Below are 72,089 nucleotides of genomic sequence, written 5' to 3' on the forward strand. Positions count from 1 at the left end.
TTTACTGTGGGAAGTGTAATAATTTTTCAGAAAATAATTTTTATTTTTATAAAATTTTTTATAAGAAAATATTTTTCGTTTTGTAAAAAATCTACTAGTTTTGTAAAAATATTTCAAACCTTTTAACAAAATTTCCTAGTTTTTTCAGAAAATATTTTTATTATTGAGGGAAACAAAATATTTAAAAAAATATTTTTATTTTGTAAAAAAATTCCTATCTTAAAGAAAATTTTTTTATTTTGCAAAAAATTTCTAGTTTTTTAGAAAATTCTATATATTTTTCTGAAACTTTTTGTATTAATTGTTAAAGGGTGTAATTTTTTTCTTGATAATATAAACTTTTTTACCTGAAAATGATCAATAAAGACAAAATATATTTTAATAACCTAACACTTTATTCAAAGTTTCATCCAAGCACTTTCTACGAGCATACATCATAGGTTTCTTAATAATTTTATTTTTACTATGCAATTTTTTATTTAAACCTAAATGTGCTGGTAATTGAACATCATTTAATGTTTTAAAAAATACATTTCTCCCCACTGGAGCTGATTTTCTATTTCACAAAAAGTAACTTATAAGATTTACTATATTACTTCCAGGAACAGATTTATCTTCATGAATAATTTTACCTTTAGTGTTCCAAAGGAGAGATTCATTATTTTTTAAGAATTGATACATATCTCTAGCTTTTTCTTGAAATCGAACAGGAACAACAGTTAGAATTTTTCCCTCCAAGTCATCAGTTTCTTTTTGGATATTTGAAGAGATCTCTTCTGCAGACTCTACTAGAATCTGCAGACTCTACTAGAAACTCTACGAAATTTCCTGCTGATCGGTTTGAGGTTCTGGTTTATTCGATCTCGAAATTGAAAAGTTCGCATACTTCTGCAATATTTGTAAATACAGAGTTGCTTTCTCGTCCTCTGCTACGTCCTTTTTCTGCAGAAATTTGTGTGCTATCCTCCGGAACCGACACAAATTTCTTTCTGTACGTTGGTACACATAATAAGTATCTCCAGGAAACATCCCAGTACGCATGCGTAAGGATTTTTCGGCATAATTTTTTAAATCAATAAGTAAATAGCCGTAAGGTTTTGATGTGGCATCTGCATAACATTCTTGAAAAAAGTTTAGCTTTTCGAGGGTACAATTGGCGTCCTAAATGTGTAATTTGCGATTGATCTCTTCGATTCTTAAATAATACAAGATAATGAGCATTTAAGGGTATTTCTCTCATTTCCTTTCCTTTATGAAAAATGTTTTGAGCTACAAAAATAATGCTAAGAGATTTATGGTGGGAAAATTTTATAAATGATTACGTCAATTGAGGATCATTTTCCAATTCACTCATGAGATCATCAATCCCAATTAATGCATCTAAATATTGATTCAAATTGGATGGAAGTCATTCATGAAAAATAACATTAGGCATCTCATCATATAATTTTTGATAAACGCCATAACACCATACTACGTGTTTTGCGAAAGGCTGTATCATTTGGTTTTCAATCACTTTCTTATGAAATAACATTTACCCCTACCTGTTGGACCTGCGAGGACAGCTGTAAAGGGATGTTTAAATTTCAAAAGATCCATGAGGAATAAAACACTTTACTCTCGTCACTTCTATTTATCGTTATCTCTTATCACCACATGATGTGTTCGATCCTCAGCATCAATTATATTTAAATTAAATAATAAAATAGATTTAAAGTTGTTTTATTTCTAACATTCCCACATAGATGGCGCCACTAGAGTAAAAGCATATGCATGATATCATTTATTTATTATGCAGTAAAAGATGACGCTACTACTTCATAATAGTATATTATTTCTCACCCAAATAACAAAGCTTATAAGTATTGCCACCGTAAACAAGTAAAATAATATTAATAAGTGTTGTCACCACCAAAAAATTATAAATAAAATATTTAATAATAAAAAAAAAACTGAAATTAAAATTGAAACCACAGTAGGACAGAAATAAGCTAATGGGGAGAAATAGACAGTTAATGACGTCTTTCCAGATGAAAACTACTACTCTTATTCATTTTGAATTGGCATATTATTACTGTCATGCTTTATTAATATTGATAATGTGTGTGAATTGAAATAAAATAATCTAAGCTATGAGCTAAAAAGCAAAGTTAAAGGAGAAAAGGTTAATAAAAAATTCGCTAAGGAAAACCATAGAAAATCACCATTCACAAATGACGCTTAATTCATATGTAATATGAATTACGCGTCATCTGCGTAATATGAATTAGCGTCATCTAAATATTTTAATACCAAATTAACGGTTAGATAGAGAAATGGCCATTCTCCAAAATCCCTATAAAATTCTAATAAGAATTCAATCTTTTTTTAAAAAAATTTCGTCTTCAGTTGGCTGTCACTGATAAATATATTTTTCACAGAACTTAAATGTCGAAGGTTTATGTAATAAGTACCAAATAAGGTAATATAGATATAAAATATTATAATGATATATTTCGAGATGATTTAAACAGAACCAATACTACGCCGTTTAAATACCGATACTTTAGAACGACCCCTCTTCGAAAAGGATATATACCGGAGAAAATTATTTGATAACGGTAAGTTTTGCATATTAGGGTTTAGCTGCGAGTAATAGTAACATGTCAAGTGATGCTAAATACATTTTATCTTTATTCTAATGGAATGAACTACAAAAAACAAGTTTTACTTACTTCAGTAACGTAATGCCACTGTAAAGGGCAATAGATAATATTAAATTTAAAAAAGTGAAATTATTTTAGCTATATTAACTGAAAAACTTAGTGAAAGAAGCAGGTAAGTAACATTTTCAGAATGAAGAAAAAAGTGGTATCCGAACTATATTATTACCAATTTAATAGAAGACGGGACTAATAATTATTCGCTTTATTGTTCCAAATTTTATATAAACCTAACTACCTAAAAAATAAAACGTTATTGCCTAATTTGAAATAAAAAATCATACTACCATACTAAAAATGTGTGTGATTGGTTGTGTTAAGATTTAAAGAAAGGCAAAACCAGCGATTCATTAATTCCCTTAAAAATGTCACTTACCTGGTTCTTCCATTGAGCTAGTTTATTATAAATTCAAAAGAAGTTATTTAAGTCCACATTGCTTACTTCATTCCAATAATAATTTCGTAATAGTTCTAGAAATTCTTAGTCATGGAATATATATTTCGGAAGACAACAATAAAGAATAATTTTAATTACTTGAATTAGTATCATTTGTGTTGATTATTGAGTCCTTATCGCTTTCTTGGTAAGTATATTTTAATTTTGAATGACTAATTTCAACTGGAAATCAGCTATTCTGCTTTTAGGTTGCATATTAAAATTCATATCCAGATCTAAAAATTTTAAAATTTTTTAGGGTGGTATATCATCTTGAATTAATGAAGGGATAATTTACTCATATATTATTTGAGAATAAAATTTCAAACGAAGAACATTTTATTTTTGAAATCTTTGGATTTAAAAAGCTGGTAAGTGCTATGATTTTTATAATAGAAAATTTATTTATTAATAAATTGTTTTCTAATTCGAGGATAGTATGCTATAGAATGGTCTTCTACGTCTGATTGAGAATTTTAAGGTTTAAAAAAAAAGAAGTATGAAAATTTTTTAGTTCAATTTGAGTAGTTTTTAGGATAGTTTTTTTTCCATCAGAAGCAGTCTTTATTTTACATTTTTAGTTTATAATTAATGTTTTTTTTATTGAATCTTTAAATTTCTGATTGAAATTGTTGTCTGAAAACTTTTTTTGCCAACTAAATAATATAGCATTATGTGTTTCTGTATACGTGTTGCATACTGTAACTATTATATATATTTTACTGTAACTATAAGTTTTAGTGCTACTGGATAAAACAGGGTGGTAAGTGGTGACTAGTCTACACCATGTAGTGTAGAAGAGCATTCTGGGAGTTTCTTCTGCGTCAAAAATTGGAAATGATTTGACTCATCAGATCTCGATTATACACCACATGCTAATTCTATCCACTATTGCCTAAAATGCGTTATAGAATATTTTAGCTAAAAAACTGCCTGTAACCTTTATTTTTCTAATTTGCAAAAATTCTTGGGTCACCATTTCTGTATTTCGTAAAAAGAATTACTCGAATTATACGATTACTAGAATTACAAAAAATATACGATATTTGAAACTGTGCTCAAATTTAGTGGTGGTACAGCTGGCGTTATAAATTAATGAAGAACACTAAATGCAATCTAATTCATAATTTAATGAGAATTCAAACTGCATAACAATCAGACGAACACAGAAATTATTTGACTTCACAGTAGGGAGCTTTGCCGGTGGTGTCCAAGAAATAATTGAGCTGAAAGGGTGGTTTGACAGCGTGGAATCCCATCCTGTTCGTGAATGGAGTGTTCTTGCAGTGACCATACTTAAATGCTTCGTAGGAGAAGCATGCGTATGAAGTGTACTTACAAGTATTGATGGAAGACTTGAAATTGTCTAGAACTCGAAGGTGGCTGCATAAAGGACCGGGACGAAGACCAGCGAAAGGGCGAGCTATAAATAAATAAATAAATGAATAAAAACTCTGTTAAACTCTCTTATTTACGAAGAAAAAAAAACGGAAATCGTGAGATCCTGACCTGACGTCAAAGCCTTGTCGCGACTATTTCTATTTTGACGTTCCGAGTTTGTTTGCAGATACTTGGGATATTCAGTTGCTCTAAATTTAATTTTCATGTCGTGTTTCTGAGAAAAAATGTTTTCTTCATATTTTAAAATAACAGTTGGCGGCATGAAAAAAAGGTACTTTGGGAAATTATCCTGTATTGATATGCAATTACCAGATCGTTGAGATGCGGATTTACACAATTTTGTTTACGTCAGCAGAAATTCTTCTACATGAATCTGCTATTGGAAGTTGAAAGAACCTCAACAAATACTGCCCATTCCGTGAAAGACATGACTCCGTTGCAGGTTAAGAAAAGATAGGATTTAAGTTATCATCCGCGGCTGTATATAGTTAGTTCTGTTATTTTTTTTATCAAATTATGCTACTATACTTTCAAAAAAAGCATAAAAACTTTTATAAGTTAAATACGTCAGGCAAAATTTTAATTCGTGTTATTTTTTACGGTATATATCGTAGAATTATTAAAAAAAAGGTTATTGTTCCGTAGTCATTCTGGAATACTGGCGACATTTCCATTTGAAACACATTTTTCATTTTGTGCGTAGAGGGTGATGGCTGAAGATGGGCTATACTTGTCCTATACACCGTTGTAAGTTAAGAAGAGATCATTGTGGTATAGGATTTAAGTAATCTTGAACGACTGCATATAGTTCTGTTTTATTTGGTTAACACGTTAGACAAAGACTTAGTTCGTGTTATCGTTTACGATATCTATCATGGAATTTTTTTAAAAAAGGTTATTGTTACGTATTCATACTGGAATCTTAGATTTGGCGATATATTTTTATAAATGAGGAGAACATTTGTACTTGAAAAAGAAACAACTATATGACGTCACGAGAGCATTGGATTTGATTGGTTCTCTAAAAACAGCGTGCCTTATGCTAACATCCCGCAATAATGTGAAAAAATAAAAATAATATAAAATAAAGAATTTTCAATTTTGTTTCACTGTAGAGGAAAATCGTCTGCAAAAAGCAATATTTATTATTCTTTCATTAGTTTCTTTAAATTAGAGTTGACGATGTTGATATACGTTCGCACTGGGAGCTTGGCATATATTTGGTGTGCATTTAAATACAAACAGGTACTCTCCATAAGGATAATGGGTATTTCTTAACTTGCAACAGCTTATAATTTAGACATTCGTAACGACATTTTTCTATTTCCTTAGAAACGTTTAATTCACATTTATTACCTATTTGGAAGAAACATTTTCTACCTGTTTAAGATATAAAGATACTTTTGTGTCGCTGTGATGGGCGATAAAAATAACAAAATAAATAAAGAAATAAATAAAATAATTGAAAAGAAGTAGTAACAAATTTGTGATTAAGCTAAAGTGATGTCAGCATTCATGTCTTTTTGATTTGTAACTTTATATAAGAAATTAAAAAAAAAGGTTTAGAAAGTAGTTTTTCTTTCTAAATGTCAAATAACATAACAAATAAACTTCAAAATAACATGTTTTATGTAACATAACAAACAAACATGTTTTATATAACTTTTCCTTTCAAATATTATATTGAATACCTTCGCCGAAATATAATTTACAAATGAAGAAATTCAATCCCCACTTTCCTCATCTTTCATGTTACAATAAATTAAAATATAAATGGATTTTTCACTGTTTTAGAATAAACACTTTTGACATTAGTTTTGTTTATGGTTAAAAAGATTCCTTAAAGACATAAGATAATTTATAGGGATTGAGGGGAAGTATTGTTTCCTAAAGTTTGAAGCTATGTACAAAGTTGAGGAGTGCATTCACTAGAAATTATTGCAGTGGTTAATATAGAAAAATGTCAAGTGTTTTATGTTCGCAAACAATAAGCAAAATAAATGTATGCATCAACCAATAATCATCGTTGAACAGCCAATACTAACAATGTTCAAGACAGAGGAACTCCTGTATTAAACATTGAGAGAAATTTGTCTTCTTGGAAGACTTTTTGAGTGAACTAACCAGCATTTGCGATACATGGAGAGTAAAATCACGAAAACCTCCCACGATTGGCTTGATTGTAAGGTGACTCTAACCCATGATCCGTCTACCACTGAGGATATTTTTAAGCAAGCAATGTAGTCGGTGCTAGCCTGGTGCGGAATTCGTATTGATTAGCCGTTGAAGGTATTTGAACCCTGTTCATCTCATTGGGAGGCGAACACTCTGTCTTCTGAGTCTAAAACCGCTCAAACACAGCTTANAAATATAATGTAAAATAAAGAATTTTCAATTTTGTTTCACTGTAGAAGAAAATCGTCTGCAAAAAGCAATATTTATTATTCTTTCATTGGTTTCTTTAAATTAGAGTTGACGATGTTGATATACGTTCGCACTGGGAGCTTGGCATATATTTGGTGTGCATTTGAATACAAACAGGTCCTCTCCATAAAGATAATGGGTATTTCTTAACTTGAAACAGCTTATAATTTAGACATTCGTAACGACATTTTTTTTCTATTTCCTTAGAAATGCTTAATTTACTTTCATTACCAATTTGGAAGAAAAAATTTCTACCTACTTTAGATATAAAGATACTTTTGTGTTGCTGTGATGGGCGATAAAAATAACAAAATAAATAAATAAATAACTAAAATAAGTGAAAAGAAGTCGTAACAAATTTGTGATTAAGCTAAAGTGATGTCATTTTTTTCTTGCGTTCATATCTCTTTGACTTGTGACTTTATATAAGAAATAAAAAAAGATGTTTAGAAAGTAGTATTTCTTTCTATCTGTCAAATAACATAAGAAATTAACTTCAAAATAACATGTTTTATGTAACATAACAAACAAACATGTTTTATATAACTTTTCCCGTCAAATTTTATATTGAATACCATCGCCGAAATATACTTTTCAAATGACGAAATTCAATCCCCACTTTCCTCATTTTTCATGTTACAATAAATTAAAAAATAAATTGATTTATCACTGTTTCTGAATAAACACTTTCGACTATTGTTTTTTGTTTGCGGATAAAAAGATTCTTTAAAGACATAAGATAATTTATAGGGATTGAGGGGAAAATATTCTTTCCTAAAGTTTGAAGCTATGTACTAAGTTGAGGAGTGCATTCACTAGAAATTATTGAAAGAGTTGCTATAGGAAAATGCCAAGTTTTTTATGTCACAAACAATAAGCCAAATAAATGCATGCATCAACCAATAACCGTCGTTGAACAGCCAATGCTCAGTCAATACTAACAATGTTCAAGACAGAGGAACTCCTGTATCAAACATTGGGTTGCTTTCTTGGAATACTTTTTGAGTGATTTAACCCTCATTTGCGTTATACGGAGAGTAAAATCACGAAAACCTCCCACGATTGACTTGACTGTAAGGGACTCTAACCCATGATCCGTCTACCACTGAAAATAATTTTACGTAAACACTGAGGTCGGTGCAAGCCTGGTGCGGAATTCGTATCAATCATCCATGTTAAGATTTGAATCCAGTTCACCTCATTGGAAGGCGAGCTCTCTGACCCCTGAGCCACCACGGCTCACACATTAATTATTTTATAGCCGTCGTTGAACACCTGAGCCAATTTTTTAATTTATGACTACCAATACTCAACTCCATAGCTTTGTAATTTCGAACCCAATCCAGAAGGCAAGGAAACTCCTGGATCAAGTTTTGAGAGAAATTTGCCTTAGTGAAGGAGTGTTTGATGGAACTATAACCCACATTTGCATCACCGTGAAACCTCTCACAGTTAGCCTGATGGCAAGGGGATTCTAAGCCATGTTCCGTCTACCACTGAGGATATTTTTAAGCAAGCATTGTAGTCGGTGCAAGCCTGGTGCGGACTTCGTATTGACTTGCCGTTGAAAGTATTTGAACCCTGCTCATCTCATTGGGAGGCGAACACTCTGTCTTCTGAGTCTAAAACCGCTCAAACACAGCTTAGCATACAAATTTCATACAGGATGAAATTGATTAACCAATAAGTATAGAAATGAAAACTTACGATACTTGGTAGGTTTGTATTTGCAGCCTGGTTGACGATGACCACCGTTGATGGAGAAGACAGCATGCCCAATAATATTATATGTGCCAGAGCCTTCAAAAGAGAAATTAATATATAATAAAATAGTTTGGCACCACGTGATAGATAAGAAAAGCAGACGACATTTTAAGAACAGTTTAGTTTTGGTAAAGAGTTGAGTAAATCACTTTGAAATTGGCTACCGGGATCAGTAGTGACTGTTTTAAGTATAGTTCGTTCACCGGGAGTAGGCACTTGACTCCGCCTTCATGACCTGGTATCAGGAGATACTATTTTGCTATTTTTGGGATGTGAACAATCCTGAACAAGGTTGCTATTTGGGGATCGTATGACAAAAATATTTGTTTCCAAGTCTTTATTTGCATCTTTTTAACATTTTATTTCATAAATTTGATGATAATTCTCTCTTTTGAGTGAATAGTTTGTCCTTTTTGAGAAATGTTGATGCAATATATTTAATTAGTTGGAGTAACGAAAGGTATATTAGCAGACGATAAAGCAAAGTATGTGTCTGAAAAAAATTTCAGTGTTTGCGTTTGACGAGAATTAATGGTTGTCTCCATTTCATGCTCGGACATTTTTCTCCTCTCTCTCCCGCGCCAAAATGAACGCTTCGTCCGAGGAGTTGTAGCTAAGTGCCAACTCCTGTTAAACGAACTGCACCTGGATATCCAACAACTATGTAATGAAACTTGAGAAAATATTTCTGTTTTTGTTCAATTAATGGAAAAGGCTTCGGTCATCGAAAAAGAAAACTATTAATACAAATTAGACATTGTGTAAAACCGTTTGATCACGTCATCCCCTTTAATCGATTCTTGTATGATTAAAGCATTCATTAGGAATTTGAAGGATAAGTATACACGTCGAGTTATTCTATCCTTTTGACTTGGAGATTCAACATCTAGCGCTTTCGAGACAATAGTTGCAAAATCGAGTTTATAACTGTGGCAAGAATATTCTGGTCAGAGCAGGATGGTTTTTACTTTTTAACCTAAATTCCTAAATTATCTAATTTTTTTAATACATTTTTCCAGCTCATATAAAACCGTGGAAGAAGAATTAATCAGACACTAGTCTGACAAGGTTCTCTCAATTACTTTCTATTGGAGGATACGCGATTGATGGGTCCTTCAGATCTCCAGACCTGAGTTCAACAGAGAACGGTTCGTAATACCTTGGCCAACAAATCGCTGCATTGAGTTCTTCTCCACGATTATGGCCTGTAACAAGTGTTACTCCGTGTTTATTTCTTGATCTCAATTTCGGTGTCCCAAATTACAATTGGAATCACGGAAAGTCAACGTTTCCTAAAGCATTGAAATTAAATGGCAGATTTTGGTAATACATTTCGTTCTAAAAGCCAATCTTTTTAATATTTTCACGACAACTTATTCTTAAAGACTGTAAGGTACAGTTTTCTTTAAAGCGACGTTTTATGCCTATTTTTTTTCTTTTTTTCTCTTCAATTTTGCATTAAATTGTTGGAACAAAAAAGCGATTGAATTCATGTTAATTTCTATGTTGCATTCAATAACTAACTGTTTAGTCACCAAAATTTTCGTTCACTTTTCAATGTTCTAGTTTTAAACAAATTAGACTCAGAACACGTGTTGCAGCTTAATTTTTGTATAATACAAAGAATAATCGTTCGTAATGTGCATTTTTAGAATCATACTAAAAAAGTGCGTAAACAAAGTATGCTTATTATTAATCATATAGTAAATACATAAGTGAGAAGAAATAACGTTGTCAAAGTTATATCATGTAACTAGGATGGATGAGAAGATTCTAAACATCAATACCAATTTTATTTAAAAATCAAAATTGGTGCTGCTTAAAAAAATTTTCTCCTGTAAACACAGACAGCCTTGCGATACCTAAATGAACATTCCTCTTAGACGTCTTACAGTCTTTTTATCAGTTATTTTAGATAATATAAAATAGACGGGAATTTAGTTTTGGGGTAGCTGATCCCGGCCATTGAGTGGCACTCTACTCGGGACAAAATTGAGGCTCAAGCAAAGAGTGAAAATCTAACCTTTCAGGATAAATTAAATCTCGTTTGGAGAATAACATATACGGTTTAACTTGTACTTCCAGATTACTTGTGACGTACGAAATGAAATCTGGGCGTATGGTGCTTACCCTCAAAAAAGTTTCTTCCACCATTAACCTGTAAAACATCAACAAAGATAGCATCAGTTCTATCTAAACGAACTTCTTTCGGGGCATGATCAAAGTATGGTCCTGGTGGATCCAAGGCTACAAAATAGATAAAAACAAGTCATAAAATTTTATGCAAGTTACTAACTTTTATGAAAGTGTAAAGTGTAAATTGTTTTAATAAAGGGTAGGAACTTATCAAACTTAATTGAAATATAAAAAATTAACAAATTTCAAAATGTAAGAATTTACCAATTTTCGTTTTTAAAAATAAACGAAATTATCACATTATAAAGCACACAGATCTTATCAAACTTTATTAAATTATATAAATGCAAAAATTTCAATAAAAAGGCAGAAACTTTTATAGTTTTTTATAAGATCTACGAATAGACCTGAAAATTTGAACTTTCAGTTACAAACCAGTGGCTGGTAGACTCTAATAACTTAGCAGTAACTTTTTCCTCAAGCCTAATGAATTTTCCTCAAACCTAATGACTTAAGTAACTAAAAACTTAAGTTACTTTTTTTGCAAGCTTAATGACTTAAGTTATTTTTTCCCCCCGTCCTACTGGTGACCAATATCGATCGCACCTTTTTATTTAATAGCCAATTTTTGCTTTTCTTTACTTGAATTAAAATATATTTCTTAAAAAAAATTTTCTGGTAGAAATAATCTATGGCTATAAAAAGAAAATTCAAATATATAAACAACATGAATATGTGACAAAATTTAGCTAAACATATTGAATTGTCTTCACCGACTTATAAAATTCGATGAGCAATTAAAAAATATCGAAAAAAAATAGTGCGTGGAGTCCCTCCGCGCGGAAGAAGTTAAATTTCGCAACCTGCGACGTTAATTGTAGAAGAATCAGCAGTCGTAGAAGGATCACTAGTTCTATTCAACGACTCTTTTTCCTGCTCCGCTCGCTTCCGTGCTCTGTAATCACGGTAATATTGTGCATTTTTCCCTCGTGGACCTCTTGAACCAGTGGAAGTGCTTGTGGTTGCCTCATCGTCTCGCCCTGGAAAATGTATTTGTATTAATAATGTATGTGAATGCGTCATAATGTAATTTCAGAAGAGAAAACCTAACAATCAATTGATATTCACAAGAGACGTACCTTGACATAACCTTAAATCCGTCGCATTGTCCGTGGGATTGTTTTCACTCATTTTTTACAATTGTTATCCACTAAATTTGAAAATAAAAAATACTACCCTATTAAATTATATGTGTATCAAAACAAACTAAAAAATTTTTTATGGAAAAACAATGCTTTTATGACTTTTATTATTTTTATGCTAGTGAGAACCAAAACAATATGGAAATGAATGAGGGAAACTGGATCCTACCACGAGATATCCCGGCCAATAAAAGTGTAGCGTTGAACGTTTAACGCAACCTTGTTGGAAGTCCCATAAGAAGTATAACTTCAAAAAGGATTGGAAAAATTTACTGTTTGTTCATTTAATTAAGGTCGCCTATTTTTACTGCTGACTCGTCAAGTGACGAGTAGTTATTTTCAGGTCTATCTACGAACTTATTAAAGTTCGACTAGTAAATATCAAATTTTTGAAGAAATTCCTTACGATGTCAAAAGATTTCACACGGAATCGTGGTGGATAAGGGGATTGAGCTCTCGCCTTCTAATTAGGTGACAGGGTTCGAATCCCAGGGATGGCAGGTGAATACGAATTCCGCACCCAGCTCCCACCGACCACAGTGCTGACGTAAAATATATTCAGTGAAAGATGGATCATGGGTTAGTGTCCCTCTTGCTGTCAGGCTCACCGTGGGAAGTTTTCGTAGTTTTCCTTTCCATGTAACGCAAATGCGGTTTAGTTCCATCAAAAAGTCCTCCACGAAGGCTAATTTCTCCTTATACTTGATCCAGGAGTTTCCTTGGCTTCTTGATTTGGTTCAAAATTACAAGGCTACAAAATAGAGGATCAGTTGTCACAGACCCAAAAATTGGGTCGTCTGTTCAAAAATGATTATAAAAGATTTGATATTAACACTTGCTCTGTTATTTTCGACTCATATTTTCGATGCAATTATTCTACGCCCGCAACCATCATAGGCTAAAGTCTTTTCTCCAAACATATTTTCCTAAATGTTAACGCCTAGATAATAAAAAAAGAGTGTTTTCATTGAAACAGTGGTGACAATTAGTTTAATGCTGGGTGTCCACCTCTTGTCCGCAGAAAACGACGTTCAAAAAATCGGATTTTCGTTGTTGCTAAACTTTGAATTTCTATTTTATTTTCCATTTTGGCACTTTAACCAGAAATGATTACTAATGTTCAGCTCCTTTGTCTTTTAAACCCAATTCAGAACACAAGGGAAATACTATTTCAAGTTTTGATAGATATTTGTCTTCGCGAAGGTCTTTTTTTAATTAAACAAGCCTGCATTTGCTTCATATGGGGAAAAAAACCACGAAAACCATATCTAGCCTGACAACAAGGTTAACTCTAACTCATAATAGGTCTACCACTGCGGATATTTCACGTCAGTACTGTGGTCGGTGAAAGCCGAATGCTGACTTGTGTTGTCCTGCATCGTTGGGATTCGAACCCAGTCACCTCATTGGAAGGCAAACGCTCGATCCCCTAAGAGATCATGGTGCAACTAGTAACATTCTTTCCTCGTCGGAATTCATGGTCTTCATGCCACTTTTAGAGTCATGGCACTTTCGCTGTTCTCTAATCAGGGTCCGGGTTAATGGTTTCAAATTATTAGCCGGTAAATTAGCCAAATATCAAAAGTATTCGCCAATTTTCAAAGGTCTTCGCTCAACCAAGTCTAAAAATTTTTTTAAAATTAATATTTTTACATAGAAAACAATTTTAGGATAGTTTGTTTCAGGCTTGTATTATTTGGACCCAATTCTAATTGGTTATGCGGCTCGTTTATACTGTATTTGAATAAAAAATACTGATTTCTTTAGAAAAAAAATTTTTGACGTATATTTAATTTCTTTCAAGAAGAAAAAATCATTCACCTGTATATTCACCCCAACACAATTTTATTCGCCAAATTTACGATTTTATTGCATTCGGCGAGGTGGCGAATGCTTAACTCTGATAATTTTGAGGTGTTTCAATTTTTTATTAATCTATCTATCTGGAGTACTTTCTTAAGATGAATCGAGATCTGATTGTGAAACAAAGCATCTTATAATGACGCAGTTTTAATTTCCATACCTGTGATTCTGCCCAAATTTCTAATTCTCTGTCCAATGAAACCAACCAGCTGACCACCAAGACTGTGACCAATAAGATGGATGTTTTCTGGTTCCAATCCAATTCGTTCCTAAACGAATAGAAGGTGTTAGAGATTGTTATAGTTAATATCACGTGACTGTAACTACTACTACTTTCACTTCATTTTTATTGTTTTACTTTAGTTTTTCTTATGGCAACGTTCTTGAAATATTTTATGTTAGATTTTTAGTGTTCGATTTTTTAGGATTTATAAATATCACAAAATTTAAGTTGCTTTAGAATTAATAAATAATTGTTAAGTTTTAATTCGTATCTGTTTATTCATCTGTGGAACTAGTAGTTCATTTGAATAACACTAAAAGGCGTTCGTAAAATTTATTTTTTTGCTGCAATTTACAGATGGTATGAACTTAACACTTTGTTGAGTGGCATTTTTACTCTTAATTTGTAACTGAATATGAAAGTAAGGTGAAACATTCTAAAGATCCTAGATTTTATAAGTTGATATTTATTAAATAAATAATGCAAGTGCAATGACGAGTTTAATCGTTATAGGTCAACAACGTTTAGGCATGAAAAGACGAGTTTATTCGTTATCATTCAACAACGTTTCGGCATGAAAAGACGAGTTAACTCGCCAGCAATTGTTATTAATGTGTTAAGTTTAAGAATGTGTTATTAAACACATTAGTGAGTTTTAGAAAAATTAATTTATTGTAGGATTTTTTCATTCTTTAGGTAAACATGGGTTCCACGTCTCTGTAGTGCTTAAGTGAGTTTTCTTTCTCTTTCGAATCTGACTATACCGTTTAAAATCTTTACGCTAACATTGTTTATCTAGGGGTAATTTAAACTTTAAAATAATGCCATTCAGTGAATTATATTTTTACAAATGCTCTGATTCAGAAGGTTGAAGTTTTGTGCATCTGTGAGAGAGTCAAGATATGAACAAATATGATTTTATGGAACAAATTTAAAATATGTAGAGTTTATGATCTAATATTTTAATAAAGTTGTTTCTTTATTAAGACTCAGAAAAAAAGTTTAAAAATATTCTCTGATTTAAATGCTTTTTTTATTCAAATAAAAACAATTCAATCAAATTGGCGGTTCAAAAAATAAGCGATCGGGAATAAACTTGGTTCTCACTTTCAAAATATTAACTAGCTTTAGAAAATAAATATCTATCATTATTAGAGTTCCATTCTTATTATCCCGATGAAATGTGTATTTATAGAATAAAAATAAAGCTTTATATTAATTTTAGCACCTCAACTATGGGTTTTTACTTTTGATATAGTATGAAAAATATGCCATCTAATCCAATATTTAAATACATCGGCTTCATAAGTATAGAAGAAATAAGAAACGATGATTTACACAACATCGTTTTTATCTTCGAAAAACGTCTTATATATAAGAAAAATTAATTATTCTGCGCATACAACCATACATGGCATTTTAATTACTTACGCCATTTGTAACAGAATTAAAAGTAAAAGGATTGTACTTTTACTTGTACATTGTTACTTTTTAAATTTAGTACTTTTACTTGTTTACCGTTGCTTTCTTGAGAAACAAGTACAAGTATTTGTAACGTAAATGTCAAAAGAAACCGTTACTTTATTTTGAAAATTTTTAAAACTTTTCCTCCAAAAAATTATTTGTTCGAAGTTTTTGAAATATTTTTTTTTAAGTTTATAAATTTCACAAATTCTGGTGAACTTTTTTTTTCCAAACTCAAGTAACTAGATTTCCCAGTGCAAACTTCACTACAAATTACTACAAAAATCTGCTAGGAAAAGATAGTTTTAAAATTAACATAACTTTAAACTCTTCTTTATTTGAAAACATTGAATTTTGTTTTTCTAATTTAGTGTTTTTCTGATATTTTCATTCACTATTTGGATGAATTTTGTGACATTTTGTTGTATTTTACAGTTTTATAATTTAAACATACATATTTTTTTTTAAATAAAAATTGAGATTAATTTAAATTTTTAATTTTCTCAAAATGCTCCTGAAAATCGTTACTTATTCTTGTTAAATTATGTTATTTATTTTTGTTATTTATATTTTTTTTATTACCTTTTGATCTAATGATCGAATCTTCACGTTCTAGGGCTCAATCTTAATGGCTAGAGGGGAGATTTCCAATATGCTAATTAGTGCAGACACTATTTTAAGTTGTGAAATCAAACATGAAAACGTACTTTCTCTCAATAAGCATATCTTTTTGTAACGGATTCGGATTCCTGTGTCCAAAATATAGGGGGCAGCCACAATCTGGGAATTATAGTCTTCATATTTCGGTCAGGAGTGAGATCCAAAAATTGAATTCCTAAATGTTAATTTCACTATTTCTCGAGAAATTTTTCAGCCAATTGAAACATTTTTGCATACAATGATAAAATTTATTTTTTTGTTTAATATTAATTATATAACTATTAAAATTATTATTAATTAAAAAATTATTAATTAATAAAATTATAATTGTAATTATAAAATTATTATTTATTTTGTTAAATATTTATTTATTTTTATCATTTTTATTAAAAAGAGTTGAAAAAAGTTTGAGTTGACATGTATAAAAGTTTTGCGGGAAATTATCTTTTGAAAAAGGAATTTTATAGTTGTGAGCAAAAGTTTTTTAATTCGCTAAAAAAATTTCTCGAGATATACAGAGGAGTACGTAAAAAGTAAAAATAACATTAAGGGATCCGAACATTAGATTGTTCTCCTTACCAAACTGCAGGGGTGATATTTTCCAAAATGCGGCTACCCCTTATATTTTGGGACTCAGAAATCCAAATTCGTGGAAAATAAGGTATGTTATTTATATTCAGAGAAAGTACGTTTTTGTGTCTGAATTTGTAACTTAAAATATCTTCTGCACTAACAAATTTGCCGATTTGAAGTCACCGCTCGGGCTATTAAGATTGAGTCCTCTATCGTGAAGATACAATTATAAGCATTGGTCTGATTCTTTTTGGTGCACTGTACATATGCAGGCAAGAGAAAAATCTCGAGAAAAAAGTAGGCAAGTTACCAAAATCCACTTGATTTTAAAGGAGCGTCCAGTACCGGCAATAAAGTAATATATAGAGAAAAGTGTTTACAACCAACTACTACTCGGAAAATTCAATAGTATCAAAAATAATTTAATTAATTTCAAATATATCACTTTGTTTATTTCTCTAACTTTTCCAGGTAGAAGTATTTGTGGATTGAATGCGTTGAAATAAAGACAGTAAAAAAAATATGGATAATATTCAACTTATACTAAACCATTATGAATGTTCAGCATTATATCAAACCATTATGAATTGAAGAAGTTTAGCTGCATACGCTCCGACCAATCTGGCGTTGGCAATTGCTTGAGCTGGAAGAGAGTTTGCTTCACGCGACCAGTCTACTAAGATTACATTGTAAGAGGAATATTTCAAGAGTTCTTGCATTATACCCTGTAGGAATGGAAAAAGAACTGTTACATTCTGAAAGTGCAACGGTCTGCGATTTTCCAGTCCGGTGACTTTTAACAACTCGCTCTTTTGCTTGATATTTTCGTAAATACCTTGATTCTAGATTTCTTTTTACAGTTTAGGTCACAAATTTTTACAGAAATAAAAACTTGCATTATAATTTGATCCAACTGCTGCCAAGTGGAAAGCCTCCAGAAAAGAGAGCGAGTCGTTAAAAGTTGCTAGATTGTAAGTTAGCAACCTTAAGTAATTAAAATTCAAATTTAAGCAATGAATAGGAACCGAAAAGTTTGCTAGGTATTAGATTGAAATAATTTTTTTCTTCCTGTCCTGTTCAGGATACATGGCAAAATTTTTATTTGTTTCATGTTCGGCTCCGGGTGCTTGGTAAAATTTGGATTTATTATCTGGTCTGGTATTAGTAATTTTGCAAAATAATAAAAAAAAATTTATAATTTTCTGCTGAACAAATATTGTAAAAAACATAGTTGTTACCCTTTGAGGTATTCTAGAACTCTCAGTTATATTCTAGAACTGTCAGAAATAAAGTTCTCAGTTTTGACGATTCGGCAATTCTTGAGCTGTTTTAAGTTTATTTTTTGAATAATTTCGTCTTAAAATCACGTCATTTGAAATGAAACACGAATTCTAAAATATATGACGAAAATGTTTCGCCCACTCGAAACATATTTCATTGTGAGAATAACGTTATAACACTGGAAAGACTGAAACCTATATTGCCCAAAATCAGTCAAAATGATTGCATTGTGAAAGAATAACTAATGTGTAAAGAAATTTGTTTAATTATTTTTTTATATCATTTCAGTTATATAACAAGTTATTAGTAGATATTAACAATAAAAAAATTTATTTCACCGGGAAAAAAATAATTTATGCATTATTATTTGTACATTTTTTTCAAATGAAAAAGCAATTGAAAAGCAGTCAAAATGACTTCTTTGGGCAATCTAGTGTTAAGAATGAGTCCTAGAATGTGAAGATCCGAACATTAGATCAAAAGTTGTTTTGGATGGTTTTTCATTAGCGAACTGCACGTTGTAGGTTGGTGCATTAATTTACATCATCTAGAGCTGCACAATTGACTGTTGGTGACGGTCTGGAAAACATCCCTGAGGAGGAACAGGAGACCGCATACATACGTCACATCCCGTTTTACAGGGAGAATTTTTTCACACACCATTCATCCATATAACGTAATTTAAACCCGAACCAGAGCACGATCCATTTCCGATCCAGTACCTCCAGAGGTATTTATTTGTCATGCCATGTAAATGAAAAGTTTAGCGCAGTTGCCTGTCACATCGTTACGAAAGCGAAGAAGGTAGAAAACATGACCTTGAGAATTTTATATATGCATATTTAATTACAAGAAGCATAATAAAGATTAAAATGTATCCCCGTTGCAGTTCAAAATGAAAAAGAATATCGTGCAAATTAATTTCAAGGTGTATTAATTTAACTTTAGAATCACGAAGTTTTCTAACTAGTTTAGATTGTATCAAGTTGTCACGATATTATATTGCATTGTACCCCGTTTTCAATCGTATATACATCTAGTTGGTTGTATTCATCAAATAGATCTAATTAAAAGTTAAAAAACTGCTAATTTTATAACATTGTTAAATTGGCAAGTAAATAATATTGTAAAATCTGTGAAGATAATAAAAATGATAAAATCTATAAAGTTTCCTTACTACAAGTTGTTGCGGACGACCTAAATATCCGTGAACGAGTACTTTTGTTGGTAAATCAGCTTTGAAAGGAGACTTTGACAGTGATTCTCGCGTTGGTATCAGATAATAGGGCTTCCGTTTATTGGAACGTGTATACAACAAAAACTTTGTGTGCAGTTCTTGCGGTGGTACACTTATTGGTCTGTACAGAGGATGGTACCAAGGAGGACCGGTATAGAAACATCCCAAATCACCGTAGCATTTTGTCGTGAAATTCACTGGAGAAAAGAAATGAGATTATTTAGCATTTGGAGTAAGACTTTCTCTTTTTTTCATTTGTATTTCATTAAATTGTTTTTCAAAAAGTCATTCTTTCTATGAATCAAACATTCATATTGTACATTGTTTAATAAATTGCAACATTGTTTTGAAAAATGGAGGTCTTTTGAATAAAGTGAAATTATCTCCAATATAATATATCATATTGATTACAACACGTGATACATCCGGATATACTACATAATAAAAGTATGAAAGTGAATGTTAAATAATAAATGCTTAATAGCTGTGTTACGAAAACGTTGAAAAAAAATAAGAATTTTGACATTTGTTAGATTTATAATTTTCCTTTCATGCAGCATTTAAAACTTTTAAGACATCGATGACGCAATTATATTTTCACGGAGCATAGTATCCCATTTGAAGTGACTTATTCCGACACCATCAGCTCATGATCACTCGATTTTCGTTTCATGGCTCATGGTATACCTATATGAAGTGACTTTTTCCGACACCATCAGCTTTTGATCACACGAGTTTCGTTTCATGGCTCATGGTATACCTATATGAAATGACTTTTTCCGATCATCAGCTCATGATCACTCGATTTTCGTTTCATGGCTCATGGTATACCTATATGAAGTGACTTTTTCCGACACCATCAGCTCATGATCACACGATTTTAGTTTCATGGCTCATGGTATACCTATATGAAGTGACTTTTTTCCGACACCATCAGCTCATGATCACACGATTTTCGTTTCATGGCTCATGATATACCTATATGAAGTGACATTTTCCGACACCATCAGCTCATGATCACTCGATTTTCGTTTCATGGCTCATGGTATACCTATATGAAGTGACTTATTCCGACACCATCAGCTCATGATCACTCGATTTTCGTTTCATGGNATAATGTGCGGGAGTGTATAGTGAATATCAGCTCATGATCACACGATTTTCGTGTCATGGCTCATAGTATACCTATATGAAGTGACTCCTTCCGACACAATCAGGGTTAACAGGTGACCCTTGTGAACGGCATTATGGCTATTACTCTTTAATGTATTTTAATTATTTTTTCATTTAAATATCTCCTTATCTTAGCCCAGGAATAAATCTATAAAAGAAAAAGTTTTATTCTAAATAACTTTTGATCTTAAAATCGAAAAATTCTGAACTAGGATGCAATATTCCTGATAATTTAAGTTTCAAAACCGCACACAAACATGGCAAATACGATAAATTTGGAACCGTTTTTAAGAATTTTAGTACTATATTAACATGTTTTATCTCGCTTTTAGAACAAATTATTATAAACCGAAAATTCTCAGCATTTATTAATAAAATTCATCCATTCGAGGATGAGATTTTATTTAAAAAAATAATAAATAAATAAATAAAAATTAATAACAATTTTTTTCTTATTTTTAATATTTTTTCAATTTAAATTAAACTATGTTATCTTATGTTGCAAAGATACCATTTTAATAATTTCAATCNAAAAATTCTGAACTAGGATGCAATATTCCTGATAATTTAAGTTTCAAAACCGCACACAAACATGGCAAATACGATAAATTTGGAACCGTTTTTAAGAATTTTAGTACTATATTAACATGTTTTATCTCGCTTTTAGAACAAATTATTATAAACCAAAAATTCTCCGCATTTATTAATAAAATTCATCCACTCGAGGATGAAATTTTATTAAAAAAAATAATAAATAAATAAATAAAAATTAATAACATTTTTTTCTTATTTTTAATATTTTTTCAATTTAAATTAAACTATAATATCTTATGTTGCAAAGATACCATTTTAATAATTTCAATCTTTGTATTTGACCATTGAAAATTACATATTTTTATAAATTCTAAAATAAAAGTTTTACAGAGAAAACTGTTACAAATACTTTACCATAAACTTATTTTAAAGTAAATAGGTGTAAACAGTATCTGATTCCCACTTTGGGGAAATCCTCAAAATTGAAAAATAAGATTTAGAGCTTCACATTTTTAATTTGTTTTCTAATTAAACTAAAGCTTATCAGCTATTCCCACGTAAAGAAGGATCTTAAAACTATAAATCCGCCGAATTCTGCCCCATTTAAACATACTTATTTAACATTTCTCAATATAATATAAACTAAAAGAAAATGCATTCCAATTACTTTTTTTATTACATGTGCTTGAAAAAAAAATTTCATTCAAAATTATAAAAAAATAAGTTTCTATCAATATCATACTTAAGTAAACAATCGGCAAAATTTTGAAAAAAAAGAAGAAAAAAAAAGAAGGGAACCAGAGAATTTTGGCGAAAAGCAGCCAATTTTGTAGCTACCTTTTTATAACTAGTCCCTTTGAAATGTACTTCCTGTTTTCTTTCCTCTCCCATGAAGAATTTTGGAAAGGATGAGAGTTCGATAATTGATGTTACTGATTAAAGGGGGTAGAATACTTTGTGCAGTTTAGGCCGACCCAAAGGAAATGTATGTTTTACAATCATTATGTCAATAGAACTTCAATAGATGCGTTTGATAACAATTGATGACTTAAAAATTTTCAGATACATATGGCGATCATGAAATACTTCAACTCAGCAGATTTTTGTATAAAACCTTTCCTGCTTCTAACAAAGATTAAAATAAATAAGAAATTAAGAAGAATATTCTTTTTTGAATTAAAAATAAATAAAGAAAGAAAGTATTAAGGTAACCTATCAGTTTAAAATCTCACCGATAACTAATATTACTACTTATTATTATTTTGCATTTATTGTTTTATAAAATTAAATAATATTTCAAAACATAATTTTAAAATGAAACAGGATTTTTTTTCTTTCAATATGGGGCTCAAATATAAGCTAAATAGAAGCGTTTTAAATTACTTTACTGTATAATATATTTGTTGTAAAAAAGATAGACAATGGTAATTTTTCTTCTTTGAACATACAGTCGTCCCCACTTAATTGCATATCGGATAATCGAATAACCCGCTTATACGAATAAAATTTAGTAGAAAAGAGTTACAACGTTCATCGTTAGAAGTTTCAAAAATTTGTTTTTTAAAATTATTTATTATAATTAATGTGTTTATGATTTTAAGATGAGAATGAAACTTCAAAAAATGCTCTATTAGAAAATTACATAAAAGAAAATATCATTTTATTATGTAAAATTAATTAAGAGTTATATTTTAACTTTTTCTCATAATGTGTTAAACATCACTAAAACATGCCAAAGTATGCATGACTAAGCCAAAGTAACAGCCGATAACGATGCACGTTACAACTCTGCAACTTCTGCCTGCAAGAAACGTGGCATACAAATTACAACAAAACGTATTCCTAAAATGCTAAAAATATTAAAAAGAATTCGGCTTGATTGGAATGTATACTTATATTATTGCAATAAATTTAATTAACATGATAGTAATAATAAATCTTCAGACATTAACTTTTATCATCCATACAAAAGCTAGTTTGAACATCTGCAAAACCATAATTTAAATATTTTTAAACTAAAAATCATGCAATAAATATGGTTTACATTCAAATTTTTTTAATTTACTTACTGTGGTTATAAGCATCGTCCGGATACANTAATGTGTTTATGATTTTAAGATGAGAATGAAACTTCAAAAAATGCTCTATTAGAAAATTGCATAAAAGAAAATATCATTTTATTATGTAAAATTAATTAAGAGTTTATATTTTAACTTTTTCTCATAATGTGTTAAACATCACTAAAACATGCCAAAGTATGCATGACTAAGCCAAAGTAACAGCCGATAACGATGCACGTTACAACTCTGCAACTTCTGCCTGCAAGAAACGTGGCATACAAATTACAACAAAACGTTTCCTATTCATATCTGGTTAAAGTAGTTACCTCCCACTGACTAAGTGGGGGAGGAATTTCTGCAAAAATGGGCCGTATCCAGAGGAAAATTTTTTCACCCGTCTAGCCGCAACTTAAAGGTTAATTAACATGATAGTAATATTTAATCTTCAGAAATTAACTTTTATCATCCATACAAAAGCTAGTTTGAACATCTGCCATAAAACCATAATTTAAATATTTTTGAACTAAAAATCATGCAATAAATATGGTTTACATTTAAATTTTTTGAATATACTTACTGTGGTTATAAGCATCGTCAGGATACAGAGATTCTATGGGTATAATAGTATTTGATGCATTCCTACTTAAAGCTATACTGGCTAATGATGCTACTATAAATACAGTCAGCCACATTTTTACTCAACTTTTAATATTCAAAACTGAAATATGTTTAGTTTGTAAACTGGATAAACTGGAGTAATATTGCCAAACAATAATTTCTCAGAGTGCCAGTCTTCTACCAAAAAAAACCCGTCTTTCTTTTATTTTCGCGAACTCTCCCCATATTTATACTCTCATTACATTTACCCTTGATCTCCGCGCCATCACAAACAATAGGAGGCATAATTGGAATATCGTGCCAATTGCAATTTAGATGAAAAGATTAGGTTCAAAGATAATTGATGATATCCTAAGCATACGCATACAGTTGCAGTTTATTAGTCATTGTATGTACTCACTGAAAATATTTTTCAAAAACATCATTAACTTATATAATCGCGTTGTTAATGCGTTTTCATTTAACTCATATGAGATGATTGATGAGATAATATTGATTAATATCGTAATGTAAAATAATATTAATTGATATGATAAAACGATATTAATAGAAGAGATAAAATAATGTAATTTCATATAATATAGCTTGAATAGTATCTTTTATTTTGAATAATATTAATTTTCCATAAATCGATATAGAACTATATTAAATTTTTAACGTACAAAGTAGTGAAAAATAATCCTGCTTATAACTGAAATAGTATTCAGATCAAAAATAAGTGATAATGTGCGGGAGTGTATAGTGAATCAGAAAACTCTAATAATATTAATCTAATAATTTTTCTAATAATATTATCTATCAGAAAATGAAATTAATTCAAATATATTTTTCATAAGAATAAAAAATAAGTATTTTTGTATTTTAATATAATAATTGAATTATTTCAGTTAATAAAATAAGTCTAAAGATGAAACAAGTTTATTAATGTTATTAAAAATATGATTTAATAAATACTATAGATATATTATATATTAGGTTTTTAATAAGATAATAATTTTTTCATAAAAACAAAATTTATGTTTCTAAAATATCTATATTAATACGTGTTCGAACTCTTGCAAAATAGCAAAAGCTAAAAATTTGACGCAACCAAAGACGTCTGACAGTTTAACTACTAACAACCATTCATTGCTAATATCATATTCATTATTGCTCATTAGTGAAATTGCGTAATAGATTAATTAACTCATAGATTAAATAAAATTGTTGCCAACGCTCTAAATTAATGTTATAATCGAAACTTTTTTTTATTTCCAGTGCAGCAGGCGATACAGACATTATCCTAACGCCGTACAGAGATCAAAAGAAAAGAAAAATACAAATACAGATAGAGATGAAATATACAAAATACAGAAACAAAAGCAAAACATCAAACACAAAAATTAAATCAAGAATTTAAATTGAACATAATCGAAACTAAGTCTAAATTCGATCAGTTCGCAATGGGGGCAGAAATAGGTAGCTGTCATTGCGAGATCAACGAAAAAATGTAACTAAGATTTAACCGCCTGCGAGTTTAAATTTATTTCACTGAAATCATAAGTTTTCCTCTGTACTGTATACGTCCATTGAATACTGGTTAGCGTGCCTGACAAATCAGTATCCAATGGAAGCATTTTGTTCTGAGGTTGTGAGTTCAAATCCTAAATTAAATATCATTATTTATTTTCATTTTGTAGGATTTTTAATTTTTTTTTTACTTTCGTTATCCATTTTATTCACTAGTTGGCGCCATTATTAATGCATCATTTCTAAATAAATATTATAAATTATTTAATTCAGTAGATGGCAGCACTGTAATGAGTTGGAAAATTAGAATATTTGAAAGTAATACATATTTCACTCACCAGGTGGCGACATGAGCTGGAGCCACTTAAAATAATGTAGTGCCATTCGAAAAAAATTAATTTAGGTGTTGCCACCGTCAATTTGGAGCTTTAATTTTAAGCTATTACAAAATTTAACGCATTTTTTTTGTGTAAACCGAAATTAAACTTGTTGCCTTCGAAATTCAGAAATTTTGAAAAACCGAAACTGACTCATGTGCTGCCACCGGAAGTTAAAAAATCTGGGAACCGAAACTAAAACTCAATCACTGTTGCCACAGGAAGTAACAAATTTCGGAAACCGAAACCAAAACTAAAACAGTGGGCAATCAACTCAACCCAGCTCGGCAGCAGGACGCAAGCAACTCAACTCAGCACCACAGGATATCACTGTCCTGGAATCCCCGCATCTTCTCTACTGTTAGCAAATACTTGTAATTTCGTCAAGTGTTTAATGCTCTTTCATTTCCTCTAAGGAATTAAGTACATCAAAATATGTTTCCAGTCTTTGAAATAACATCATTGTCTTACTAGCCTACATTTTTATGTGACCAAAGAGATGAATTGTCTACTATTCATAATGGCCAGCTTAAATATTGGTTATACGTTACTCTAAATAAGCAATTCTTTCCAGTTCACAGTCACAGTGGCATTTAAAATTGAGTCCTTTGACAGATCCGCAAAGATTTGTACCCATCGAATTCGAAAAATTATATGTGTAGAGTAGACATAAGCATGATTTGTTTAATTTTATTTTAATTTTTAAAGTTTTCAACTCAGTCAGTGGCAGTGATACAATAATAGAATTAAGATTATTCAACTCAGTGATACAATAATAGAATTAAGATTATTTAAAAAGCTTCTTTTGTTGTGATAAAAATTGTATTTCATTTATAAGCAAGTTGTAAATATGTAAGTACAAGTTGTTTTGTTAAATTGTCCTTTGTACTCTGTATACGCCTTCACATAGGAACCCTACAATTTGGTGACCCGTAGAAGATGATGCCCTTAGAGATGATAGCGATAAGAGAAAAAAGATAGCCTTCAGGAGTGACACAAAGTAAGTGCAAAAATTCCTCCAATTTGGATATATAAACCGGAAATATGGCTCAATTAAGTTGAAGCGCAGTCTAAAATAAGTAGTATAGCATCAGAAAAAACAAAGTTTAAATATCAATTGGAACCAAAATACATAAAAAATATCTGGGAAATAATTAGTGATGAAAGTAAAACAAAATATGCAAACTCCAAAGATAGGTTTCTAAACCTAGTTGAAGAAAGTGAAAATGTTAAAATACGCAGAGTTATTAGCGGGATTGAACTTGGCGATATGAAACTAAGCCAGCTTCTTCAGAAACTAAAATCAATTGCAACGTCGGATATCTCAGAAAATTTATTTAGAACTCTTTGGCCTGAAAAATTGTCCGATTTCATTAGAAACATATGATTTGTAAATGAAGAAAATATTTCATAACTCGCCGAAATTATAGAAAAAATAAATAATAAGAGCTCAAGGACTGAAATTTTTGGTGTAAAGAAATTAGCAACTCAAGAGCGATGTCATTGTTTCGGTTCAAACGATGAGCTTTTAGAGCGAATCAAATCATTAGAAGTACAAATTTCGAAATTAAGGTGCATTCATTCATCAAGAGCAACATTTAAAGATGCAGAAAATCCAGATTTTGTACATTCCCGATCAAAAAGCCAAAATTGGAAGAAGCGATTCAATGAAAAAGGAAAATATTGCTATTACCATTTTATGTTTGGCGACCACTGCCATGCTGACAAATGCCTCCAACCGTGCATTTGGAATACGAGAAACTCCAAAGAGCAGTAGAACTAGTTGTAAACTCTGCTGCTGAAGGAAACATTTCTCGCCACAAATTTCATTTACTTGTACGAGATAAAAACACAAGAATGAGGTTTTTAGTGGATTCAGGAGCAGACGAGAGCGTCATTCCAGTAACTATGGAAAAGTTGTCGACAGACAATTTCAAGTTATATGCTGAAAAAATGTGATGATATACATTATTCTTCACATAATATATATAATATCTTTATATATGTTATATTTTTTATACAGTGAGGTTAAAAATTAATAAACTAGGTGGAGCGTTTAACACATCAAGATTGGGAATTATTACCCTCGTAAGTACTAAAAAAACAGCTTTAGGTTGAGATACATAAGCCTGAAGTGTAAAATGTCGCATCTTAGGTTGATAAATTAATATTTCTAAAAATACAAAAATATATACTTGAGGTTACAAAATAATAACATAACCTAAAGTAGAGCATGGAACACATAACGTTAACAAAAGATAACCTTTCCAAGTGACGAAAATTCACTTGAGGTTGATTTATAACAACCAGAAGTGTAAAATGGCACACCTTAGGGAGGTAAATAAATACCTCAACAACTATATAAATCTATACCTGAGGTTAAAAAATAACAACCTAAAGTAGAACATCGAACACCTCACGTTCATAAAAATCAAGCTATCCAACTGTCGAAAAATGCACTTGAGGTTGATTTATAACAACCTGAAGTATAAAACGGCAAACCATAGGTTGATAAATAAATACCTTTACAAGCATAAAAATCTACACTTGAGGTTGAAAAATTATTACCAGAGGTCGAACTTAATACTCCTCACGTTAGTAAAATATTACCTTTCCAACTTTTAAAAAATAAACCTGAGGTAGATTTATAATAACCTGAAGTATAAAACGACATATAGGTTAATAAATAAATATCTCTACAAGCATAAAATTAGATACTTGAGGTTGAAAATAATTACCTGAGGTCGGACATAATACACTTCACGTTAGTAAGAAATTATCTTTCCAACTGTCAAAAAATACACATGAGGTAAATTTATATTAACCTGAAGTGTTAAATGAAACACCTTAGGTTGTTGAATAATTACTTCTACAAGCGTAAAAAAATATACTACAGGTTACTAAGTAATAGCCTAAGGTTGAAAATAAAACACCTTAAAGTAGTAAATATCTACCTCTCCACAGAGGTAAAATTAAACACCTCAGGTTGAAACATATATACCTCTGGAAGTATATTAAAGGTATATTTGAGGTTGATATTGAGGTATTCATTTGCACCCTTTTCAACCTAACGACGTAAATAAATAACAACCTCCTTTATACCTTTAAAATATACCTTGTTTATACCTCATTTGTACCTCGATTTTTTCATATCTCTGGCTTTTGAATGAGGGGCATATGTACCCGGCCGCGTGATTCCAAATGAAAACCATTCCAATCCTTATGAAAGGGAATATTTGATTTTTCCCCTCATTCTCGGGAAAACGAGATTTTCTAAGCAATGATGTCAGGATGAAATTGTGCGTGCGGAACATGCCGTGTACTGTCCCGTGGCGCTGTGCTGCGACAGCAAAGCTTTTCAACCATTATCTTATTTACATTTGCATTTGAAACTGTGGATTAATAATGCAGTGAAGTAAGTAATTTATCATTTTCATTAAACTTTTGTTTGTGATTTCAACTGATAAAATTTTTAAACATTTAAATAGTATTGATTTTTATTGCTTATTATAAATGTTACTCGTGTCTTATAATAATACAGCATTCAAAGGGTTGAATAATGCTGTGCCGTTTTTCTGCTATGTCCCCAAAACGTAAAGTTTTAAATTGCAATATGTAAATTGTTTTTTTTTTCTTTTCTTTTTTATGAAACCTAATTTTGTTGCGCACATCCATGTGCAAATTGTTAAGTTTAAGTTCATATGCTTCAGAAAAGAGACAAAACTACAAACAGGAAGAGAAGTTATTGTAGATATGGCATAGTGTAGGCTACATGGATAATTATATATAAGTTTAAATTGCTTTCATAAATTTTATTCACGTCATTAATGTAAGGGGAGGGATATGTAAAGGAGTTTCGTATGAAAAACACATTAGTTCAGCAGCAACTGATAAAACCAGTTGTTTTGGTTCAGAACTATGTTATTTAAACAGAAGACTGTTTTATTATTAATATATCAGAATAGAATGTTTATTATAATAAAATAAATCTATTTAAAAGAGCATTATTATTAATTAGTTTATAATAAAAAACATTAAATCCCCTTTTTTTTACCTCTCAGATGCACCTAAGGAGAAGGAAGGCGAAGCAATGGTTGGTTTTACTCAAAACAGGTAATTAAATTAAAAGTTTTTTTTTTCCATTTATAATTAAAATAATCATTGCTAATCTTAGAGCATTCAATTTATAAAATAAAAGAATTTATTATTAAAAATTTGTCATTGAGATTTTTTTTTTACTAAGAGTTTTTCATTTAGTTTTAATCACTGTTTCTCAACGGGACCGCTACTGCCCCCTGGTGGGGACGGTGGGAGTATGCTAAGGGGTGGTGAACTTGTTTTGGACAGTAGGGGGACGGTGGGCATGTTTTAGGTGGTAGGGGGGCGAGGAGCATGTTTTCCCATTCAAATTTAATTTTAAAACTGAAAAATAAAATCATTAAATTAAGTTTAATTTAATAAATAAAATTAATCTAAAATTGATATTGAAGAAAAAAGATTAAATTAATATAATAAATTAAGATTATCCGATTCACCATTTGTACCAGCAATAAAACGAACTTATGCTACCTGTATTCTCCAAGCAGCGTATGTGTCATGTTTTTGCCTCTCACTCATTCAAGCAATTTGGTGAAAATTGAAATGCATGCGTTTTCAGTATGAATGTTTGATTTGACCCATGTTTCTTATGGTGGTTTTCGTGCTCTTCCTTTCAGTCCCCCTTGTTTCGATTCCATTTCATTGTTTAGTTGGCCAGGTACGAGAGTGAATTAGTTCTTTATCGTAAATTGTTTATTAATTTTGAGAAATAGTTTATTTTTGTCCATCGTTTGTATTTTGCTGTCGCCAACAATGTCGGTTTACGAAAGCAAGTGTCGTCAATACAGTGTCTCGTACTTGAAGTTCGGATTTGTTCAATCGCCGTAGAACTCTCAACTACGCATGTTTATACTTTGCAACAAAATTTTATCTAATGAGGCAATGAAACCTTCCCGAGAGGCAGAAACATTTGCAAAAAATTCGCCCTGGCGATCAAAATAAATATTAACTATTTTTCGCGAACATAAAGGACAAGTTTCTGAAGGCTTCTTGAGGCTCAGGCTTACTAGCAACCTCATCAGAAAAATGTGACTATGATTTGATAGCCTCTCATAATATATCAAAATTAATTGCTAAATCTGGGAATCTTTCATGCCATCGGCAAAGAGTTGATACTGCCGGTCATCAGGAAAGGAAAAAATTTTACGCCATCTAGCCACATCCAATGCAAAAAAGAAATATCACATTAAGCATCGATGCTGTGCAATGACGAATTGATGAGATGGCTGAAGACGTTGGAGTTTCCTTATGCAAACATTTGATATCCAACGTATTTTCCCTTCAAGTTTATGAGTCAATCTTGCCAAGTAATGAGGTTTTACTATTGATGCACGTGTTAAGGAAGGTAAAATTATTCAAAAGATGCTTTTCGCAAGAAGCTTGATAGTAGATACCAAAAGTGATACCATTTTTAAAACTGTCAAAGAATATTTTTAAAAAAAGAATATTCCTCTTGCGAATATTATATCTGTTGCCACTGATGGAGCTCCTGCAATGGTGGGTCAACGTAGTGGGCTTATCGCCCTTTTGAAGAGGGAGGAACCTCATACTTTAGATGTTCATTGCTTGATTCACAGACAGCATTTAGTTGGAAAAAAATCTCAGCGACCGTTTGCATCAGTCATTGCAATATGTTAATCTCTCTGCTGTGAACAAAATTCGAAGTAATGCTCTCAACGATTGATTATTCAGATGGCTGTGTAAGAAAAACGATGAAGAATTCAATCGCTCGCTTTTACACACCAAGATTTGTTGACTCTCCAAATCCAAAGTTTTATAATCTTTTTTTTGTGTTTGAGTTCCTGGAAGACAGAGGTGTAGCTCTGAGAGACAGATTGCTAATTAATTTGCTTAAGAGAGACGTTGTACACAACGTTTCATACACAACGGATTTATTTGCAAAATTTAATGGTATTAATCTACAATTTGATCACTACAAAATCAGTTATTTTTGTCTTTCTTAAAAAAAATAATTTTGAAGAAGCAGAATTTTGATCGAAATGAGTTCAGCCAATTTCCAATCTCATCGGATCTTAAAATGAATGGTAAAATTTCCTCTGATGATACACAAGAATATTGTCAACACCTTGAGTCTTTACACATGGAATTTTGTAACCGTTTTAACGATGTCTTGTTCCTGGAAGTCACTCAATGGGTTATGAACCCTTTTGTGAATATTGAAACAGTAGAGGTTTGGATTTAGGAAAAATTGGTCGAACTTTCTACCAATGAAAATTTGAAATAGTGATCGTCTCACAGAAATTTGGCTTGAAAGTGACATTAGTCATCGGTGCCCTGGACTTTGGACTATTGCCTTCCCTTTCTCCTACTTTGCGGAATAAAAATTCAGGGCTGTGACGGATCCAGTCACAAAAAAGAAAAAGCGGGGGGACTTGTGACTTTACCTCACTAAAAATATTGAACCGAATGTTAAAAAAATATGTTGTGAACCATCAAGCACAATCATCCCCCTGACATACTACTTTTTAGAGTAGAAAAATTATTTTTGGGTGTTTTTTTAGTTATCTATTTGATAATAAATGACTTTTTTTAAACATAGGTTTCTTTTGTAGTGTTTTTTTCATTACCATATTTCTTTTAATTACAACAAAAAGACCACGATTACCTGCTTGTTGAAAAGTATCGAGTTAACTTGCAAATTAATTTTAAAAAAATTAAACAAATTTAATGCGTAAAAAAATTGCTTAAAATGTTGCGCATTATAATTCAGCACAGCCTCTCCTTCCCCATGCTCTAAATAACTGGATTTTCTCACGGGGGGCATTTAAATTTTTCCTTCTCATTAGGGGGCGGCAATGTTCAAAAGGTGGAGAATCTATGGTTTAAAGTAACATGCCTAATAAATTCTTTAAAGTAAAATTTTTATGATATACAGTACAATATTTATCACCTCTTACTAATATTGTATTTAATAGTTATCCTTGTTTATGATCATAATGTTATTTTTTTGATTTACTGTGTTATTGATAATAATTTGAGATATTCACCTGGGTGTATTATTGTGGCTTATATCGGCCGTTTAAGGAAAATGTGCCATTGTTTATCTATTTGTTAGTGAACTTGGTTACATGGTCTTGGCGACCAATAATTATTTTCAGATATTTGACATTTCAGTATTTAGACCTCTGATTTCTCCATAAGACATTCTTTCGGACTGTTCAATATCTGTTGATTTTAATACTATCCAGAGTTTATCAAGGAGATAAACCTTAAACCTACCAAGAGAAATTTTAAAATTTTATCAGTTAAGATTGAATTTCTAATTTTTTTGTCGAAATTATGAAATTAAATTGTGCTTTAAACTTATCAGCTATTTCTCTAATAAATATAAATCAGTAACTATACATATTTGCATAAAAATGTATAAGTAAAAATTATTTCAGTAGTTTGAATTTCGTTAACAAATTTATGATATAAATAGACTGATGAAAAAGATTTTGTAGTGAAAATGGAAGATAATGCTGTGGTAAATATTATATTTTATAAAAATATTGTTTTGTTAACAAATGAATTGTAACAATGCGAATTTTGTTAACAAATTAATGATATAAATGGACTAATGAAAAAGATTTTGCAGTGAAAATGGAAGATAATGTTGTGGTAAATATTATATTTCATAAAAATATTGTTAGTAGCAAAAGGTAGTTTAAATTTAATAATAAGCATCATGAAAGCATATGAATGAATAAAATGCATTGATGAAAATATATTAATGAAATGTGCATGCATTTTGTAAATATTGTTTGTTCATCATGGAAATAATTTCATTGTCTACTTTCAATTTAGTGATTATATTTAATATACATTTAGGTATACCCAATGAAAAATCCTAAAATTACGTACTTGTAATGTTAAGAAACAAGCGATAAAATTTTATAATCCCTTTTCATGCAATCAAATGCAAAAACTATAAGGATAAAAGTATAAGATAATATTTTTCTTAAAAGATATTGCAACGAATTAATTTATCGTAAAATGCAGATGAACTATCTTGTGCTATGAATGTTTAATATGTGCTTTTACATTCCAAGAATATATGATTTGACGATGCTTTTAGGAATTGCCTTTATGTGTTTATTTATAATTTAAAGCTGGCTTTAAATTATCTAAAGAATCATTTCAGTTATTTTATAATGAAATTTTGTCTTCCATATAAGACTAAAGTCTTAAAATATTCATTCTCGGAATAATTTCTTTTATTAATTTGTTTGTATATACAAGTATACATTTAGAATATTTCTAAAAAACTCTATTTATCATAGGGGAAATTTTTTTCTCCACACTTTTGTTGATTTTATTTATTTTTCATTACAGAAAAATACTTAGGTTTCAGCAAACCCTGTTTCCCCCTGACTAAAGATTGCCGTAACTCCAACTTTTTGACTGTAGTTTTATCTAATACATAATTAGTAAAAAACTCTTATTTAAAATTAAGTTGCTTTTATGCTTTCGTAATGAAAGTATTTTTGAAATGTACAGTAATTTAAGTTTGTTTGATTTTTGCTTCAGGTTATTGTAAAAAGTTTTGTACGATCTGAGATTTCTCAAAGAAATGTATCTCCTGTGAATAATGAAGTGTTATTATTAGACTTTCGCTATTGAAATCGATGCTGTCCGGCAGCTTTAAACAGAAAAGAAGATGAAAAAATGTATTATGTCAAAGAAAAGAAAATTGTGAACAACAATAAAAGTTATTAATGCTTGAAAATTCTTCCTATTTCATAATTTATATTTCAATGTCATTATTCAAAATATTTGTATGTTTTAATTTTAAATATTTATGAGCAAGTGTAATATTTTCATTATTATATGCTCTAGGATTATTTTTTTAGTAATTAGCTTTTAAGGATATTGTTTGCTGGTGATAATGTATAAAAATTTGATAATGTGTAACTAAAAACTATAAGGCCTTGGTACCCTTGGAAACATGAATGAAAATATTGTTCTAAAATTTTTGTCTGGAGTGCGATCAGAAGTTCAGTGATAATTTTCCTTTTACTTAATCGCCAATTTTTTCTGAGACTATTTAAGCAAATCAAAACATTGTTGATCATAACTAGTATATCCAAAAGCTATTCAATGAAAATAAAATTTATAATTTTACTTTATGATAATAAAAGAAGTGTTCAAAGGAAATGTTGACATCATATTAAAAATAAATTGTTTTAAATGTCAAAATCTGAAATTTCATTGGAATCTATGTTCTTAAAAAATAAAAATTGTGATACCTGACGTTTTTTAAATTTTATTGATATTTTTTGCAAAATAAAATAAAAATGTTAACAAAATCTGATAAAAAAATTTTTGTGTGATAAAATTTAGAAAACATATGCCAAAATTTTATTCATCAAGAACTTTTGGACGGTTACCGATGAAATTTTAGATTTCGACATTCAAAAGTTTTAGTCTAAGACTTGAATATTTAGTTCAGAATATTTTCAGATTTTAAAAAATTAAAAATTTATTACTTTGTTTTTAATAAATATTATATACTATAATTTTTTTAGAGAATCACTTTATATAGTTTTAATTATGCAACAAGTATTCGAAACAACCTGTAAGACACTACTTGATTAAAAAATATATACATTGGAAATGACAATTCACATATTTAAAGATTGCTTTTTCTAGACTTGCCTGACATGAATAAGAAGAAACAAAAGGGATTTAAAATATAAATATTCACATTTTATACTTCAAATCACTTTTGTTTCTCCTCATTCATGTCTTGAAAATGAGCAACTATATTTCAGCGCTTGAAATATGTAGACTGATTTTTCCTATTTGTATGTTTTTGAAAAGAATGAAGTTTTCAATCCAGTGAAATTTTATCGCTTGTTTCTAAGGATTATTTAACCCGAATGAATGTATTCGTTTTGGAAAATTATCCGAAAGAGCTCCATTAATTAATGAAAATGTAAACAATCGGTTTCGATTAATTTAAAAAGCTTTAATAAAATTTGAGAAAAGGGGGAAAAGATATCAAAATTCTGGATTGTCTATGATTGTTTAAATTGTTAAAGAAAAAAAAAACTATGGGAAACAGAAATTACTATTCAGTAAGGCAGAATAAAAAAGTTCGTTTACAAACTTAAACAATCACCTTACATTTTATCAATTTTTCCACCAGATGTCGAACATTTCTTAATATTTTTCATCAAGCCCTCCTCAAATGGGATAAGCCAATTTATTTTTCGTCGTGAAAAATTACTTCGGGACCACTTACGATTGTTACAAATCTTCTGAATGTCAATAAATAAAATTAAGTATTATTATAAAATAAAATATAGTGAAATGTTTAGTGTATAGTTATTAAACTTATGAACATTTAATATACTAAACTTAATTTCAATACAGTTAAAGCTTGACAATTTGGATGGTTCGTCTAAGAAATTTCAAATATTGCAAAATGGAAACAAAACCAAAAAAAGGATTGTAAAAAAAAACATACAACGTCTTTTTTGTTTATTGTTTAATGCCAAAATTTTCAGTGTTCTATATTACAAATTTTACTTGGAAAAAAATATCACACCATTATGAATTTGTCAATAATAATTAAAGGTACAACTAATAATCAGAGTCACTGCTTCCTTATAATATTAAGATAGCATTAAAATAAATTAAAACATTAAAATCAGTAATAAATTTTTTATTTTTCATAATTTTCGAAATTCTGATGACAAGTTATTGGGTTAGCACAATTCGGGATAATTTAGTTTTTACAATATTAAAAAGAAAGTGATGTTGCTTTTTTATATTTGTAGTTCTACTTCATTTGACAAAAAATTATACCAATAAATTTGGACCAAAATTGCAGATAATCAGGGACCAAAAAAAAAGATAGGGGGTCATGGAAAAAATCATATTTGCACAAATAAAACATGTAAAAAGTTATGAATAAAAAAAAATACAATTCTTGAAAGATAACTTTAAATTGAAACATTCCAGTTAACTATATATTTATAATCACTCAAGAAAAAGCCTATTAAAAATGATTTAATTGTATTCTTATAATAAAGAACAGAATGCTAGAAAGTTTTCATTTCATTTACATTTCAAAAAACAGGTATTAACTTTGTTATTTATAATAAAAATTTTAAAAAAACACCACCTAATTTTTTTATTAAATTTTTATTTCAAAAGCACTAATACAATAGTGAACACCCACTGTGGATAATGAATTTATTATCTTATAAAAGAAACCTAATTGCTAAGCAATGTGAATAAACTTTTTCAGAAAATATTCTAAATAATAAAATTCAGTAAAATAAAGGTTGAAAACTAGATGAAAGCAGAATTTTGGAAATACAATTTTAATAAAATTACATAACAAAAAATATCTCTTCATAAATAACAGAAATAAAAATTAATAAAATTATTTAATACTTGAAACAGAATACATTTGGATTTGTAAATAAGGTTTAAATAATGCTAGTGTCGACAACATGTAAATAATAACACATTTGAATAATGCATACAGACAAAAAAGGTTAACTACATCTAGGGAAATAAGAAACTAGCAGTAATTAACTTAATCTGCCAAATATAATTTTAAAAAATTCATTATCGCTGAAACATTCTTTCCCCTTGACTAATAATTTATATACTATATGCCTTTCAGTAAGCAGACTTATAGCCATAGTAGAAATAATGAATGGACATTTTAAAAAATTATACAAGAAAGAGCAATGAGGCAAAAATTTTGCAATATACAGTTAAAATCATTTTAAGACAATTTGGATGCATCAAAGAAGTATGTCAAAAAAATCCACCATTTTTGTTTTTAAAAAACTTATGTACCAGATAAAACAATGAGGAAAAAATTTTCCTATATAGAATTTAATTACAAATAATGGGGATTCAAAGGCTCTTAAGAAAATAATTCAAATTAAAATTATAGAGTGTCAAACGAATAAAATCTATGATTATTTGTTTTTAAAATAAAATAAAACTGAATACGCACAGGCATTCAAAACAGATAGACAGACAAAGCAAATACACTTGAACCTGCAATGTATTAAGCGACAGTCTCATAGGGGGTCGGAATGGAAGCAAAAGGCTCGTTTCTGGACGCAACTGAATTCAACAGGTATTAAATCAGAATTCAATATGTGTTTACTGTTTGTCTAATTTTTAAATACTTTCAAAAATTTTGTAGCAATTTTGAAATGAGCAATACAAAAATAGAGTAGTTTTAAGAATAGTGCTATATGTGTTCAATGGCTTTGGCAGTCAAAGAAATTAGTTTAAGTTGACTCTACTATATGTGGCAATTCTTTTAGCATTAAATTGTTCCAGATATCAATGAAAAATTTTTATTATTTATAAAATATGATTAAATATAATATTGCACAAAATTTCAATGCATATTGTTTGAAAATTATTTTAGACAAAAATGTAATTTATCAAGGGCATTTTCATGAATACAAACTTCTTTTATATACATATACACATTTTGATCAATTGTTTTAGAAAATATATAGGTAATAGAAATTTCAAAATATAAGAAATGAAAATTTCAGTCAAAAGTCCTTAAGTACAATAAATTACAGTTTATTATTTTTGCTCTTTTATTTAAAAAGGAAAAACACAAAAATGACTTAATAATAAGCCGTTGGTCTCAAGGTTACTTGGAAAATCAGTTAAAAATCTGCTTGATGATCTGTCACTAGCCTTAGTAATTGTCTTAGTTGCACTGGTGATTTCTCTCTAAATGACCTGTGATTGTAAGTTCAATAAGTCAGTGTCCTCAATTTAGACATCAAAATTAGTGGTTGGATAAAAATATTCTTTACAGTAGAAAAATAATCTGGCCCTTCAAATAGAAAGCTGTCTGCAAAAATGTAGTTGAAAATTAATTGAAGGCACAAAAGAAAAATATAAACCAATAAACAAATTTTGTTTTATTTAATAATTTGAATGAATCAGATAACTCATGGCCATAACGATCCGATCAAAGGGGTATCTGATTGACGTATAAATATATTCAAACTTTCAATTATTTACAAGAATACCAATATTGCGTTAATGAGGAAATTGTATGTTTCATTAGATAGGTAGGGGAGAGTGGGGTCAATTGTAACAGGGTACGATTGTAACAGAGCAAAAATTTCGAGTGTCGCGTTCTAGATTTGGTTCCTAGGTGGAGCACAAGGTGTATTTAATAAATCTAAATGTACACCCCTGCTGGCAACCATTTTTATGTACTTTTGAAAGAGTTACATCTCAAAATATATTTTCACGCTACGTAAGTACTTTTTTTGGTATTAGAATATTATATTAAAACAAAGTAATTTTGTTTAAACAAATAAAAGTTATTAACCGAATATGTTAGTGGACACCTTAATTAACATTTAAAAAAAAATATTAGTTTTGTTAATTAACTAGCATTGTTTTTAACAAATGAAGCTGAAATGGCGTCTTGGGGACGATTGTAACAATAAGTAAAGGGACGATTGTAACAGCTGAAAATAAATAATCTTATGTTTACAAACCATTACTTAACTCTTTAAGAACCACCAATAGTTTCCTATATCATTTATATTATGTTGCATGTGCATTATTTTATTTGTCACCTTTCACAGCATAAATTAAAATTTTTAACCCCTTAAAGTTAAAAGTTTAACCCTTTAGGTCTCTGCTCATTATTATTTTTACTCCTAAAATATCACTACTATTTTGATCAATAAAAAAATATATCACAACTATGATAATATGTATAATTAACTATGTTTTAGTTGAATTTATGAACTGTTACAATTGACCCCGTAAGTGGGGACAATTGTAACAAGTGCACGACTGTCAAAAATTGTTAATAACTAATATAATAACACTTAAAATAAGGTATTTATTTTTTTTTCTAGTAGAGGATAGTCTACTTTACTCGTCTGTCAATTAATACTAATAATATATTGGATTTTTTGTTAGTTAAAAATAGTTAAGTAAAAAATTTTACAATTGACCCCACTCTTCCCTACTAGCTGCAAGAAAACAATTTAAGATATATTAGGACTTTTAAACAAATTAAATTATAACATTTGATAACATTAAAATTGAAACATTTTTGACTGTAATGAAAATGAAGAATATTTTTTACTCATCAATCTTTGGAGTCAGAAAAACACTATTACCACAATATCTCTATAGTGTATCTATTGTCTACAATTAAGTACCACAAATAATTTGGTTACTCATTTACTGCATTTGAAATATAAAAGTACCATAATTCCTTCAGGCATTAGCATTAAAATGAGTTCATGAAATTTGTCCCTGGTATCCCTACACCTCCGTATGCCATTGAAATGGATTTATTTAAAACCTAGTGTTAATACGGATATTTTAAACGCTAAAATACAAAACATATGCAACTAATTATTTATTCTTAATCATGTAATATCTTACATGTGAAATATATTGTAGCAACAGAGCAAAATAATAGTAAAGTAAATAATCTATGCTCTGGCGATTCTTTTCTTTTTTTCAACAATTATCCTTTGAAACAAATTTAAAATTATCAATTTCCATACATTGTAAAAATGAAAGGTATGATATATGTCACATATTAATAAATAATTAGTTAATAGAATAGAAATAGAATAAATAATTAGTTTACAAAATGTATGTAACTAATTATTTATTCTTAATCATGTAATATCCTAAATGTGAAATATATTGTTGCAACAAAACAAAATAATAGTAAAGTAAATAATTTATGCTCTGGCGATTCTTTTCTTTTTTTCAGCAATTATCCTTTGAAAAAAATTTCAAATTATCAATTTCCATTAATTATAAAAATGAAAGGTGTTTTGAAATCAAGATGTGCATGTTGTAAGATGTTACATCATTATAAATGTTTTGTTTATTTACAAACTTTTCCTATAATTATTTTTTTTTCAATTAAGATATTAACTAAGAGTTATTAAATAGATAAAATTATTTATATTACTAACAGAATAGAAAAAACACTGCCGAAAACTAAAGTATTTAAAGTACCATTCAATATTTTGTCAAGAAATTAATTACATAAATAGATACTTTATATACGTCGCACTAGAGCTGCACAATGACATGAATTATGCATATGACTGTTAATGGAAGGATACTTAAAAACAGCAAATTCAATAAAACCTTAAAAAATATATAAATACAAAATTCTATAACTTAATATAATGTTCGTATCGGAACCAAAACTATAACTTATAGAAAAAATATATTTTTTAATGTAATAATTCACCATTTATTATCATATCATCTATTTATTTACATATTGAACTTAAATTCTCTCAGCCCAAAGTAATGTTTCAAAGGAAAACACGTGCCTGGGTTAGGTTCAGTGTTGCCAGAACTTATGATTAAAAAGTAGCGAATGGGAGCTCCAAAAGTAGCGGATTCGAACATTTTGTAGCCCAAAAAATAAACGAATAAATAAATAAAAAAAATATATATTTATATATATTAACAAAATTAATATCACAGCATTAATAAAGTGTAAAGTTTGCCATGTTTTGAGTGTTCTAATTTATTTGGCTATATTTCTGTAAAACAGCGCCGTCTGCTATATTTTGGGTAGCATCATAGCAAGCTTGCGGAGTCTCCTGAATTCATTTGTGGTTTGTTTTGCTGAAAGTTTTAAATTGAAAGAACGCGTAATATGAAAAACACTAATATTATAATAATATTGGACAGCGCGTTTTTTCAAGCTTTTTTATGTGCAAAAATCAGTCGGGAAAAGTAACCCCACTTTCCAATCTTCTATCAAAATTAATATCCTGGTTGTGAATCAAAATATGTTTTTTTTTGTATATGAAATATTATTTTTTCATAATCTTTTTTTAATACGTAGAAAGCTAGGTAGTTCTGTAGAAAAAGATACTATTAATAAAANTACGAAAGAGCGCGTTATTCATTAATTTGTATAGAAATTTAGTATATTCTCTGGCATAAGGATGGGTATGGTTCTCATTTGGAATCACGCTACCTGGTCAAATCCTATCAACCTGATTTTGCGAGCAATTGTTACGCTGGAAGTTATCTAAGTCTCTTCACCGACCTAGGGCGTTATCATAACGGGCTAAATATCAACATTAACTATTCAGAAATTAAAGACGGTTATACGTCGTATGCAACGGATCTCACCCCGGCTTTCGCTTCAAACGAGAACCACGCCAACATCACCAAGAACGGAAATATTCCATTGGATATAAAATTTGCAGAGGATCTCCCCGAAACTCAAAATTTAATTTGCTACGCGCAGTACAATAATACTATTGAGATTGATAAATCGCGCGGAGTATTTACAGATTATTGATGGATAACCTTTCGTTGTGTCGCTTTGCATGTGGTAATAAAATAATTAAAAAGGGATTCGGAGGCATTTTCGCATCGGACACGCTGCCAAAATTTAAAAAGAGACTTTTGTTCTTTTATTATTAATTTAGATTCGCATACCTTACCGGGGAGTCACTGGATTGCAGTTCATTTTGCAAATGAAAAAGCAATATATTTTGATAGCTATTGACGACCACCTTCTGCAAATATTTTAAAATTTTTAAGGGCAAATTCGAAATCGTTTACTTATAACAAATATTGCTTTCAAGCTTCTGACACGACAACTTGTGGTTATTTCGTTTTGTATTTTTTGTATCATCAATGTAAAAAGTTAACGCTAATTAAACTACATAAAAATGATATGATCGAAAACGAAAAGAGTATATCACGTTTTTCAAAAACTGCACTAAAACTCGGATTGTGTCGCCATTGTTTTCACGACAAAACACGGAACTGTCGCGCCGTGACTAATATGCGATAACGTTTTCCTCCATAGAGTATTTCTCATTCGGCTGTTAAAAATGAAACGTTTCCGTTATTCATCATTTATTCAAACTTTGCTGATTGTATGAGAAGCGTTGTCAGAAAGGAACAAGAAAATGCGGAAAATGTGCTTTATTTTAAAATTTTGAAGAACTCTGATATCGTCAGGATGATTCATGATAAACCGAGTGGTGTACAATTCGGATTTTGTTAGTTGGTTAAAGCGAGTGATAGTGATCGCTTCACCGTGCACGCACGATGCACTAAGTGAACTGGGACACGATCTACTCTCCACCATTCTAAGTGCAAAAAAATTTTTCAGCGAACCAAGAAATGCTTCGGTTAGAGCTTTTTTTCAAAGCGAGAGATGGTGATCGCTTCACCGTGCACGATGCACTAAGTGAACTGGGACACGATCTACTCTCTACCATTCTAAGTGCTAAAAAGTCTTTCAACGAACCAAGAAATGCTTCCCTTAGAGCTTTTTTTCAAAGCGAGAGATGGTGATCGCTTCACCGTGCACGATGCACTAAGTGAACTGGGACACGATCTACTCTCCACCATTCTAAGTGCAAAAAAATCTTTCAACGAACCAAGAAATGCTTCCCTTAGAGCTTTTCTTCAAAGCGAGAGATGGTGATCGCTTCACCGTGCACGATGCACTAAGTGAACTGGGACACGATCTACTCTCCACCATTCTAAGTGCAAAAAAATCTTTCAACGAACCAAAGAGATGCTGCCGGATGTGATTTAACTTTTAAAGTTGGCTACTTCAAAATTCTGAACAATGATGACTTTCTTTTTGAGATTCACCCCGTGTAAATAAAACTGTGTGTGTGTGTGCATTTTAACTATTTTGCCCGACGGAAGTTTTTTAAGGGAGTGTTTCCTTTCGAGCCTAGCGCGAATGCGGGGTAAAAAAAAATTGCTCTTTACACCTATATAAAAAAATATTGTGAATATGAAAAATGTCAAATACGTGAAGAAAGAAAATCTGAAGATATTGACTATGTAAATAGCATGCAATTGGGTATAATATAGCCTACGTCACAGGTTGTGTTGTTCCTACTAAATTTANAAACACATTTCTACCTCCACTAGTTGATTTGACCTTCTTCATCGTCTCTTCCGTAATCCATCTTTTTTCTTCAACTGCGAGGAGTGTCATCCGAGAATAGTGAGAGCTGGATTGTCGGGAGGGAAAGCAATACATAAACATCGGACAACAACTTAGTAACATTAAATACATATTATTTGAAGGCAATATTCCAAGTTAACAAAGCGAATACGTCAGTCTTTAAATATTAATAAAAATATATTGTCATATTTGCTCATGCCTGCTTACCTTAAAACGATTGAAGATCTGCTTCTCTGTGACGCATCTTAGAGATATTCACTGGTAAGCAGGGGCGGATCCGGAAATTTTTCTGGGGTGTCATAGACTCAGATTCCCCCCCCCCCTTAATTAATTTTTTTTACTAAAAAAAATTTTTTTAAATATTTTTTTTGAAAAAAAAACCTGGGGTTTTTAATGCTAGTCTTCTCATTTATTTTTTTTCATAATGAACAATAGATCAATACATAAATAATTCAAGTACTCAAAATCTTTAAATAATTAATATAATACGTTTTTTACAAACTTTGGCAAATACAATCTTCGGTTAAACTTGTTGAAGTACGCTCGGAGCTCTCGGCGCGCTTCAACATGTTAATGTTTTCGATGAAACTAATGAAAGAAAAATCGAACATGTTTCCGGCCTACCTAGGTGTGTATGCCCCCTTAAAAATTTTTTAAATATTTTATTTCTTTTGTAAACTATTAAAAAAAATTTTTTTTCAATTTGGGGGGGGATCATGACCCTTATGAACGCCCCCCCCCCACACTGGATCCGCCACTGCTGGGAAGGTGGGGGGGGGAGGAAAACTTTTGAGACCATTACCTGCGCTCCTTTCTCTCTCTCCATAGTTTCTTTCCCTCCCTCTCTCTCACTCACCGGAAGGGATGAAAGGGCTTGTTTCGTCAACCTAATTTCTCCTCTGAAAGAGTTCCTTCTCTGGATGGTGTTGGACTTAGTCGCTCTGCACATTAACCCTGCCGACGACAATGAATCAAATACACATTGACACAGGAAAAGATTGGCATACAGGGCATTATTAGGAGTGAATGCTTTTTTTTTTCTTTTTTTGGTTAAAAATACAAAAGCACGCACAAAAATGTCCAATAGAAAATGCAATAGAATGGAATGCATCAATTAGTGAAAAAAAAAAACACAAATACTAAAAACAAATATATATATATATATAAAGTGAGGTAATAACTGGTATGAAATAAAAAAAAGAGTGATAAGTAACGGTTGTGGTGTGTGCTGGATAGATTTTAACTTGAATCGTCTTCTTTTTCATTTATACTACAGTGCCCGTATGCTAAAGAGTCTATTCCATTATCGAGTAAGTATCGCTTATCGTAATAGGGGGATAATCCGATTTTATTTTGAATTTCCGTCATCAGAGTATGTTTCTTCGGAGCACTGAGTCTGTCTGGTTTTTTGTTTGTTGAGATAAAGCTGATTTACACATTTCTATGTTATACTCTTTTAATGCACCTTTGGCGGTCATTTTACATTCCTTCCGTAAGAAAATGCATACATCTTTGGGCGGAGACCCACAAATTCCTAAATGGCTAACACTGTCTCATTTTTTTAACAATCCCAATTTTCCCTTGCTTGAATTATTCAGATCGAAATGACTCATTTCTAAAATGGATGAAAAATGCTCTTTAAAATCGCCGTATACATTCTGGGTTTTAATATTTAAATTTAGCGAGTCTGTATCAATGTACAGTAACTCACAATCTGAATTATAATGCTTTTTACATTTATCGTAAAATAGTGAATACATGTGCAATTTCGAAGGTTCTAAAATAACAAACCCAGGATATATGGGTTTGTCTAAAATGAGGTTAGCTTGCTTCATTTTAAAAATTGTTAAATTATCATTCACTGGTTCAAAGTATTCCAAAGGGCACTGGATAATTAGTCTACGAAAGAGCGCGTTATTCATTAATTTGTATAGAAATTTAGTATATTCGTCGTCTGCGTTTATTCTTCTATCGTGGTTGAACTTAATGTATTCTTCTAACCATTTGCTTTGCGAAAAGCACATAACTCCGTGAATTTTTTTAAGTATCATACCCTGATCTAAGTAAAATCTCAAATTTAAGTAGTGCGTAATATAATTCTTTTCGTCGTATAACGTGGCAGTTAGCTTTTTGGTGGGTAATGTGGATTTTAAATTGAACTAATTGCACATTTTTTTAGAATAATTGGATAAAATACCGTATGTTATATTAAAATGTTCGACTGCCAAGGGAAACTCGTCCAATTTATCATGCACTAAGGAGGAACGGTCCAAGTCTACTTCGAGAATGAATCCGACATTTGAGTTCGCATCTTAATTATAAGCATCAAAATTTAAAATTTCATCTTCTGTAAGCCCCGAAAAGTTATCGATAGGCAATTTCTGACACATTACAGTGCCATAGTGATTACAGACATCTAACGCGCATATGAAATTATGCGGTTTACTTTCGTCATATTCTTCTAAATAGGGAATGTTTGCTTTACAGTAACGTTTGCCCAAATAACACACACCACCGAGCACTTGGCTTTCGAACCAAATATACTTATCTACACTTTTTAACAACTTTAATTTGACTTTGGTAAATTTCAGACCTACGTTCCGCGTTAGCTCTGCGCTCGTTAAAAAATGTACCGGAGCGAGCTCGTATTCTTTTAAGCATTTCTGTCTGAAGGAAGAAAATATTTCTGTCAAAAGTACAGTATCTGTGTTTTAATACAGTTCTAGGTATTGTTTCGCAACAAAAATTTTGGTATACATTTCTAGCGTGATCACAATCTTCATCCGAGTTGGCTAGTTGGTTAAAATGTTTAAAAATGCTTCTTTTAGAAGGTAATGTTGTTTCTTTCAATGTATCGATGCTATCTAAATAACTATAAGGAAATATTCCCTTTCTCAACAATAATTGCGATGTTGTTCATGTTCAAAAATTTTGCGAAAAAATTTTGAAGTCGTGATTAGCGTTAATCAAATTATCAACTAGAGTGTCGAGTGATCTGTTTAAAAACTGAAATGAGTCCATAAATTTAAGGGAATCTAGAGAAAACATCATGAATTTTTCCATATTAACAGAGATGACATTAATTGCACCGGCATAATTTTTTGGAATGTTTTTTTAAAATTAAACGAGCAGCGTAATTTTCGCCGTTGTGAAGAACTATGGGTATAAAATATCGAATACGACAATTTGGATTGCAGAGCAGACCTGACATGCCCCACCGCGAATAGCACAGTCGCCAAAATGTTGGTGATCCCTTACCCTTATGTCATTACACACAAACTCCTTTTTGCATATGTGGCATCTATCGGGGTCGATATCATGCCCAATTTCTTCAATCATTGGCGATACCTGATGTATCAATTTCAGAAGACATTGGCGATAACTGATGTATCAATTTCAGAAATCATTGGTGATACCTGATGCATTAATTTCAGAATATGTTGCGAAAGATATTTAAGGGTTTCTAGAAATTGCAACACGGTGTTTTGACCGGCGTAGTATTCATGAAATATAATCTTTTCATCAATCCTTAATCGATGATGAGGGGCCCGGTCCTGAAACTTCTTTGGTGAGCGATTCGAAATCGCAGTAAATAACGAAAGGGTGATTGACCATTCTAGTCAGATTGGTGCATCTTTAAGGGGCATACTGACTTTTTGTATTTTGTTCTCTTGGCATAGTTTCTTGTGCGCGACTAAAGTCGAAGATCATTTGAAACTAGTAAGACAGCGTTTACAGCTATAATTTAACTATGTCCGGGGCATAAAAACCTATTGAAATTTTTTATGAGAAGAAAATGATTATCAAAAAATAACAAATCAATTTGGATTCGTATTTGTCTCATCGTCTGAAACGTAAATCGGGCAGACGATTTTGTCTTCTATTCCATATACATTTATTTTCAAATTGTTAATTTTTTCAAACTTTTTGATGTTACTTATAAACACTTATAGAAAAGTTACATTATCCAATTTAAATTTCCTTACGAATCTAGTGTACTTTTTACTCCGATTAGCATTAACTCGAACAGGATGTAAGGCAGCAGCGATAGCGCATGAAAAGCAAAGTTTGACGTGGCACTTAGCGTTTAACAATGCTTTATTTGTTTTTCAAATATGTTGGTAATTTTGCATTGCTACAACCCTCTCTGCAAAATCTAAAATTGCCTACGTGTGCGTCTAAAACTTCGATCCTTTTAACAACCCAGCAAGGAACCGTTTTTTGTGAAGTTTTCAATTTGATTGAATATTTTTCGGAAACATTTATCGGTCGTACTTTTAATTTCATATCGCGAAAGAATCCGTTATTAAAAGCTACAGAAGTAAAAAGGCTGTTGCCAGTGGCGGATTCAAAGGGGGGGGGGATCATAGTGGCCTTGCCCCCCCACAATTTTTCTTTTAAAAAGTAAAAATAATAATTTTTTTAATAGTTTACAAAGGAAATAAAATATTTTAAGAATTATTTAAGGGGGCATATACACTTAGGTAGGTCTGAAAAATCGATTTTTTTCCATCTAATTACGTTCTTCACTGTTTCAAGAATCATAATCCAAAAGATTAAAACGAAATTCGTCATAGTTTCATTGTAAACATTAATAATGTTGAAGCACACCGAGAGTTTCAACAGGTTGGCAGATTTGCCAAAGTTTCTAAAAAACGCATTACATTTATTATTTAAAGATGTTGAATACTTGAATTATTTATGTATTGTTCTATTGTTCATTATGAAAAAAATAAATGAAGAGACTAGCATTAAAAACCCCAGTTTTTTTTACTCAAAAAAAACATTTAAAATTTAAAATAAAAATTAATTGTCGGGGGGGGGGCGGAATATGAGTCCATGACCCCCCCCCAGGAAACATTTCTGGTTCTGTCCCTGGCTGTTGCAGCTCTTCCCCGTCGATTTCTTTCGAAAATAAAACGCTCAGACAAATAATAATTCTCATTCTTAGAGTGATGGATGTATTTAACAGGTTGAAAATTGCAGGCTTAGCATCGCGATAAAATGTACATAAGTCATTGTAGTCTACATGCTATGCGTGCGAATAAAACCATTAAAGGATGAACGTCTCTCTTGAAAAGTAATCATGTTAAGCAAAAAAACTCAACTTATTCAAGAAGAAGAATACACACAGAAACCACTATAATCACTATCAAAACAATCCTTTTAAAAAAGAAACTTTCAAGCATGGAATGTGTGTGTGTGTATGGATAAGAGGAAAAAAATTTTTCTCTTCCGAGTTTAAAAAGATATTCAGCAATTACATTTAAAAAGGTATTCAGTTAAAATTCAGCAATCGCTTAAAATAAATAAATTTAAAAACACAAAAGAATAGTACTTTTAAAGAAATTTAATAATAATAACAATCACCACATTTACTTGACTTTTCGTTGTAACTATATCATCAACTAAAAAATAACATTCAATGCTAAAATAAAGTTTAAATGAAAGTGCTTTAAAATAAAAATTGTATCGCCTTTTTCTGGAAAAAAAATGAAACTATTAATGAGTAATATATATTTTTTTTAAAAAATTAATATATATATATATATATGCAACTATATATCCATGTATATATATGCAACTATATATATATTCAGAAATTTTTTTTAAAAAAAATAAAACTATTAATGAGTAATATTTTAAAAAAAAATTAAACCAGTTATGCCAATACATATATATATTATACTACTCTATTTTAAACCAGCTATGCTACTACATCTATATTTCATGTTAGTCAGGAAAAATTTTGAAAATTATATCACTAGTTTGTTTTTACGCAGGTGGGTCTTGATTGCCTCTAACGCCTTCTGCAATGTGTCAATTTGATTCACAGGAATATTAAATCTGTGACGGATGTCGTTTTCTGTTACTTTCGCCAAACCCACATAATGAGAGCCTCGAAATTCCTTGTATTCGAAAATTAAGCCCCCTTCCCAAATGCACAATGTAGAGCGGCTCCTTATGTACTTAGCTCGTACTTTCCTCTAAGTCCAAATCATACTTTCTCTCGACTTTTTTGGCCCGTTTGGCATCATTAGACGGGGGTTTCAAATACGCCGCTGCAGGTGAATTCCTCGTCAATGTCACCTGGCAAATTGATAATCCTTTTTTTCGAATCGTTAAATCAAAACATAAAAACTTTTTTTCAAAAACAATTTAATATTAAAATTTTTCTTATTCTATAAATCAAAACGAAATAATTTTGGAAAAAGAATACACTTACCCATGGCTAAACGATGTGTACTCATAGTTATTTCAGCTGTGCAACACACACGCGCAACTTAAAATGTTTTGAAATAAAGAGCCGTCTATGCTAAATAAAAGAGCTAAGTTAATTCATGCGAAAAACTCAATTAAAATATCAAATCCCCCAGACAGTAGACTGCTGAAACTAAGGAATCACCTGCACGGAATTATGTCTATCGACGTGACGTCATCGAGTTGGTTAAAAAAAACAGCTGCTTACTATCTAAAAATGAACTTCACTATTTTTCCTACGCACTTCTTCGCGAAAAGGGAAACCTGGGGAGGCGATCGCTTCCCGTTCTCTATTTACTTAATTTGACTTAAATTATTTTACTTAATTTAACTAATAATTTATTTAATTTAACTATAATTAAACTTAATTTATTTTTAATATCATAAGCATATTTATCTCTCTTTTTTAAAAAAAAAAAAAACTAATTGAATTTAATTTTTCTTTGCTATATGCGAATAAATAGGTATTTTTGGGGTTGCAATAGTATATTTGATGAACTTATAGTTAAAATCGTAAATGTTAATTTTTTTCTGACTAAAAAGTTTGTAGAACTTTTTATTTTCCTATTATTTTATTAGATTATCTAAAGTTAAATTGTAAATAATAAATATTGATTATTAATTACCAGAAGCTGTCTCAATTTTCTTAGCAAATCTTTTTCTCCACTAAAAAAACAAGTGTGTCATTTTTTTAATTACTTTTTATAATCTTAAAAAGATGCAGCAGATAGGAATTTAATATGTTAAATTATACTTAATATTACGCTTAATACTTAATATTAAATACTACCGAAATTATAGTACTTACTATTGAGAGTTACTCGGAATTTATTTATCAATTAAATATCCTAAGGTCTGCGTAGGGACCGAGGGTGTGCGGTATTGGTCCTCGTTATACTGTGCTACCGTAAAGTGCTCCACTTCGCGCAGGTCGTCGGGCTACCGAACATCAAAATTGTGGGCCTCAGAGGATCAAAATTGTGATAGCATGTCTTCGGATCATCCTCCGGGATGTTTCACAGACCGTCGCCAATAGCCCATTGTGCAGCTCTAGTGCGACGTGAATTAACAGCATCATCAACAACAACAAATATTCTAAGCATTTGCTGTAAGGAAAAAAGTTTAATATTTTTACAAATAATAAGCCTTTAATGTCTGCATTCAAACTTATTATACTTGCAGCGTTTACCATATAACACGTTCTTTCAATTTAATTTTCAAGGAAACAAATAACAAAGGAATTCAGAAGACTCTGCATGCATGCTATGATGTTGACCCAAAAAATAACAAACGGCTATATTTTACACAAATATAGCCAAATCAGGGATAACACTCAAAACATGCAAACCTTACACATATTTTAAGCTGTGATATTAATTTTCTTAAACTTGTTTTAGGCATACGACCCGTTAGAATTTATAAATCACAGAAAAGTTTTACGAATAGTAAAATTGCGCCTAAATTTAAGCAATCACGTTAATCAAACTTCTAAGAATATTGCCTCGTTAGCATACCATAAGCGGAGATATATACCGGAAGTTTTCTAAATTTATTCCAGTTTAATGATGCTTGTTGTTCACTCATCTAATGATTTCTGCTTTTTTTTACATCGTCTTTCGGCTTATTTTTTAATATAATTATTTGTTTTCGATAGCGAAAATGTCGTTTGCTAATGACGCCATTTTTCTTTTGGGGCTATATGCGTCGAAGTACTGATTTGTTATCTGTAAGTAGCATGTTGAAATTCTTTTAAGAACATCATGTCGAATTCAATGGAGGCATTAAAGATGAAATATTCGGGGGGGGGAGAAGAAATAGTCACGTTCTGCTATGACGTCAGACTAAATTGAAGGTGGGATTTAAAACTTAAATGAGAAGAAAAGTTAAAATTGTCAAAATATGCATTTTGACATGTGCATATGATGTGTTTTACAACTGTATTGGGATTTAAAATATTTTTATGGAATATTACTGATAAAGAAAAACGGTTATATAATAAAAACAATATTGCTTTTATTCAAAGATTTCATTTAAAATCTTGTTAATCTAAAATAACTATTGAAAACAAATCAGAAAATAATTTAAGTTAACCTGAATATTTTTTTAAAAATTAATGTATGTTAGAATAATGTTAGAACTAAGAATTATTGTGATAAAAAAACTTTGAATGAAAAAAAAATTTTATAATTTAAAATATTGAGCAGTTTTTGTAAGTAATTGAAACTTGAACTAAAACTCATATTAAACCAATAAAAGCCCTCAAATGCTTCTTCTAATTCAAAAATGAACAATAATTTTTGAAATCATTGGTATTCAAACTGAATGCTTCAGACTATCAAATTGGAAAATAAATAAATAATTAAATATTTAATAAAGATGACTTGAAAAAAATTACTTTCTTTTAATGGTGATGAAGAAATAAACATAAAAATTGGTTGCGATTATTCTGCTAATATATCACAATGTATGATGAAGAAATGATAATCTACAATAATAATTAATGCAAAACAAATTACTAAAAACATTAGTTTTAACAAAAGTTTTGAAGGTGAAAGGTTACGGCAACTATAATTGAAGCATTATAATTTAAGCAAAATGGAAAAAATAATATAATTCAAGGTACAACAAATTATGATTAAAATGTAAAATACTGCCTTCAAAATTGTATTTTTATTGAATTATTATTAAATATATTGTAAAACAATACTTAATTTTTAAAACTTCTTAAATGTTGGAAAGAAGTGGCAACTTATATTAATGTCAGGTATGTCAAAATATTAGAATACACTGGACACAATATATGTTAATAAATAAAATGGCCCTAAAAAATTCTTTATATTTTGAATAACCAAGCTCGTTTAGAGACATAAACAGGGAGTTGATCATCAGAGATTTCTTCATAAAAAGGGGCAATTGAACCCCCCCCCCCAAAAAAAAAAAATCCTTAGAATAAGTGAGAACCTGCTATAAAAGAAGAAACTGCAAAATATATGAAGCGGGCATCTTTTTATTGTCTTGTATTCAGTAAAAATTCTTAAACATTTAATTCACAGCAGGATAATGTTTGTCAAAAGGAAATTTATTTTATTTTCGGAAAGATTATCTTTGAAATTTTAATTGTCAGTTTGTTCCTCCTTTTTGAACTTCTATATCTAATTGTTTGATAAACAATTAATTTTATTATTAAAAATATAAATTTACTAATTCTCATAGCTTCCTGTTCTGAATCCCATTGTTTTAACTTTATATACAAACATTTTCTTTAATTGATAATGACTGAGAGAAATTTATAAAAAAGTAAAATTTAAGTTAGCGGAACTTTTAAATTCAATAGATAATGTAGATTTATAGAAACAAAATGCCTGCACACATTAATAATTAAATAAAATAAACTCATTAACAAAATAAATGATAGAACAAAATCCTTTTATTTCAGCATAATAAATATAAAAAAATTATTTAATTTAGTGAAAATTATTCTATTTAAGCTTCCTTCCGAGAAATTTTTTAAATAAATAAAGAATATAAATAAAATTATAATAAAAATATATAATTTAAAATATGTATAATTCATTAAAATATATAATTAATTTCTTTCGCACTGCAACAAAAAATTCTTTAATTAGTTATAAATGGAAATAAATCACAAGCAATATAAAATACTTTAATATTTTTGATTAAATTAAATCTGGAATTTGTTGAATTAGATTTCCAAGATGAAAGTATATCTAAATAAAAGATCACATTGAGTACAATATACCGTCATGTGGGGCTTTTTTGTAAAGCGGGGGCTACTTTGTGCAAATTCGAATTTGGCACTTTCCAAGTGCTGCTATTCAGTATTATGTTTTTTTCACGTTAAAAATGTGTGGAATTTGAAGATAGAAGTCTACTACAAACATTTTTTCGAATTTCAAAACAATCTCAGAGTGTGTTTTGTTTATGCAATGTCAGCAACTTTCCGAGAACGTCGGATGTCGAAAAGTGTGCGTGGAAACTTTAGCTGTGAGATGCAAAGACGCTAATAAAATAATTGTCGTAAGTGGAAAATGTTTTATTTATGTATTAATAAACAATTATATCATGTTAGCGTTGAAAAAATTTGAAAATTAATTACAAATAAGTAGAAAATGAAAAAAATGCACTATGGGGCTACTTTGTGCAAAGTTTCATTCGTTTTTTTTTCGACAGAAAAATTGTCAGACGTTATAAAAAANCGAAAAGTGTGCGTGGAAACTTTAGCTGTGAGATGCAAAGACGCTAATAAAATAATTGTCGTAAGTGGAAAATGTTTTATTTATGTATTAATAAACAATTATATCATGTTAGCGTTGAAAAAATTTGAAAATTAATAACAAATAAGTAGAAAATGAAAAAAATGCACTATGGGGCTACTTTGTGCAAAGTTTCATTCGTTTTTTTTTTCGACGGAAAATTGTCAGACGTTATAAAAAAAATAGCTGGAACGAGATACTACCGTGATTGAACTTTAGAAAAGCTGCAACATTGTTTGCAAGCAGTTGCTGGTGGTATGTCGATTGCAGAAGTTTCTCGGAAGTACAAAATCCACAGAAATACTATCTCTAATAAAATTCACAAGAAACACGTGAAACGTGCTGGTAAACTATTATTTTTCCTGTGCAAAGATTTTTCGAATGAATTAATCAAACGATTTAACAAATAAAAATATATTTTAGAGGACATCAGGTGATTTTGACAGAAGGTGAAGAGCTGTCATGTTCATTCAAACATGTTATGTTCAAATTTATCAATATAATAAATTTTAATGAATATGTAATAATTATTATTTTTGAAATTTCATCCATTTCAATGTTCAAAAATGTATATGGTTTCCTTTTCTTTAAAATCAAATGCTTTGAAATAAACATTCTTTTTAAGTAAAAAATTCTTTATAAAAAATGGTTTTTTAAAGCTGAAAATTATTTTCAAACTAATATCTTTACATATCTTGATGTTTTTGTTATTAAAAATGTCAACAATTAACTTTTTTTTAACAATTTTATATCAATATTTTACTAAAAACATGATTATTAAACTGAATTCGATGCACAAAATAGCCCCACTTGGGGGCTACTTTGTGCAAGGTATGTTTTGACTTATTATTTGTAAATATTACATAAAAATAATGCCAGTATTGGTCAAATTCACTCGTCTGAGTCCAGTTATGAATATAATATCGATAAATTTTACTAAAGTTTGAATTAACGTAGTGTTTTTACATGTCAAATTTGAAAAATTGTGAAATCCTGCGCAAAGTAGCCCCACTTGACGGTACATAACTGAAAAAAGGGACCCAAATGGATTCGAATATTTAGGCAAAGTTCCAAGCATGGTGGAAATAATTATCGCAACAACTGGGGATTTGGCACCTTGCTAGCAAAGAAAACCTTGCTAGGTAGAAGCTTACTAACAAATAAAAATTCAGATTAAAAAAGCAATCAAAAAATTATGACAAAAACAATCTGAGGAATCTACTTATTGCAAGAATCTACTTATGACAAAAACCATCTGAAAAAAAAACATATTCCAAAGTTATCTAGACACATACTAAAAAATAAATCAGAAAAGAAATAATCCGTAATAAGAAAGATTAAAATTAATTAATAAAAATAAAATGCACTGAATAAATATCCGCCAAATGCTAGAAAATTCCCTGGTGATAAAAGATTAGTTAACAAATAAATTACCAGAAAATAAAACTTCAGATACCTTACAAATAAATTATACCAAAGAGAAAGGGCAATCTAAAGGAAAGGTTACAAATAAAGTAATAAATAAATTAATTTTTAACATAAAAATACATTTAGTAAATAACCACGTAGATGCCAGAGAATTTACAACAGGAGAAAAAATCTGAAAAGAATAAGTAATCAACAAACCATATTAAAAAGAAATACTTAATCAGATATATATTTTATAAATTATACCTGAAAAAGAAAAACAGTTTGTAAAAAGCAAAATTTTAAATAAAAAATAAATTAATTTGTAACATAAAATACACTTAAAACTATAGGCATAAGATAGATACCATGGGAAAGAGAACAATTTAAAACAAATGGTAACAAACAAAATATTAAATGAATTAATTTGTTTAAAGAAACATATTATTATTATTAAGCAATAGCCAGTCATTGACTATTAGGTCATTAGGCTTCTAACTCTCCAGTACTTCTTAACAATACAGTCAAATTCTTTTAGTGCAGAGCTTAAAGGAACATATAATCATATTTAATATCAACATAATATTTTAATATAACAATCCAGCAGATGCTAGAAAAATTCTAATGTTGAAAAAAATATGAAAGGAATTAACATTCATTATGGGAAAAAAAGAAAAAAGATTCAAGTACATTCTAGATAAAATTACACCAAAGGTAGAAAAGTACTATCGGATATAAATTGTAATTAATGAAGTTTACAAATGAAAATAAATGCATTTGTAATCTAATATATACTTATAATGATGCCATATGCCTACTATGCTAAAATATACTGAGCATATGAAAAAAAAAATAACAAGGGTAAAAAAAAACTGTCTAAAACAAACTGCAATGAATAAAATAATATTAAATAAATTCATTTGTATAAAAAAACATATTTAATAAACAATCCTACAGAAGATGAAAAAATCTGAAAGGAATTAGCAATCAATAATTCATAAAGAAAAAAAATATTCAAATATACGCTAGACAAAATAACACCAAAGGTAGAAGAATACAATTTGACATAAATTGCAACTAGTAAAATATTAAAATAATGAATAAAAGTTTTCGTAATCCAAAATAAATGTCTAAGTATATGACAGATAAATTATTACAAGGGTGAAAAAAAACTATCCAAAACCAACTGTAAAGAATAAAATACTATTAAATAAATTCATTTGTATAAAAAAAACATATAAACATATTTAATAAACAATTCAAACGACGCCAGAAAACTCGATCAGATGAAAAAATCTGAAAGGAATTAGCAATCAATAATTCATAACAAAAAAAAATATTTAAGTATATGCTAGACAAAATTGCACCAGAGACTGAAAAATACAATTTGACATAAACTGTAACTAATAAAGGTTTTAAAATAAAACATAAAAGTCTTTGTAATCTAAAATACACTTGAAAAATGTCTAAGCATTTAGCAAATAAGCATATAATAAAAGAAGCATATCATAAACAAATGGTATCAAATAAAACATTAAATAAGTTCATTTGTATTAAAAAATATATATTTAATCACGGATGCCAACTACTACACTTTATGTAAGCAAGTTTATTAAGTGATATAGTTATTAAAAACTAGTTTTCAGAATGTTTGGTAATTTTGTTAATATTTCAAAAGCCTCACCAAAAAGGAACTAGTACAGTGTCATTTTATATAAACTTTTGAATAATTTACTTGAAGTGGAGAGGGGAAACAACTTTAAATCCAACTTACAAAATAAGGAATAATGTATAAAATCATAAACATAGAAGACATTTTCTGAAGGAGCGTAGAAAGTAGGAAAAAACCTGCTTAAGAAAATAATTGATAAATTTTAACAGAGAGAGAGAGATAAAAGCAGTTTGAAATAATTTGTAACAAATAAAATATTAAAATAGTAAATAAATTCATTTGTGGCAAAATATACTTAACAAATTACTAGGTATAAGGTAGATGCATTGTTTACTTATCCTACTCAAAAATAAGGAAAAAAATTAAATAAATATTAAATAAATTCATTTGTAACAAAAATATAACTAATAAATGTCTTGGCAGATGACATAAAAATTTTAACAGAAAAAAACTGAGAAATAATTAGTAACCAATAAATCATAATTAACAAGTGTTAGGTACATGACAAATGAATACACAAGGGGTAAAGACAACCTTAAACAAATTTGAAGTTCACTATATATAAAATGTATCGAAATTATTTCCCTGACTGAAGCTCAGAAAGTTTTTACAGAGAAAATATGAAGAGAATTAGTAACTATTAAACCATTTGATAAAATGTCCAGGCATATTGTAGATAAACATTATCAATGGTAAAAACAATATGAAACAAATTTGAAGTTAATTAAAGTCAAATAAATTTATAGATAAAATTTAGTAAGTAGGCAGACAATTTATACCATAGACAGTAGAAATATGGGAAAAAATTAAACTTAGTTAGCAACAAAAAAATGAAAATGAAAATTTAGAAATTAGAAAAGAAGAAAAATTAAGCTAGTAATGTTTGGATCATTTGAAGTTTACTCAGAAGCATGAAAAAAAAATTAAATGATAAAATAAGATTTTTAAATTGTACTTTTTTAATGGAAGAAATGTCACAGGCTACCATAATTGACTAAAATACAAGCCCAATAGCACATAGCTAAGTAATTAAAAGTAGGTATATGAAAAAGAATATAAATAAAATTGAATAAATCTTATCTCACTTAAAGCATTGGTGAAATGATAAACATCAAACTCTAGATCAGTTGATGAATCTAGTGTGCATGTAGATGAATCTTGTGGAGATGTAGATAAATTTTGTGTCGATGTTGATGGCAAATCTTGTGAAGAAGAAATCTTTCTATTAGGAATAATATTCTTCACAGCAGGTAGTTTTATTTTCTTTGTAAAGTCTGACAAATAGGCATTATCATAATATTTCATTTGCTGGCATTTAATACAGAAATAACTACTTTTAATGAATACATTCGAAGTAATTATAGTCAAATTCAAAATGCATTATGGATTATTCAGCATGTAATATTATTCACTGAATAGATTATATATATACCAATACTAAAACAAAAGTTTAAAAAAATTGTGCAAAACCTTTGTTAGATAAATTTAATTTTTTTAATATTTGTAAACATACTTTATGAATAAATTAAATATATTTCAATTCAGTTAAAATATTTATCGCTATAAATTTAGTTGAGGAGAAAAAGAAGCATCACTCATTATTTGATTGTTGAAACATAAGGATAATAGTAACTATTTTAAAAACTGTTTTATAATTACATTGGGATGTTATTATCACACAATTTAATACATAAATTGAAATGTAAAGCATAAATGTTTAGATAGTAGTCAGAAAAAAATAACAAAACTGGCTTATTGCTAATTTTATAACCTTTTTTAAACAAATCAAAATATAGTCTCGCTTTCCCCCTGAATTTCCTAAACGTGAGCGTAGTAATTTAGTACGTGACAATGTACGAGGATATGATTTTCAAAATGATATTAAGTTTGATAAACAGAAAACTTGTTATAATTATGGGGTGACTGGACATATTTCACGTTTGTGTCCTGATAAACAACGAGGTTTGAAATGTAATTTATGTAAGAAATTTGGACATATTGCTTCTAAGTGTATTAATAAACCTATTAGCCAAACTGATAACACTGTAAGCGCAATTACACATTCACCTTCTTTGATGTATAAAACTGTTAATGTCAATAATACTTCATTTAATGCTCTTATTGATACTGAAGCTATGAAAAAAATTTTGCGGGAACAAACTTATCATAAAATAGGCTCATCTCCGTTAACTTCTTTTTATGGTACACTAGCAGCGTTTGGTAACGGACATATTAAACCAATAGGTAGTTGTACTCATGAATTTGTAATAGATGATCAAGAATTTAAAACAAATTTTTGTATAGTTAGAGCTAATATTATGTCATATGATGCTATAATTGGCATGGATATTTTAACACAGGCAGAAATAAAAATTAATACCGCTGGTATCACTTTAACAAAGATAGAAGATAGTAGAACGGAACCCGTTGAGCAATTTTCTATTTCAAATATTTCCATTAAAAATGATTTCGAATTAGAAATCAAATCTCGCGTTAGACAAACACAAAAAAGAACTCTTCAAAATATGGTTTCAAATTATAAACCTACCAAAACTAAAACTTGTAATATTCACATAAACTTCACTAATAAATTCACAAATGTCTATAAATTTAAAAAATGAAACGTCAATAACTCATAGACCACGGTGATTACCTTTCACAGAACGTAAAATTGTTGATGATCAAGTGACAAAACGGTTGGCTGACGGTAAGGTTGAATCATGTTCTTCCGAATATTCCAGTCAGGTTGTAGTGGTATAAAAGAAAGACGGAACCCCAAGAGTTTGTATTGACTATAGAGCGTTAAATAAAAATGTGGTTAAAGATAATTACCCTTTACCACTTATTGACGATATATGAGAAAATCTTCAAGGAGCAACTACGTTTAGTAAAATTGATTTACGTAATGCATTTTTTCATCTGGAAATTGGACCGAACAGTCGTAAATATACATCTGTCGTCACTCATAATGGGCAATTTCAATTTTTACGCACACCATTTGGTCTTTGCAAATCACCCGCAGCTTTTCAGCGTTATATTAACACTATTTTTAAGGATTTGATAATTAAAAGACATATTATTTTTATGGATGATATGACTATACCATCGAAAGATGAAGAGGAAGGTCTTGAGAGGTTTGCATTTGGTATTTTCCCTTGCTTCTGCTTATGCGTTAGAGATAAACTTTTCAAAATTTACATTTTTAACTAGAAAAATAGAATTTCTCGGACATGTAATATCAGTTGTATGCTGTGATAGTGTTTTAGCCTTAACAGGAACATTTTTTGAGTTATGAGAGATATTTGCTCAAAAATGATGAAACTTTTTTAAAAAATCTAGTAGCAGTTAAAAAATATATTAACGTTTTATCAATAACAGTGTAACATGTACATGTAAATATTCTGTGACAAAAAGATGAATCAATATCTTGTTTAGATGGTGAGAAGGAGTGCATCAAAAAAGGTCAGTTAAGCATTATTGGTTAATAAGTTTATGAGATATTTTAAATATATTATAATCCATAAGTATTGATAGATTCATTATCAATTTGAACTAGCAAAAAGTAATGCACACGAGAAGATCTGAGATATTTTAAACTAAACATTCAATATTTCGATCAAACCCCAGTATGATTTCATAGCTTATAATCATGCCGAATTACAATAGGACCAGCTTTTTTTCCACCTAGAATATGTTCTAAGAACATGTGATATTTTAAACTAAACTTTTAATTGCCACAATATGATTTCATAGCTTATAATTATGCCAAATATCGACAGAATCAGCTTTTTCTCCACTATAAATATGTTCATGGGTGTTAAAAAGATGTTTTTCTTAAAACGGTCTATTGCAGAATTCAGCAATATCAAGCAGTTCGTGTAAGAGGAATCAAAGCATATCCCTGGAAAATTTTCCAGTTTTCTAACAATATTTTCCTCCATCTGCGATGCTTTCTTTTGAATTTTGTCAGAAATGTATACAATCATATTAAAGTGAATAACGAATGAGGCAACTGAAAATAAATAGGCCATTCTTTTTAGCGGAAGTATATACCCGTCGCCAAGGACTAATCCCAAAGCATAACAAACGTTGACGACCCAATAAGAAATCAACGTGAAAAGTAACAGCGAGAATCGGCCATTCACGTTCTTTACAATTTCTCCGACGCTTGACAAACAGTGAATAATTTTCATAATTTTTCCCGGTGTGATTTCTTCTTCCAAAGTCACCATCATTTGTCGTTCTCGAGACTTAATCATTCCGAAGTTAATGCATTGAATCTGGCAGCAGATAGCAGTCGTCATACTTGGAATAACATACAAGTAAATGTAAATTAACACGAAATACACAGCGACGAAAGCAGAGCATAAATTCCTCAGTTTTTCTTCGTAGTTGAGAATCCCAAAGAAAATAGAACTTTCAATGTTTTCTCTTAAATAGGCTAAAATGTAGATCACGTTCATTGCGCAAGGTATGACGGTGGGCACGAAGAATATTAAATTACTCGTAAACCAAAGTTGCTGTTCTTTGTGTGGATTTTCACCACCATAAAAGCATTGCGCGAATTCTAAAAGCTTTCTAACTTTTGTTTTTAGTAACAAACTCAAAAAAATGTGAAAGCTAAAATCGACGATGTGCACTTGCTTTACCGTTAAATTCGCTTGTGATCCATCGAAACAATTTGCAATTAAACAGTAAACATATGAGGTGAGATACGTGGCAGGCAAAATAGTCCACACAGCGAAGATTCCAGTTTGAAAAGTACAATTGAATTTCTTCGACGAAGGAACTGTTTTGTTTACTTCAGATGGATACAATCCAAGCATTTTTAAACAAAAAATCAGCTGTTTCCATTCCTTACCGTAATTACAACTATCATTACCCAATGGTTTTAGAGAAATATTATAACTACTGCTTGAACGAAATTCTATGGATTCTATAGCAGTATTTTTTGGTAGGAAATGAGGCATTTTAAAATAAATGCATCACACTTACGGTTTAGAGCTTAAAATCTCTTAGGGGACCGAAAACAGACTGTTATAAGGCGTTCTTTTACTGTTCAGTGAGAAAATTGATCAACGCGTATTGTACAGTAATGTGACATTTTGAATTTCATACTCTAAATCAATTCAGAAATGAACAGCAGAGCATTTTTCTTTTAAGTCTAATCCTTTTTCGAATTTCTGTCGCCGATAACGATAAATATTTATATATTTATCCGGTGGAAACGTTTTTTTTTTTTAAACGTCTCACTAAGAAATACACGAACTATACACTGCGTACATTCGAAGAATACACGTAAAAAAAACTTTCAGATCTTTTGATTTTCTGAAGTGTCAGAAGTTGACCAAATTTCGCATAAGTTATTGATGGTTTGACATTGATGGATATTTGAGTACACCCGAAGAATAAACGGAAAGAGACTTTTTCATCTTTTGATATTCCGAAGTGTCAGAAGTTGGCCAAAATATTTTTTCACATAAGTTACAGATGGTTTGACATATATGGGCATTGGAGTACACCCGAAAAATATACGGAACGAGACTTTTTTTATCTTTTGATATTCCGTAAGTGTCAGAAGTTCGCCAAAATACTTATTTCACATAAGTTACTGATGGTATGACAAAGATAGACATTTGAGTACACCCGAAGAATATATGGAAAGAATCTTTTTTATCTTTTGATATTCTGATGTGTCAGAAGTTCGTCAAAATATTTATTTCACATAAGTTGCTGATAATTTGACGTTGATGGACATTTGAGTATATCCGAAGAATGTAAGCAGAAGTACTATCAGATTTTTTTGATTTTCTAAAGTGTCAGAATTTATTTCACCTATGTTACTAATGGTTTTATCCCAGTAGTACTTTCATCTGAAAAAAATACATTTTTTAAAAAATGAACTTAATACAATTATCCAAAGAAACTGAAAATGTCAGAAATTTATTTTCATACTCAATTTTGTTCTGAATTCATTTTTAAGTTTGAAATTGTTAATAACAAGGCAACTTTATTATACTTATATAGTTGTTTATACTTATATACTTTTTTATACTTATACAGCTAGTTGTTCTTTTAAAATACATAAGGCATATAAAGAAATAAACATTCTGAGTTTCACACATATTTGTTTACTCTTTTGATTCATAGTTAATTACGTTTTTATTTATAACATAATATGATATGTGAACTTTTTTTCTATCGATTCAATTAACTTCTTATTGAACTTTGTTCCTATTTTTCACAGGTAATAAAATAGACAACTCTCCAATCTATATCTTTTATCAGCTATTTCTAAGAAGGATTCTAGGGTTCCGAGGTAAGATCAGAGGGGTTTCAAGAGCTAGAACTCTTTAAAACAGTTATAATTCGATTCATATACATTAATAGACTAATTATACATTATTAGATCAATTTCTTTATGATAGATTAGTTATACATTATTAGATCATAATGTATAATTTATTAAGTATTTCGTTTTTTTCATGAAATTGTTTATGTAAAATACAAATGAAAAAAGAGGAAACAATATTTAAAGAACTATTTCTATTTACAATAAAAATATATTGGACAAATTATTAAAAAATAAGCATTTATTTTATAAAAAAGTCCATAAGTGGTTCTCATCCAGCTTTCCAATTCAAAATAAAATAACCAAATTCAAGAAAAAAGTATGTTTTGCTGATAACAACATTTATAACAGGCTCTTTTTTAAAACAGTAATCCAACTTATTCATTTTATCAATATTCATTAATGAACATATTTATTTTCAACATATTCATACACTACGAGCAAATTCATATATTTCATTCTTCGCATTGAATATTTACAAAATAATTTGCAATATTTCCTTTTTTACTTATTTTTTTCTATTTTTTTAAGTATATTTACAGTTGCTAATGCACCTTTATTTTTATAAATTCTAGGCTCCTCCGACATAAGCGTGGTAATTTACGGCTCCATAAACAAAAAAATATTGGGAATCATTGCCTAAAATAAGGATTTTTATTGTATTTAATAGTGAATTAAACACCAGCACATAGTCACACGTCTCTGAAGCACTGAGCCTGTTTTACGTCTACGAAAAGCCGAAAAAGGTCTCCTATTTTATGAATCATTGTTTCTATTAATAAAATTAAGTACATTAAAGCAAAGCGAAATTTGGTGTGGTTTAAAACTAATTATGATCTCACGTTATGTTTCAAGAAACTAATAAACATTGTCTGGTTGCTTTGTTTTCAATTATATACTCTTTAATAATTTATTTTCCTAGGAGAAATTAATTGAAAAGAATAAAAACTTTGTTCGTAAATATCTAATTAAATTGCTTGCTGACTTATCAATCACTCAAAGCACATAAATCAATACTTTTGTTTCATGTGAGCGAACGCTTAATAAGTTTTAAATTAATCTGATGTTTTTAAAGATAAAAATGTTTACACTCTGTTTCCTTTTTTTAAATCTTAACTAATTTTATATTGTGTCTGAAATATTTTTTCATATCTCTTCATGTATTTTTAAAGAAGTTGAGGAAAGAAAATCAAAATAAAATCTAGAAAAGAGCCTAATGAAATTAAAGATTTATCATAGTACAGAACTTCTTTAAAATAAAAATATTAATGGAATTTCAATTCTTTTTAAAAAATTTTAAATGTTTATTTCAATTTGTATGAGATTTCATTCGATAAAGTATATTTCTGTTCATTTTAATCTGGTCTGTTCTTTAAAATCTAACCTTTAGTTTATATTCTGATTTAATGGATTATATTTCTGTTTATTGATTACTCACGGATATTCGTAACAAAAATAGACATAAATTATTCTTCAAAATTTTACCTATATCCTACAAAAAAAATTGCAAAAAATGCATAGAGCAATAAATATAGTCTATATAAAATTAACTAAAACGCTAAATTTCATAAAAATGGAAGGGCGGGAGTTATTTAAATTTATAAACATTTTTGTATAAGCCTCTGTTTTCATTTGATGAATTTTATTTTTGTATATATTCTAATCTCTATGAATGGATAATCGTGACTATTCTGCAAAAAAAAAAAAAATTAGTCCTTAAAATTTAATTTTTTATGCAATTTACAGATATATTTAATTTCATAAAAATGCTAAATTAAACGTTATTTCTGCCTTCCTATCATCCAGAAGAAGTTATAAATACCTATTATTGTACTGCCATCTGCTAATAATGTAGAGAACCACCAACAGGAATAAGGTGAATTAAACATGAAGATGGTGAACGGTGGTTCCACCGTCATAAAGCCCAAAAGTTATGGTGCAACTATTGAGGAACCTGCATGCTTTTGTGTGTGTGTTTTAAAATGAAACATCATGCAATTTTATAAAGATAGACACCAATTTCAGACCAGTGAGATAACTAATTATTTTGTTATTAATAGTTAAAATCGTTGGATTAGCCCCGCCCCCTAAATAGCTGCTAGGTTTCCCATCCGCTCTAATGACGTCACGATATAGTACAACCACGACATGTCTCGAAACGGCGAAAGCAGGTGACGCGCCGAGTATAAATTCTGAAAAATGGCTCCAAGCAAACAATTACAAATATTGCATTGTACCACGTTGCAATAGTTCTACTTTAAACACACCAAATAAATTACTTTTCAGTGTATCGAAAGGAAAAAAAAGACAAGTTTGGTGCAAAGCTATTAAAGTATCGTAAAAAATGATAAGGGTGTAGCATTATTTACATTTCTTCCTCAAAAATATTCAAGAAAATATTTTAGAGGTTAATAATAAAAAAGAATTTTTTTTTAAATTTTATTTTCCTAAAAACTTATAATTCAAGGTCATATACCATTCATTCCATTCCCTCTATGGGATCAACTCATTAAATGAAAATTTTCAAAACAGTTCAGACTTTTACATATAAACAAATATAAGTAAAAATGAACCAGAATAAATAAAGAAAAATGAATTTACTTCATAAGTTATTGAAAAAAAAGTAATATCGACATTTCTTTTTTTATTCCCCAATTTTATTTCATTATGCTGAAGGGTTTTGAGATAAAAAAATAATTAATTAAATTTATCTAGAAGAAAAAATTATAAAAGTTAAAATAAAAAATGATAGGGATTTAGCATTATTTACATTTCTTCCAACAAAAAAATTCAAGAAAATATTTTAAAAGTTAATAATAAAGAAGAATTTTTAAAAAAATTTCACACCCCTGATTTCTGCACTAAAGAAATCTGGATTCTTTTCAAAAAAGGAAAATAAAGAAAAGAAATGTATCTTCGGTAGATTGTCTAATTGACCTTTAACAAAATCTTTCTTCACTTGCATTGTACTAAAAAGTTAATACAATTTTCTCAAATAAATGCAATTCAAATTAAAACGCCTTCATAAACAATAACACTTTTCTCGATAGAAAGCTTTGGTTTAACTCCTCCCGTTTGCTGAGTTACTATACTTTGACGTCATAAGCAAACCCCGCTTCATTTTGTGTCACGTGAAGTTAGTTTCGTTTTGGGCTAATTTTAAGTTATAATTTTTCGAAATTCGGGTCAGTTTTTTAAATTCTGGATTGATTTTAGAGAGTTTTAAGACATAGACTATTTAAAATAATCAACATTCTGCGATTACTCAACGCATGCTGGTTCCTCATTGATTTTTGGAACTATTATGTGTTTGCTACTGCTTTTTCATGTTGTCCTCTATATGAACATTGGTAAAGATATATATACACATTTATATGTGGATATATGCATATACTTATGGGAAACTTATACATATACTTATACATATACTTATACATATACTTATATATATGGAAAACATCACACCTGTCCAGTTTTGGAGAAATCAAAAATTAAAAAAACACAGAATAGTTCTTTAATTTTATAAATAAAAAAAAACTATTTTTTCTTCCCTCTATTAAATATCTGCCAAAATATTTATAAAAAAAATACTTTGTAGCTTGTTGATATATAACTATCAGTATAACGATTAGAAGGAAATAAAGCCATACACACCGAGATGGCGAACTTGGCTACATGCTCACTTTAACTGATAAGTAATTTATTTTCATATAGGATTTTTATTTATTTTAAAGCATATTTTTATATAGATTAATCGTGCGCAACTTTTAGTATTTGTAGTTTGCTGCAAAATTTGCTTCAAAGAAATTTAATGCATACTGAATACATGCTAATTGATAGAATTGTTTGATTTTCAACTTGATCTTTCTCGACTTATAAAATTTTCATTACAATTTACTTGCTTGCAATTTTTATTGACTTAAGTATTACTGATGTATTTAAAAAATATTTATTTTATTATGATATTTAAGCAAAATTAATTTCTTAACTATAAAAAAATCAATTACAATACTTTGAAAAGAAAAAGAAAACAAAAATACTTCAAAATATTGAGCCCTGAGTTCATTCATTTATCTTTTTTTTTGTTGCTTTCTTTAAGGAATTTTGAACTTCTTTTGAGGACATATTTTTTACTTATTGGAAGAATTAGTTTTCCAAATTTCTGCAGCGGGTTCCTCAGAATTTTTGAATGTTTCCTTAAAAGCACGAATATTTTTTTAAAAATCTTCAATTTGTTGTAAATCTTCAAAAGATTGAATAGATCGGGCACCCCTGGATATCTCTTTACAAAATTGTTCTAAAGCTAAATTTTTTTTCTCGTTAATGTCCTTCCTGTTTTAAAATAATATTTTTTTCAGTATTCTTAGAAATTTATTCCTCATTAACCTCAATAACCAACAGCTTTCCCTCAGATGTACTAGGGCAAATATCAGCTTTGATGTTTTTACGCACGATTTTAAATAATTGGCAAACAAAGTGAATGTTTTTGCATACTACGTATCTTAAAGTCTACACAGCTGCAACACATAGTATAAACGCTTATCTTACAATCAGTGTATGCAAGTAATGCTATTACACCCTTTCTCTGTTCTCNAAGTACATTAAAGCAAAGCGAAATTTGGTGTGGTTTAAAACTAATTATGATCTCACGTTATGTTTCAAGAAACTAATAAACATTGTCTGGTTTGCTTTGTTTTCAATTTTATATTCTTTAATAATTTATTTTCCTAGGAGAAATTAATTGAAAAGAATAAAAGCTTTGTTCGTAAATATCTAATGAAATTGCTTGTTGACTTATCAATCACTCAAAACACATAAATCAATACTTTTGTCTCATGTGAGCGAACGCTTAATAAGTTTTAAATTAATCAGATGTTTTTAAAGATAAAATTGTTTACACTCTGATTACGTTTTTTTAATCTTAACTAATTTTATATTGAGTCTGAAATATTTTTTCATATCTCTTCATGTATTTTTAAAGAAGTTGAGGTAAGAAAATCAAAATAAAATCTAGAAAAGAGCTTAATAAAATTAAAGATTTATCATAGTACAGAACTTCTTAAAAATAAAAATGTGAATGGAATTTAATTTTTTTTTAAAATTTTTAAATGCTTCTTTCAATTTGTATGAGATTTCATTCCATAAAGTACATTTTTGTTTATTTTAATCAGGTCTGCTCTTTAAAATCTAATCTTTAGTTTATATTCTCATTTAATGGATTATATTTCTGTTTATTGATTACTCACGAATATTCGTAAAAAAATAGGCATAAATTATTCTTCAAAATTTTATCTATATCCTACAAAAAAATTACAAAACATGCATAGAGCAATAAATTTAGTCTATTAAAAATTAACTAAAACATTACATTTTATAAAAATGGAAGGGCGGGAGTTATTTAAATTTATAAAAATTTTTGTGTAAGCCTCTGTTTTCATTTATTGAATTTTATTTTTGTATAGATTCTAATCTCTATGAATGAATAATCGTGACTATTCTACAAAAAAAAGTCAAAATTTATTCTTTAAAATTTAATTTTTTATGCAATTTACAGATATATTTATTTTCATAAAAATGCTAAATTAAACGTTATTTTTGCCTTCCTATCATCCAGAAGAAGTTATAAATACCTATTAGTGTACTGCCATCTGCTAATAATGTAGAGAACCACCAACAGGAATAAGGTGAATTAAACATGAAGATGGTGAACGGTGGTTCCACCGTCATAAAGCCCAAAAGTTATGGTGCAACTATTGAGGAACCTGCATGCTTTTGTGTGTGTGTTTTAAAATGAAACATCATGCAATTTTATAAAGATAGACACCAATTTCAGACCAGTGAGATAACTAATTATTTTGTTATTAATAGTTAAAATCGTTGGATTAGCCCCGCCCCCTAAATAGCTGCTAGGTCCTAAATAGGCCGCTCTAATGACGTCATCATGTTTCGAAACGGTGAAAGCAGGTGCCGCATCGAGTATAAATTCTGAAAAATGGCTCCAAGCAAAAAATTACTAGTATTGCATTGTACCATGTTACAATAGTTCTACTTTAAACACGCCAAATAAATTACTTTTTAGTGTACCAAAAGGAAAAAAAGGACAAGTTTGGTGCAAAGCTATTAAAGTATCGTAAAAAATGATAGGGGTGTAGTATTATTTACATTATTAGAAGTTAATAATAAAAAAGAATTTTTTTAAAAATTTTATTTACCTAAAAACTTATAATTCCAGGTCATATATCATTCATTCCATTCCCTCTATGGGATCAACTCATTAAATGAAAATTTTCAAAACAGTTCAGACTTTTACATATAAACAAATATAAGTAAAAATGAACCAAAATAAATAAAGAAAAATAAATTTACTTCAAATGTTATTGAAAAAAAAGTAATATCGACATTTATTTTTCATTCCTCAATTTTATTTCATTATGCTGAAGGGCTTTGAGATGAAAAAGTAATTAATAAATTTTATCTACAAGAAAAAATTCTGAAAGTTAAAATAAAGAATGATAGGGGCTTAGCATTATTTATATTTCTTCCAACAAAAAAAAAATCAAGAAAATATTTCAGAAGTTAATAATAGAGAAGAATTTTTAAAAAAATTTCACACCCTTGATTTCTGCACTAAAGAAATCTGGATGCTTTCCAAAAAAAGAAAATAACGAAAATGAATGTATCTTCTGTAGATTGTCCGATTTACCTAACACAAAATCTTTCTCCACTTGCATTGTACTAAAAAGTTAATACAATTTTCTCAAATAAATGCAATTCAAATTAAAACGCCTTCATAAACAATAACACTTTTCTCGATAGAAAGCTTTGGTTCAACTCCTCCCGTTTGCTGAGTTACGATACTTCGACGTCATGAGCAAACCCCGCCTCATTTTGTGTCACGTGAAGTTAGTTTCGTTTTGAGCTAATTTTAAGTTATAATTTTTCGAAATTCGGGTCAGTTTTTTAAATTCTGAACTGATTTTAGACAGTTTTAAGATATAGACGATTTAAAATAATCAACATTCTGCGATTACCCAACGAATGCAGGTTCCTCATTGATTTTAGAAACTGTGTGTTTGCTACTGATTCTCATGTTGTTCTCTATATGAACATTTTTTATTTCCAATGGCTGCACAATCGGTCTTGCCGATGAGCAGACCTAGTGCGTTCTCCAGAGGTGGTATCCACTCTTTCAGGACCACCACAAAGGGTGAGATACCGTTGGTCATGTTAATTTGGACGTCTAGTTTCTGCCGCACTGGATGGCAGCACCGGGACTCTATTTTGGTTGCTAAAGTGCTCTATATGAACATTGGTAAAGATATATATATATATATACACATTTATATGTAGTACAGGGTGATTCTAAAAAGATGGGCAAAATTTTAGGAAGTGATAGTACACACCTAAGCAAGCAATTTTTATCAAAGAATGCATGGTCGAAAACGAAACTCAAAACCGCTTGAGGGCGTCAAAGTTTATGTTCTTATATGATTAAAAAACTCACAAAGAACGATGAAGTTAAGTTATAAAAGCAAGTTTAATGGCATGTGATTGCAATAAGTGTTCAACACAGTGGCCGGCAGCAGCTATGCACGAAGTACAACGGCGAAGAAAAGATAGGCGAACATTCTGAAATACACCAGGCATATCACGAACTTTCCCTGCAGCGGCCGAAAGCTTGGCGACAAGTAACGCAGCGCAGTAACTCGCAACAGGAATGGAGCTTTCACGTTTGCATCAAACAACTTTCCAAATGAGCCAGCACCTTTGCGTTTTGTTTTCGACCATACATTCTTTGATAAAAATTGTTTGCTTGGGTGTGTACTATCACTTCCTAAAATTTTGCCCATCTTTTTAGAATCACTCTGTATATATATACTTATGGAAAACTTATTCATATACTTATATATATACTTATGTATATATACTTATATATATACTTATACATATACATATACTCATGTATGTAAAACTTATACATATACTTATATATGTAGAAAACATCACACCTGTCCTGTTTTGGAGGAATCAAAAATTAAAAAAAAACACAGAATGGTTCTTAAATTTTACAAATAAAAAACAGCAATTTTTTCTTCCCACTATTAACAATTTTTTCTTACCTCTATATCTGCCAAAATATTAAAAAAAAAACTTTGTTGCTTGTTAATATAACTTTCAATATAACAATTAGAAGGAAATAAAGTCATACACACCGAGATAGCGAACTTGGCTACATGGTCCCTTTACCTAATAAGTACCTTTATAAATTTATAATTTTATCTTATGACAGAAATAATACTTTTATATTATAATTTTATTTTATGAAAAAAAGGATATCAAAAAAGTTGAAACACGTTTATTTATTTAATGAGATCACCACAAGAATAATACCACTAAGTTTATAAATGGATAATTGTCA

At 29.6% G+C, this 72,089-nt stretch overlaps 1 protein-coding gene and 1 long non-coding RNA gene across 3 annotated transcripts; both read right to left on the bottom strand.

Moving 5' to 3' along the window:
• Positions 1-4,248: 4,248 nt before the first annotated feature.
• On the bottom strand, positions 4,249-50,101 carry LOC107437758 (pancreatic lipase-related protein 2). Of its 2 annotated transcripts, none has more exons than XM_016049857.3 (7): positions 49,931-50,101; positions 19,307-19,563; positions 17,427-17,573; positions 14,089-14,197; positions 10,858-10,974; positions 8,671-8,763; positions 4,249-4,561 (listed from the first exon to the last, which is right to left on the bottom strand). In XM_016049857.3, the coding sequence occupies exons 1-7, from the start codon at positions 49,953-49,955 to the stop codon at positions 4,311-4,313; spliced, it is 999 nt and encodes a 332-aa protein (XP_015905343.2). In that variant the 5' UTR covers positions 49,956-50,101; the 3' UTR covers positions 4,249-4,310. The 2 variants fall into 2 exon arrangements, with proteins under 2 accessions (XP_015905343.2, XP_015905342.2); XM_016049856.3 differs by lacking the exon at positions 49,931-50,101 and adding an exon at positions 23,711-23,990.
• A 490-nt stretch (positions 50,102-50,591) lies between these two features.
• Positions 50,592-54,161, bottom strand: LOC139426793 (uncharacterized). The gene is made up of 2 exons (XR_011638012.1): positions 50,774-54,161; positions 50,592-50,631 (listed from the first exon to the last, which is right to left on the bottom strand). It is a non-coding gene; the product is annotated as an uncharacterized lncRNA (long non-coding RNA).
• Positions 54,162-72,089: the final 17,928 nt, after the last annotated feature.

The sequence above is a fragment of the Parasteatoda tepidariorum genome, chromosome 10 (genome assembly GCF_043381705.1).
Source record: "Parasteatoda tepidariorum isolate YZ-2023 chromosome 10, CAS_Ptep_4.0, whole genome shotgun sequence".
In the NCBI taxonomy this organism is placed as follows: Eukaryota; Metazoa; Arthropoda; class Arachnida; order Araneae; family Theridiidae; genus Parasteatoda; species Parasteatoda tepidariorum.

Bases quoted from the DNA above. Each gene is read 5' to 3' on its own strand.
- LOC107437758 (XM_016049856.3), bottom strand. From the start codon at position 23,825: ATGTGGCTGACTGTATTTATAGTAGCATCATTAGCCAGTATAGCTTTA. The intron at 19,564-23,710 runs GTAAGTATATTC...TCTTTTCTCCAG, and splicing joins TGACGATGCTTATAACCACA to TGAATTTCACGACAAAATGC. The intron at 14,198-17,426 runs GTTTGATATAAT...CTATTCGTTTAG, and splicing joins AACTTCTTCAATTCATAATG to GAACGAATTGGATTGGAACC.